General features: G+C 30.3%; 5 protein-coding genes across 5 annotated transcripts; 2 read left to right on the forward strand and 3 right to left on the reverse strand.

Annotated features, from left to right (window-relative positions):
• Positions 1 to 7,182: 7,182 nt before the first annotated feature.
• On the reverse strand, positions 7,183 to 9,607 carry LOC137821054 (protein TIFY 10A). The gene is made up of 5 exons (XM_068625468.2): positions 9,252 to 9,607; positions 8,575 to 8,731; positions 8,053 to 8,351; positions 7,889 to 7,946; positions 7,183 to 7,568 (listed from the first exon to the last, which is right to left on the reverse strand). The coding sequence occupies exons 1-5, from the start codon at positions 9,415 to 9,417 to the stop codon at positions 7,475 to 7,477; spliced, it is 774 nt and encodes a 257-aa protein (XP_068481569.1). The 5' UTR covers positions 9,418 to 9,607; the 3' UTR covers positions 7,183 to 7,474.
• A 22,597-nt stretch (positions 9,608 to 32,204) lies between these two features.
• On the reverse strand, positions 32,205 to 36,365 carry LOC137821055 (putative polygalacturonase). Its single transcript, XM_068625469.2, has 5 exons — positions 35,687 to 36,365; positions 35,048 to 35,168; positions 34,128 to 34,376; positions 33,639 to 33,792; positions 32,205 to 33,052 (listed from the first exon to the last, which is right to left on the reverse strand). Exons 1-5 carry the CDS (start codon positions 36,095 to 36,097, stop codon positions 32,527 to 32,529), a joined length of 1,461 nt encoding a protein of 486 aa, XP_068481570.1. The 5' UTR covers positions 36,098 to 36,365; the 3' UTR covers positions 32,205 to 32,526.
• Positions 36,366 to 42,980: 6,615 nt separating this feature from the next.
• Positions 42,981 to 44,363, forward strand: LHCA6 (PSI type II chlorophyll a/b-binding protein (Lhca2*1)). The gene is made up of 5 exons (XM_068625470.2): positions 42,981 to 43,132; positions 43,209 to 43,379; positions 43,511 to 43,548; positions 43,625 to 44,139; positions 44,237 to 44,363. The coding sequence occupies exons 1-5, from the start codon at positions 43,086 to 43,088 to the stop codon at positions 44,249 to 44,251; spliced, it is 786 nt and encodes a 261-aa protein (XP_068481571.1). The 5' UTR covers positions 42,981 to 43,085; the 3' UTR covers positions 44,252 to 44,363.
• A 7,119-nt stretch (positions 44,364 to 51,482) lies between these two features.
• LOC137823092 (pollen receptor-like kinase 3) lies at positions 51,483 to 54,156 on the forward strand. The gene is made up of 2 exons (XM_068628212.2): positions 51,483 to 52,971; positions 53,062 to 54,156. The coding sequence occupies exons 1-2, from the start codon at positions 51,723 to 51,725 to the stop codon at positions 53,628 to 53,630; spliced, it is 1,818 nt and encodes a 605-aa protein (XP_068484313.2). The 5' UTR covers positions 51,483 to 51,722; the 3' UTR covers positions 53,631 to 54,156.
• Positions 54,157 to 58,842: 4,686 nt separating this feature from the next.
• On the reverse strand, positions 58,843 to 60,871 carry LOC137821153 (protein NEGATIVE GRAVITROPIC RESPONSE OF ROOTS). Its single transcript, XM_068625615.2, has 5 exons — positions 60,733 to 60,871; positions 60,576 to 60,651; positions 59,560 to 60,110; positions 59,284 to 59,479; positions 58,843 to 59,166 (listed from the first exon to the last, which is right to left on the reverse strand). The coding sequence occupies exons 1-5, from the start codon at positions 60,736 to 60,738 to the stop codon at positions 59,147 to 59,149; spliced, it is 849 nt and encodes a 282-aa protein (XP_068481716.1). The 5' UTR covers positions 60,739 to 60,871; the 3' UTR covers positions 58,843 to 59,146.
• Positions 60,872 to 72,089: the final 11,218 nt, after the last annotated feature.

Below are 72,089 nucleotides of genomic sequence, written 5' to 3' on the forward strand. Positions count from 1 at the left end.
TTTTGGCCTAATTTCATCATTCATATTTAAACAAAAAGAATTTCAATAACTCATTTCCTTTCAAAAGTAACTTACACTATATCAACTATACAAATCAACCAATTTTTCATATTCAAACTAAAACATCTACCATAAATCATCCATATCAAAATCAACATATTCACATTTTATTATCAAAATCATAAACAATCAATCCTATAATAAAATTTGGAACTGGTGACCACGTTACCCTCACATCCAAATCTTCTAACTTAGGGTTCTATTTACAATTAAAACTAGCTCCCCTTACTTGAACTTGAGCATATGCTCACTAAGAGCTTCAACCCTACCAAAAGTTTAAGGATAACTTAACATACACCACAAAGTCTTGATAAAAAAATTTAACTATATCACTAGGATCTTGAGCTAACAGAGATTAACCCTGAAGCTAAAAGACATGCAAAGCCTGAGTGGAGACAAATCTACTAAGTTCAAAATTTGACCAAAGAGAAGAGCAAATATGAACTTATTGTATTAAAGATTTGATTGTCTTGTAGTATTCACTAACAGGAGTCTAAAGGTGAACTTCAATCATCAAACTGATGAGTGAAGATATCAAAATCGTAGAGAGAAAGCAGAGGAAAGAAAAAATAAATTTTTAGAAAGATGATGGTTCTTTTAAAATAAAACCTAAATAACTGAATTTTTATTTATATATTTTTTTTAACTTTAATAATAAAATATTCAATTGCCAATATTATTTTTCTCAATCTTTACACTATCACTATTGTTGATAATTTTTTAATTTATAAGTTAATAATATTAATATTAATAAATATTTTTGTTATTTTTCCATCTAAGATTAGAGCGGTTGTTCTTCTTGACTTAGTGATATTGACTTAATGTTGCATTTGCGTTTTTTTTTCTTAAAAAACTTATGAATTATATTAAGTTAAATAATGAATATGAATTCAACCTAAAATTTTATGATTCTTTCATCAAGGTTTTGTATTTAAAAAAAATAAGAGTAACAAAATATATATAATTTTAAACTTATTCCGATTCCCAATAATGAACAAGTTAAAACTCTAGAAAGTACAGCATAACTGACTTTAATAGCACAACTTTTCACGTAAGATAGGAATGTCTAATAAGTAATTACTTTAATATTAAATTTAAGAAAAAGAGAGTTTAAATGGGCTTAAATGCAAATATATTTCAATTTCAATTCTCTAAAACATATTTAATGCTACAATTTTTAAAAATACATTTATATTTAACTTTAGCATTAATTTCAAGAATATTAAATAGACTTAACTATTATTTTTAATCAATGTTAAAACAGTTAATTTTCTTATATTTAATATCAAGAGATACTGGTACTTTTGATTTAGATAATACAAAATATTGAATTCACAAATATTAAGGATCAATTAATTGTACTAGATTATACGAATTCCATTATTTCTTCTTAAAATGTCCTTTAATAAAGCAAAAGTTTACGCAACCAAAGATTTATACTTTTTGTTTTACGAAAAATATAAATTAAGAAAAAGTATTAAGATAATAATAAAATGTACTGCAGTTAAAATATTTAAAGTTTGTTTTTGTTATGCAACTTCCATTACAAAAAAAAAAGAAGTAATTTTAATCATATAAAAAGTTGGAAAAAATATAATGTTTTCACTTTTTAATAAAATACGTTTTTCTTCTCAATATGTCTTCAAATAAAAAAAAAATTATTAAAATGTATTTACAAAAACTGTAAGATTCTTTAGTAAAAGTTATTTAAGAAAATAGCAATAACCTTAAACTACATTTGGAATCGAAAGTATAGAAGTAACAAGTTCTCAAAGGCCGCAAATCCTAACATAAATACTAACTAAATACACTCCTCCTCTTTACTTGCTACATTCCCCTTTTTCTTTATTCCAAAGGTTTTCTTATCTTCTTCAACTCATTTTATCTAAGAATCACTTGCCACGCCTTCTCTCTTCTCACACTAGTAAAAAAAATTGTTTCTTTTCTTCTTACTTTTCACCCAAAATACTCTTATTCTTTGTAATGTTTTTTAATGTATATTATATCATTATGAAGTTTCTGGAAAGAGAACTTTGGTGAAAAATGATAAAAACGTGGAAGGGGTGTTCTTAGTAACTATGTAAGTGTATTTAGTAATTTTCCAAAAAAAGGAATAGTGAAAAGTTCTGAGAAAAAAAAACACTTCTGACAAATATTTTCACAATAAAATAAGGGATGTTTCTTCCTTCATCCTTACAATTTTCTTCCTGCACCCCTACATTCGTGTGGATTTACAAAATTAACTTGTGAGTTTTTGAAAATCCCAAAGCCAGCGCAGACCACTCTCCTTGTTTCTTCTTTGAATTTTCATGGACATTGTTGAGAGCAAATATCGGCGAGATTCCTTTTCTTTGTTCATGATTTTGTTGCATTTTTAGTGAATCTGTGTGGTTTCTAACGAAAATTTGGTGGTAACTGAATATTTTTGGAAACATGGTTCATTGGACAAAAATCTAATTTGTAATATTCGTGGAAATGACAATACAAAATGAAATATATATATATATATATATATATATATATATATATATATATATATATATATTACATTCTCGAAAGGGAAGTCCGTATTCAGAATATTTTGTTCAGAACACATTTTATGAACTTACCATTTTGGAAGTAAAAAAATGTATTCTAAAAAGGATATTTCAGAATGATTTTTTTCTCTTCCAAATTTTCTATTCCTTTGCTTACAAAACACCCTCTATTTGGGAATTTCAAAATATGAAGGGGTGCAGAGAGAAAAATCTGAAATAAGCATAAAATTACATATAATTATAGTTGGGCTCAAATTTGAGGCAAAGTAGCACCCAGTCCAAGATATGGACTCTTTCTTCCTACACCTCCATACCTTCTTGTGCCACCCCATACTAAATATGAAAATACCATTTTATCCTTTTTTTTCACCTCTTGGATTTGAAAAAATAAGCCTATGGATTATGTAATCTGGATAAATTCTGGATTACATAATCCGGAAGTCAATTTCATATTTAGAAAAGACTTCCGGATTATGTAATCCAGAAGCTAATAGCACATCTGAAAAAAAAAAAAAAACTTCCGGATTACAGAAGCTAATCTTATGTATAGAAAAGACTTCTCGATTATGTAATCCGGAAGCTAATTACAAAAGACTTCCGGATTACATAATCCGGAAGCTAATTTTGAATCTAGAAAAAAACTTCTGGATTATGTAATCCAGAATATTGAAAAGGGTATTTTTGGAATAAGAAAAATTTATGGGGGTGGCACAAGAAGGTATGGAGGTGCAGGAAGAAGCAGCCCAAGATATGGTATGGACTGAGCTAGCCAGTTAGTAGACCCATCTGTTACTTGATATGGTGCGTCTGCATCAATTTTGTAAGAACACAAGAAAACACTTTTATCAAGTCGGAGGAAAAACAAACTAAACTAAAAGACAAGGAAAAAGGTTTTGATATGAATAGCCTCTTTGTAAATCGGAAAATCAAATTCTCCTAATATTCAAATCAATTATCAATAACAAAATGAAAGTACACATCTACGGACACATCAAAATTGAGAGTTTTACTTCTGTGAAGTCATGGGACGATCACTAAGGGGCTGTGAGATCATGGGACGATCACTGAGGGGCTGTGAGATCATGGAATGATCACTGAGGGGCTGTGAGGTCATGGATCGATCCAATTAATATATTATAACAGTCCAATCTGAGAAATTAATGACGATACCCGCAGAATCTTCATAAAGAATAGAGTGTGAAATTGGCGGAGGTGGGGGTTATGAGAATTTATGAAGGAATTAAGTCATGAAAGAGAACCGTTACAAAGAAGGACAGGGGAGAAATTTTCTATAAGAAAGAAAGGAGGCCGAACAGGAAAGGGAACGGGAAAAATTAGAAACCACTACTTCCGAATACTTTTGATGCTCTAGCTAAGGGTTATCTGTCTTGGCTAGAACAACTTCTTTCAACAAAATCTTCTCCAATCACATAATCAAGAGCTAAACTTATGAAAAACATGCTAACAAAAATCTAATTATCTAATAATTATGTTCAGCATTGTTAGTTTATAAATAAAGGGTAAAAATAAATTTCAATTTAAATAAATAAATGTGTTATGCAACTTGGAAATTAATTTATTTAATTTTTTACTTACATACATTTACAAGGTTTCGGACATATATATGTATTCACAAGCACTCTTATTAGATAATATTCCCTTTGAATAATCTTATTTACTATTTTTTTTAAATATTATTTTAATAAAATGCACATAATCTTTAAAAAATATTTAGCTTATAACCTATCATTTATATCCTTCAAAAACTCTTCTAGCAATTGGTAAATATATTGATAAGTAAGGTTTCAACCCTTTCCTTTTATCATTCAAGATTGGTGGATTATGTATTCACATATAATGTTTTGCTACCAAATTTAAAAACTAAATAATTGGTAGTAAAAAACTTAGTTGCTAATTAAATACCAATTTAAAAACTATTTAATAATAATAGAAACTAATTTAGAAATCAATATTTTTTTTTTAGTTTCTAAAATGATTTCTAATTGCAACTAATTATTTTGGTCTCTAAAAATTGGTTTCTATTTTATTATTTTTTTTTAGTGTAACCCCTCCTCTAAAAAAAAAATCTAAACACACTCCCTTGTAATCAAGCAAGAATATATACTACTAAATTCAAGATCAAATATGGATAAATCACATAATTAAAAATATTCGGCTATTTGGAAAAGAATGAGTGAAAGAGATCATTTCTAAAACTAAAAAATTAAATAAACGATTTTTTTCATGTTATTAGTACATTTAGACTATATATATATAAATAAACATAAAAAAGTGGACTCAAATTACGTTCATAAGCACAATGACAAAAGTCCAAATTAATACAAGAAAAATTAAATCTACATGGAATACTATAAAATAATTAAACAAATTTTCTTTAACTTTTCAAAAGTTGTAAAAAATAACATAAGACTCAAAGTATAGTAAATCATATGTCTATGTTAAATCCCTAAAAAGTTAAAATCCAATAAAGCTAAAATAAGTTAAAAATAATATCTATAAAAAGAATTATGACGAAAATAATAAACAAATGTCATATTAACTGAAAATGAAAACAATAATTGAAAATACTAAAAGTGTTTTTAATGTAAAATAAAATTATTAAAGTGTGTGCAAAACATGTGTCGTCTATTAACTTGTTGCATTTGAAGATCAACCACTCCAACTAATGGAGGAATTGAAGGAGATATCCATACAAAAAGGAACGATGGAGATGATAGAATGCCATATGAATGGGAAATGAAAAAACAATTATGCTAGGTATAAATATATGTCCTCTATCACAAATTTTTTTTAAAATGATTGTAGAACAGGTTGAAAAGTTGTAGTAGGTAAACACATTCGAAAATCGAGTATCTAACTGTTATTTAGTGTTGCAATGATAAGAAAATTCAATAATAAGTGGCGAATGTGCCTAAACTTCAAAGATTTAATAAATCATGTTCAAAAGATTTATACTCATTCTCAAACATCAAAAACTCAATAATGATGGATCGTGATGTAAGATGTTAAGTTTTATAGCAAAATTTGATTTTTTTTGTCATTAACACGGTCTTGTCCTCATCTTTGGGATGTATTATAGGCCTACATTAAAAATTAAATAAAATTATTTTTGGAGTTTTTGAGAGTTTTTAATTCTTATCTTGAGAAAAAATTTCAAGTGATGAATCTCTTTACATTTATCCTTTAATTCTTGAATTAAAGGTCACATGTTCTTACTCCTTTCCTTATCTTAATCTATTTTTCCTATAGTTTCTTACATGTTCTTGTTTTTACTTTAAACTAATATAAAATAAATGGATTTTTTCATGATTTTTTGTGCTTCCATCAAATATTCTTGTATTTCAATGGAGTTTCTCTTCTCCAACACACTTTGAGTTGATCAAGTTCTTAACCTGTTCAACAAAACTCCTTTAAGGTGCATTTGAATTTAGTTGTAACTCGAGTATGTGTCATGAAAACTTAAGATTTCGTGGTTGCAAACTCCATCAACTAAACAATATATACTTTGTAATTGATGTAAACCTTAACATGTTAAGAACTTGATCAACTTAATGTGTGTTGGAGAAGAGAAACTCCATTTAAATACAAGAATATTTGATGGAAGCACAAAAAATCATGAAAAAATCCATTTATTTTGTATTAGTTTAAAGTAAAAACAAGAACATGTAAGAAATTATAGGAAAAATAGATTAAGATAAGAAAAAGAGTAAGAACATGTGACCTTTAATCCAAGCATTAAAGGATAAATGTAAAGAGATTCACCATTTGAAAGTTTTTCTCAAGATAAGAATTAAAAACTCTCAAAAATTCCAAAAATAATTTTATTTAATTTTAAGGTATTTTTACCAGTAATTGGAAAGTTAACTCTACTAAAATTAGGGATGTACATAGGTAATTTCTTGAAATTAAAAATATACAATAATTACATGTAAAAAGTTTAATGATTTTAAAGAAGAAGCACATGTGACATTTAAAAAAAAATCTATTGAAAAAAAAAACTCTTCAAAGTAGCCCATGTACACACATGAAACTCACATGTGATAGTTTAAAAAGTTCAAAAAATACTCCTAACTCATGAATTTTGTTCAAGACTTCCTTAAATGTTAAGTATCGAAGGTTTTCTTAAGTGTTAACTATCAAGTTCTAGCCTTTCTCAAATTCCTCTAATAACTAGTCATGAACAATACTCTAATCCTTAGTCTCCCTTAAAATCTTTCTATTATTTCTCCTTCTTTGTCGTGCTTCTTAATAGTAAAAAAACTAATGATTTTCTTCAATTTCATGATGTAATCTGATACGATATTTCGCAAAATTGTACAAAGTCAAATCAAATTACCTTTAATTTTCAACAATTCACTTTACATTTAACACGTCTCAACGCTGGTTTAATTTGTCTTTAATGTTTCGTTTAATTTGCGCTAATGTTTAATTTACTTCCAAAGACAAATAACCGTTTAGAATTTTCTTTTTTAATTTAAAACATAAATCTAAACTTCAAAACAAACGTAACACACGGCAACCGCATTTAATTAAAAATACAAATTAGAGAAAAAATAGAAAAAGATTAATCTTAATATAACAATGAATATATTGAATCACTATAATTAGAGCAGCAAACTAACAAATAGTTAGGATCTATGACACAGCTCAGCAGAGCCCAAATTACTATGACAAATAAAGGGGTAACAAGAAACCCATAAAACATCGTAAAACATTACAAAAAAAAGTAATAACGCTACCTAGTCAGGAAAAAACTATAACCAGAACTTAGAGAAGGGTTCTGGCAAAAACACTTCTGACTAGTTAGCATTTTCACAACAAAAATATGCTTAATATTATATATGCTGTAGCTGCTCTCAGATTTTAGGTGATGTAGCACTCAACCCAAGCCATGGCATGGACTCAGCTGAAACCCCGTTTGGTACTTGATATGGAGCTTTGGAGGCAATTCTGTAAAACAATAGAAGGAAACATTATTCACTGAGCAAAAACAACTACAAAAAGGTTCTGATATTAATTGCACTTCTGAGAAAAGGAAGCAATTTCCACTGATAATATCTATATTATCAAGACAGATAAAAAAGAAAACCAGATATACTGATACACAACCACACTCACCATACAATATTGTGTGTTTATTTAAAAAATGAATGTTTTCTATTTCTATAGTTTCTGAAAAAATGGAAAGATTATTGTTTCCCTAAAATATTCCTATACCAAACATGCACAAAATGTTTAAAGTTTTCTTTGTTTGGGTGGAAAGTGCATACCTATCCTTTCTCTTCAAGAGAAACCGGTGGAGTGAAGCTTTTCTAGCAATTGGTGGATCTGCACAAAAAGGAAATTCCTGATCAGAATTATTTTTTTTTATCCATATTACCAAAATTAAATAAAACCATTCATCTCAAAAGTATTAATGATCTTAAGAAATTACCACAAACAACAGGCCTGGATGGTGCTTGAGAGTGTTCATGGATGGAGTTGGTAACATTCACAGAGGGAATAATTGGAGCACTTGAATCAGCAGAAGTTCTGACCAGATTAGAAGGAAATGAAGGCTGGCTCTGTGTGTATGTGAAAACAGAATTGTTCTGGCTCTGTGGTTTCCCTCTAGCATAGGACATGATCTCATTTGCTTTCTCAGCAGGAAAATCATCAAACACAACAACTTGTCCACCATAAAAGATTGTCATCTGTGCAGTTTTGTTAACCTTGCTCACAGACTTAATTGCACTGCATACATGAATTAATAGATAAGTTGTCACATACTAGTACAAAAACAAGTTTTCTAATGACTCCATAAAGAAATTGGAGATTTAAATAGCATATCTAAAGGGTAGTAACAGTTATGAATTGGAATGCAGTCATTGTTCATTAATTTTCTTCCTCGGCAAGTTGGAACAAAAGGTTACTGTTAATTGACTTCACAACAAATTAAAGAAGCAAAGCAACCAACCTGGAATTGACCAAGGTTGGAATCTCCTCTAAAGGACGATAGGAAGCTTGTGGAGAGAGCAAATCCATGGCTGTCAGGTTCTTTGGTGTCACGTTGTTTTCCTTGGTAGGAAACAAGTTCATAGTTGTACCAGATTGACATGACGTCTCAGGTGACCCTGTAAAAAATTTCACATCAGAAAAAAGGGGAAATCTCCAAAACATGCAAAAAATCTGACAGATTAACTTTGTTTTGAAACTAAAAGAGACCAAACATTAAAATCCAACACTTTTTTTTTTACTCTTTTCTCATTCTAATAAGAGGGGCAAATTTGGAGCCATAAGTTAGATCTAGGAATTTGAAAAGTCATTCAGGGAAACAAATTAGCAACAAAGGCAGAAACCTATGAATTGAGAGAAAAAATTCAAGCCTAAAACTACAAAGAAAAAGATTTGTTTTTTATTTTCATTTTATAAAAAGAAAAAAACTTTCAAAGACCCACAAGCTGCTTCTCCTTCCTAAAATAAAATCATTTCAAAACAAACCAAGATGAAAGGAATAACTAATAAAGTACCCATCAAAATACCAAAATTTCCCCTTCCTTACATTTTCTGCAGAACTAAACAACACCCAGAACTTTCACTGAAATTACATAGAGAAAAACCCAAAAAGAAACTGTAGAGTTTAAGGAGGCGTACCAGATGGTTCGGTGTTGCATGTCATGCCGAGGGTGAGATCTCCAAAGCTACCCTTCTCCTTGATGTATTGACTCAAGAGACTGCAAGTTTGAGAGAAGCTGGACTTCTCCGGCGACTTGGCCGGTTTCTGGCCGGAAAATTCAGAGTACTCCGACGAGCTGGACATGATGAATTGAGTTTAGCCACAAAGAAGAACACAAGTATTCGGTGAGAGAGAGAGAGAGAGAGGAAGAGAACGCGTGGTTTGACGGTGAGGGTTGTTGTTTTACAAAGGAAGAGAGAGTCCTAAGATGTAATGATAATCTTTGTCTCCCCTTCATCTTATAAATAACCAATGATAACAAATTTTAATTGGTCTAATAAAATAATTATAATAATAATATTATTATTATTTTATTTTTTAATAAGGAGGTGGAAAATTGAAGCACGAGGAATATGTGGGGTTTTTCAAAAGCGGTTCTTTTCTTTTCTTGCCGCTGTCTCCTAACATATCACGCTGTCCCATTTTTTTTTGTTTTCCCAAAGTCTCCCTCATAAATTTTTTTTATTGTTGCCCATTATTATCTATTTATTATTATTATAGTTTTTTATTTTTTTCTCCACCACGTGTTTTTTTTTGCGCGGTAAACTAAACGGCGATGAAACGGTTTCATTTTGGTTCCGTTTAGGTTTGTTTTGTTGGTCCAATTTATGACTGCGTTTTTCACTACCATAAATGCGCCCACGATTTGTGTTTTATCTCTTCACGTTTAACTCGTTCATTGTCAATTAATGCTTTTGCATAAATATCACGCGGTTGGTATTTCTTTTTACATATCTTTTTTTTTATATCTATAACTAATTTTATTAATTTAATTATCATGAAAAATTACGGAATACGTTGTTATGTGTAACTTTTTATGGTTTCAATATAAATTTTATTGACTATTTTTATTTTAATAATTGTTATGATTATCAAATCTTTTATTCAGTTTTTTATTATTGTAAAAAAGTGGACACAAAGCTCAAAGCTGTTTTTACTAATTTTTTATTTGCTTTTATTGAATTTGACATTGGACTTTTGATAAGTTGAATTTGAAGTGTTGGTGAAGATCCATATTTTTTTTGGATTGTTGAACTTTAACATTAGAAGGTCACATGTTAAGATAATTTTTCGGTGTTTAAGTTAATACGAGGATAATGATATCATAGTAGTAAGTGAATATCAAGTATTGTTAGGATTTGTATTTATAGGTATAAGAGTTTGACATATGTGTTTCTATAATTGATGTTGAATTTTGCGAATAAATCTCGAGATTTATGATAATTAAGAATATACTTCTATTTTTAAACAGTTAAGTTTGTTATACTAATTTATGGTTATTATAAAATAAATATTACTAGCCCAATTTGTATGGATCAAAAGATATCTATTATATAAATTAAATATTGATAATCCAAATCTCATGGATAGGGTATAACAACAAAAATTCATGTATTCGCCTATTAGTATATTTATTTTATTAAAAAAATAAAAAAATATGTAATTTCGTAAGAATAGTTATAAAATCATTTTTGAGTAAAAATAATAATATTGTGTAGTTACATGTTTTATTAAATAAAAAATTATTTTTATTGTGCAATTCGACAACACATTTGTTTGAGAAGCCACCACCTTCTCAGACCTAGTTGGTTTGCATGTTGAAGTGTCACATCAAATTAGAGTCGGTAGTCGAGATGAATACGTGATCATGCGGGGTGAGAGAGATGACCTTCCCACTATAGATAAAATTCAATAAATTAAACAGTATGCAGAGTCTTACCCATGAACCATGCACAAGGATGGTACGCAAAGGAGGGCCCTATTGCTAATCAGTCGAGGAAGATTTTTTATTATTTTTATATCTATTCTCTCTTTGGGAGAGAACAAATACTCGACACAAGAGTTAAACTTATCTAGTCTTTGTCAATGTAAAGGTTATCTAAGTGTAAAGTTGAGGTAGAAAAAGAGTCATGTCTGTTGGTATTACCATGTACATCTTAATTTGATTTTTTATTTTTATTTTTTAAACTAAGAAGAATATATAATAAAGAGAGGACGATGTCGGGCTTCATTCAATGAAACTCAACCAACCCTCTACAATATTTGTTGATTTGGTAAAAATACATAAAGGTATTTATAGAAGATTGATTTTGAAGGTAGGTGCAGAGTACTTGAAAGGCCTTCAAAAGGGCCCAACTATTAGGATGTGGCTACTTTGGTGTCACATTCATGAGAGTGAGCATATGCCACTTAAAGCAAGAAAGAGAAAATTGAATATTGAGTTCTTTGAAAAAAGTACTCGTAGACCGAGGTGAAGTCCCCAACATCTAATTGAGGCTTCATGAGTAGTCAATCACTCTTAGTGCAAGGTTTTTCCACAATAAACTCGACCATTGCGTTAGAATACACACTAAAGGAGGAATCACCAAGTACCTATGAGTACTCGGGATTAGAGATCTGAAGGAATTTGTCCTTCCTTACCCTCTTGGCCATGTTTGGCTCAGAGGTCTCCCCAAAATCTTGGGAGGAGGCTTCCTGCCTATCTAGAATGGTAATATCCTTTTCATCCTTGACATAGTGGCAGACGCCAGCGCGACGATCGCCATGGCAGGGATGACTTTAGGAATAATTTTCTCTGAGCGATCTCATTAAAAGAACGAGTCATAGTACAACTCATTGAGAGATATTCTCCTATGGAAACAATCTCTCTGCTCATGAAAGTGTTATTCCTAAAGAAATAGAAAGGATTAGAAGAAGTGGAAGAGGTAGACATACCTAAAAAAAGAAAGAATAACAAATGTGGGGAAAGTAGGGAAGAATGAAGGCAAAAAGGCATGAGCTAAGAACCGAACGCTACGTCACATACACCAGCAGAAGCAAGCAAGCAAAGAAAATAACAAAGTGTTTTCTCTTAGGTTTAGTAAGTTCTTGAAATTGATTCATTTAAAACTCACGTTTAAAACACTATGATAAAAAAGACAATCGCAAAAAAAGAAGCATTACATCCATCTAGGGCAATGTGTTTTCCCAAGGTAACTCTTTTGTGAAACGTCAACAGTCAAACGAACATGACACCTCGAAACCATATAACTCATCATTAGAAAAAGAAAACCCTTCATTAAATTCCTGATTAAAGCTCTTGGGGTTTTATTTCTCTCATTATAACACAACAATATTATTGTTTTGATTATTTTTTAATGACAACAATTACCACTTCAATTACATTTTAATTATCGAGTTAGGGGGACTTGTGTACTACCTAATACCGAAAAATACTAAGAAGTTAATATCCATCCATGATAGGGATAATTAACCACCTATAGAATCCGCATAACTCAGATATAGCTTAAAATGAATGACCGACATGCCGCTAGAATCAAATAATTTTTTATAACGAATATCAACTACTCGAGAGAGTATTCATTCAACCTCAACACTTTCATTTACTTTTCACTCACATAATCTCTAAAGCTCTTACTAACTTAAATATTGAAGAATCTTCTACAAGTGCACCATCACTCAACTTTCATCAGTAAAACTCAACAATCCTTCATAGAAAAGGTAGTCAAACTCGCATAATTCAAACATCCACCGTTAAGAATTTTATTACATCCCATCAAGAACAAATATATTTATTAAAAATTATATATAAATAATATAATACAGGAATCGACTTTTAATTTTTGGGAAAAAATAAAACTTAATGAGCTTTATAACTCTTGGATAAGTTAAAAATTTAGGATTTGAAGAAGATTTAACCTAGAAGATGTTGCTAAAAAGTTAAAAAAGAACTTATTCCTAACAATCAATTGCTTTGATTTGTTTTCTTTTTAGTCCCTTTATCTATGAATCATGAGTCATAATCTTTCAAAATGATTCTTAGGATCCATCATGCACATATTTTATAGAAGCATGCACATTAATATAGAATTATTTTTAATTTATTAATTAATTATCTCAAATCTAAATACTTTAAAAATTATAATTACATCTTACTCAAACAATTTCTTTCTTACAATCAATTTGTATCTACAGAATCATGGCTGATCCAAAACGTGAAAGACGCGTCACCAGCACACATGGATATCATCATGAACACAACTTTGTGATTAGACTAATTCCATATCAAGAAAAATTATAAGTTTTCACGATTAAAATTTCTTGATGACAGTGCTGGATTATTAATTATCTCTTTGTAAATGGTAAAAACTCATATTTACTCTGTGTTTTAAACAGGATAAATATTTCTATAATTCTTTTTTAACTTTTAGTTTTTAATCAATATTTTGGCTGGGGTTTTGAATCTTTTACTTGTTAACTCTTTTAATATCTAACATGACAATGTTAACAGATTATATAACAATGAAACTAACATTCCAATAACGTATCATGTGATTTATAAAGCATATTCTAATCCTAGAAAAATAAAACTTAAAAGATTAAAAATTAAGATTTGCCAAAAAAGTATTAGCAACTAAAACAAAAAGTCCAAAGAAGTGTATAGTCTAAAAAGATGGTTCATCTTAAATTATATTATAGTTAAAAATTGTAATAAATTAACATATAAATTGATTTACATTTACGATGAATAAATTATATGCAATACAAAAGAAAATTATCACAAGATTATGCTAATATTAAATTTTAAGATTGATTTTATGCTTTTAGCTAATTAAGAATATTTTTTATCGTAAAATTCAAAAGTATTTTTTTAAACATTCATATTTTTCACGTGAGTTTAATTTGTATAAATATTTAAAAAAAAATCTCCTTTATATGATTGAAGTAGCCCTACAAAAAGATACTTGATTATTGGAGATTTATATACTTTCACTATTAACATAAAATAGCTTGTAACAAATTATTAGAGGTTTATACATTTTCACTATGCAGAAGACTTTTCTTTGTTTTTTTAAAGAAATACAGTGAATTAAGGAATAATTCATTTCTAGTAAACTTACAATTATAATATATTAATTTTTATTTTTGTTTTTTGTTAATTTATTTTAACTTCCCCTTTCTTTAATTCCAAATTTTTATAAACTTCCCAAACTTCTCACATATCTCTGCACTACAAGAAAATCTCTTCACTACAAGAAAATCATTAAATAAAAATCAATTTTAAAGACAAAAATAATTAGTTGCCAGAATGACTAAATTAGAGACCTAAAAAAATAGTAGTTTATAAATTAGTTTCTATTATTGATAAATAGTTTCTAGATTGGTATATAATTAGTTACCAAATTTTTAACTATTAATTATTTAGATTCTAAATTTGGTAGAAAAATATTGATAACTAATTAGATACTAATTTAAAAACTATTTATCAATAATAAAAACTAATTTAGAAACGAATAATTTTTTTAGTCTTTAAAATGATTCATAATTTAATTATTATAATAACTAATTATTTTTTATATAATGTTTGTACTACACTGTTGTTTATAATATTTTTTAATTATAGTATAATCTACACATTAAAAATTCATTATAAATTTAAGTATAAAAAAACATGTATTTGAATACACGAACTTCAAAATTTGAAGGCAAATGTGTTCTAGATAAACAATTAAAGACCATCCAATAAGTGTGCTTGCTTTCACCTAAAAACTCAAACTGTCCACGTTCAACCGATACAATTATTTCAATGGAAGTTAGGTTATTATAATATATACTAATATAGTATTATATTGTCACGCGCAATTGACCATTTTTCTCTTCATTAAGCCATGTCGTATTACCATTGTATATAAAATTATATTATTTTCATTCCAATATTTCTGACATAAGTTCTTAATAACTTTTTTGTAAAGAGTTTTACAATATGTTACATTATTTTTAAAATCTTATGACAATTTTTGCTTAAATGTAACGGTTTTATAAAACTTCCCAACTTTTAATTTTTGAATTTATTGATTAAAAGTTACTTTTAAAATAAAAATGATATTTTTTTTTTCTTATAAATGTATTTAAAACTTAGAGTATTAAATTTTATGTCATAAAATAATTTTACAAAATTCTGATCTTAAATTTATAACTTGATTCATGAAATGACTAACGTTATTATTTAACTATTTGAGTGATGTGTCCACAAATATTACATACTACACGAAATTTCGCTGTAGCTTTCTGTGGCTTAGACTTCTCCTATTATTTTATATATTTTTTACTAATAGATAAATTCAAACAAGACCTAGTTTGAGGATGCTTCGTCTATATATGAATAATACCAAAGTTCAACATTTAAAATTGATATGCAATATGGGTCCACGTCTATTATATACTTGTACTAATATAAAAATTTAATTAGATTTTAATAACTTATGAATTTGTGTGTTTTTAATTGATTTTTTTAAAGAAGGATTAATAAATTTTTAGATAAAAAAATAAAAAAAATGATTATAAACAAAAAAATAAATAATAAAAAAGTTGGTAATGCGGTCCAGTTAGAAAGATAAGAAAATGATTTAGTACATAAAGTGTTTGACTATTCTTCGAACACATGTTTAAAACAAGTTTATGTGATACCTACCACTTAAATAGTTGGAGTATCAAGCACTCTCATGCTTCATTTGGTAGAAAAAAACAATGAATATAGGTACTGTGAGAGAGAGAAAGGAATATAAAAGAAAGAAAAGGAAAAGAAAAGAAACCTGAGTTAAAATGAACATGATTTGGTCAAAGAGAAATAGAAAGAAATATTAAGAAAATACTTTTATCATTTATTTATTGTTCTTATTTCATAATAATAAAATATTGGAATTTAAAAAAAAAATAAACCCACAAAATCAATTATAAGGTTAAATATAATTAGAAAAACATAACGTAATTAATTATTCGAAATTCAAATTACTGAACCCATTTTTTCTCTTCTTTCTATTTCTCCCTGCTTTCTTTTCCTCATCCTTTTTCTTAAGTTCCAACTTCGCAGAAAGATGCACGACACCATACATTTTTATTTTTATTTTGTTAAAATAGTGAAAAGTACAAATTACGAGAAATAATGAAGAGTCTCGTAATTAATCACAAAAATATGAGAAAGACATGAAACGTTACGTAATTAAGCTTTGACATAATTTATGATAAATTTATTAATAAAAAATTATTTAAATTTATATTAATTTACTAGATAAATTTCGGAGTCTTTTTTATTGATATCTAAATTATTTTTTATTATTAATAAATAAATTTTAAAATAATATCTAATTAACTATCAACTTTAAAATTTTTAAATAGTTAGTAATTAAAATTTTGATAATTAATTAAATACTAATTTAAAAATATTTATCAATAATAAAAATTAATTTAGATACTAATAATTTGATTAATCTATAAAATAGTATATAATTTAATCAATATAGCAACTAATTATTTTTTGTCTTTAAATTTGATTTATATTTAATGATTTTTGAACCGTGATAGTTCATCAATGTAACATCCCTATTTTTACCTATATTTGATTATACATTATGCATGTAATATTAAATTAATATATAAACATATACTACTTTTTCATATTATATCTCAAAATATATTCCTCTTATTAGGGATTTACACTCAATATGATTTTATTTTTAGTGGAGGGAATAACTTTGTTCGATGTAATCTTTTTTTAATTTAAAGAAATATATAAAGTAATAATAAAATTAAAGTAAAAGTATGTATTATTTTTTATTCAATGATCTGGGATAAAAGAAAGTTACCTATATACTTTATTATTATTTTTATAATTTTTTATCTATTTGAATGATGTGCATAAATTATTGGTTAAGAAAAATATTATGCACTTTAATATTCATCATATTATGTGATTCTTGAAAGTGTCAAAGACACTTGAGAAAGAGCCATAAAATTTGTTGCATTGAGTTGAGACCATATTATGTATGCGTCTTTGGATCTGGGAAGTCACGGTTTGGTACACTACAGGGTGAAAGGCATGGACCATGGTGAGGTCTAAGAAAGTATTTATAAAGTACGTGAATATTTGAATAGTTCAAAATAGTGTTTTGGACTAGGATATTCATAGTCCAAAGTTGAGACTATTTGATACCTAATCAACATCGCCAAAGTTAGGTAATGAACATATATCTCTTTATGCACCGATAAATGATCGATATTCTTGAGAAAAATAATTACAATTGTACCAATTTTTTTAATGAGAAATACTCAACTACCTAATCACTTGCCTAGTAACTTTTGATGTTCATATTGGATCATCAAAAGTTGATTGTGTATTCATATATTTGATAAAGTGAGATTGAGTCTTATGGTTTTAGGTCAAATCATAGACCCCATTATTGGTCTTGTGTTGGATCATCTAGGTAGATGGGATGAAATTCGTCCTTTGGTGGAGTTCACTTGTAACAACAATTACTATTAGTATGCAGAAGTCATATGCAGATTAGAGATGAAGATCCCTAGAGTTTGTTGTGAAGGAACATGTTTTCATACGAGTAAAGTCTACCACAAAAGTTGTCCAAGCTATCCAAACTAAGAAATTGACTCCAAGGTTTATTATGTCATATTAGATACTTGGGAAGATTGGTTAAATAACATATGGGTTAGCTTTGCTACCTCCTTTGGCAAATTTGCACAACGTATTTCATAAATCCTATTTGAGGAAAACGTTCATGATGTAAGTCATATTCTAGAGTTAGATGATGTGCAAATTAGAGAAGATTTGTTAATAGAAGTCAAGCCAATGAGGATAGTTGATTTTCAGATAAAACAACTCTAAGACAAAACGATGAATAAGTGAAGGTAGTGTGGAACGAGAGAACTTGTGACTTCACGTGGGAGTTGGAGGATCAAATGAGTTGTTTATTAGTGAGACAATTTTTGGTGAATTTTTTTTTAATGATGGAGAGATTGTAACATTATGAAAATAATATAAAATAAAATATTATATTATTATTCAACTACTTCTTGAAATTTATAAGTTTCAGGTAATGAGAAACTGAGAAACTGATGAGGGGAAACTATATGCAAATCATGAGACTACAATGAGGTAAACTGAATTAGGGGTAGAGTCGACAATAGTCCTACCCTATGAGTAGGGTAGTTGAATTGATCGAGGGTATTGAAAAAGTGATCAACAGATGTTAGTCTCTATTGAGTTTGGACATGAAAATAATTAGAACTAAAAATTTTAAAAAAGAAAATAGTTGAAAAGTGAAAAATCTAACCTTGTTATAAATAAATTAAGGTAAATCACGCTACATTAATTACTATTAAATCAAAATATAATATATATGATATATTAAAGTAGGTATCATATTACCTCAATCAAAATATAATATATATGATATAATATAATTACATACTACATTGATACTAATAGTAAACAATATAATTAGTGGAGAAATATATTGCCATTCTTATTTTTACATAATTTTTTTTGTTATTTTAATATCATAATTTTTTTACCATGATTCTTGTTTATTTAGTTAAGAAAATTAATTAATATTATTCATTAGAGTTTTCCTTCTTCTTCTGATTACATTATTTTTCTAGCATTATGGGTTAAATAGTCTTAGGACACTCTATCCAATATCAATTGTTCGTTATAAAAAAATTCATTAAGATCAATGTATATTAATATAAGTTAAATCATAACAAAAATTAAATAGTACACTCTCAATCATGCAATGAGTGTTAATTTCAGTTTAACAGTAAAATGGTTCATAAGATCATATAAATAAACACAAAAATCACAGTAAATATATAACTTTTATTGTATCAATATATCAAATAAATGTCGGATAACTTTTTCCATATATATTTTCAACTGAAAGTTTTCGAGACGAAACATTAAGAAAAATATGAAAGAAAAAATGAAATGAAAAAATAAATAAATTATTCAGCAAGTAAATAAAGAAAGTCTCTGCCCCTTATTCAATAACATGTTCCAATACTTCAAATCAAGAGGTTGATTGTAAATAAAATGATTGATTTACACATGAGATTCTAATGTACGTTCTTTAACTATTCTCTTTTATTTGATTTATTATCACAGAAATTGGAACAATTGAGAGCAATTTAATGTTAAAAGCGACTAATTTGGAGATTAAATGTCTTTCTCTTTAGAAAATGTTGTTTATTGTAAACATGAATATCAAAGTTATAATTTTGTTATTTTAAACATTTTTAATGGTAATTAATGGAACAAATATTTTAAACAATTGTAACTACTGATGATGTTGGCAATAACATAACAATACTCATTCAAATTACTAAAAACGGGTATTTAGGAATTTGAAAGTGAAAAGTTGACAACGAAATTCCGTGTGTGGAAAATGAGACAAGGAAAGTTCCAGGATGCACGCATACCACACCGCTTCACGCAAACGCGCAATAAAAACACACGTGGCAACACCAAACTGCTTTTCAGAACGCGCAGTTTTATTTTTCCTTTATCGGTGACTCCGTTATATATTTAATATCACAGCTTTAAAATATTATTATAGATTCCTATATTTAATAATGTATTTTGTTTTTAAAAAATTCTAATAATTTATTCAGCATTGGTTGCAGCATGTGGTTTCGTAAGGAAAGAATAAGAATTATGGAGTCACGGGATGGCACTGAGTCAGTTTTGGATTCTGAAGAACAATGGAGAACTTTCTCTCTCTCTTCTCTCTTTTTATTTTTAATTTTTTATATTTTAAAATTATTTTACACTTTCTTTTTGAAACTATAACAAAATAAATCCTTCTTTTATATATGTTTACTAGAAATTAAAGCTTCTCAGCACCTTTACGTTTTAACAACACCATCTTTTTTATATTGGTAAAAAAATGGATTGATAGAAAAAGTTTTCAATTCAACGTTTTGTTCCAAGTTGGGACAGGGCAACCTCAATTTAACGTTATTTTATCCTTTATTTGAAGTGGGTGGTGGCTGTTTGTTTACCCTTTTCACTCATCCACGTGAAATTCATGACTTTTTTTTAATCTTTTTTGGGGTTTTATGCGTGACATTCATAACCACTACAGATGCTTCTTTACTCTTTCTCAACCATTGCAACGTCATTACACCCACTTCCATATTTGTATTTTCTTCATTTCACTTTTTTTATTATTAAAAACCAATAAATAAATATGGAAAATGACTTAATTCTTATACAATAATTAATAAAAAAAATAAAATAGAATCTCATACTCCAACTTAATTCAAACTTAAAAGAAAAAAATCAGTTATTTTTTATCTTAAAACCAACTAAAGAAACTCATCTTTAACCAGAATTAGAAAAAACCAATATATCAAACCTTGAAAGTTATTTCAACTTTTTTTTATCATGCTTCTCACCTCTTCTATTTTGTAAGAAAAAAAATTGTGCAAATTCGTGTAGTCTTTTCAGTTTTTTTCTGGGTGTTAAGCAATATTCTTTGTATATATTTAGTTTTGAAAACATTTAACTAATAAACTAAGGGAGTTAAAATAGTATAGTAACTGTTTGAAGGAATTTTGACATATCTCAACGTGGCTGATGTTTCACATGATAGAGATGTACATGCTTTGATTGAAGAAAATTTGAGTAAAAAATGAAATTATTTGAAGTAGGTGAAGGAGATTAAATGTCTCCTTGTCATTTTATTTTTTATATATAAAATAAATTGTAAATGCATGAAAATATTGTCACTAGATAAAGAAATTATGTTAAATTTGAACACGTTTTGGAGTGTATTTTGAGTGTCAAAAAATTAGGGTTGTTGATTCTTAGGTACTGTCAAAAAATGTTTTGATGGATTAAAAGATAAAGATGTTTATTAACTATCCATGACCTTGACTTTAGATTAATGCAAAAATTTTCAATGTATTGAAATAAAAATCCCATTGTTAAGATCACCTTATTTAAGATATTTTCTGTTATATCTTTATTTTTATTGGCTCTATTATAGTTTTATTTTTATTTTTTTAAAAATACTTCTAAAAAATATTAAATAAAAAATAAATAAATAATTACTATTTTAACTAAATTAGATAAAAAAAATATTGATATTATCAATTTTAAAATTTAAATAATTGATAGCTAAAAATTTGGTAGTTAATTAAATATTAATTTAAAAATTATTTATCAATAATAGAAATTAATTTAAATATTAGTAATTTTTTTATTCTCTAAAATAAAGAAGAAATATAAAAATAATATTTGAAATCAATTTATTTTTTGAATGCCCTAATGCTTTGTATATTTGTAATTGAGTTCGAATAAGGATGATCTTCTTTCTTTTATTACAAGTGATGGTAGTCCTTTGGTTAAATTGATTAAGTTTGTTATGATAATTTTTTCAATTTGGATGTTATGGCGTATGAGAAATTATACTCGTTTTTAGGACAAGATTGATGTTTCTAGGGTTATTGCAGTTATTAAAGATTTAACTTGTTGTTACGAAGTGAACTTTAAGCCTAACTCAACCCCATAAAACCGGCTCATAGGGTTGAGGTTTGCACCCACTTATATACAATGAAAGACTCTAATCTCTAGTCGATGTGGGATCTCCAACACACCCCCCTCACGCCGAGACTGCCAACTCGTGCGTGGGACTATATATTTTGGGTGGTCCGATAGCGGCCCGATAGCGGGTGGCACGATAGGCCCAACACAAACACTCGCTAGGATAGGCTCGAAATGGCTCTGATACCATGTTACGAAGTGGACTTTAAGCCTAACTCAACCCCATAAAACTGACTCAATGGGGTGAGGTTTGCACTCACTTATATACTATGAAAGGCTCTCATCTCTAGTCGATGTGGGATCTCCAACACACACCCCTCACGCCGAGAGTGATAGATAGAAGCTCGTGCGTGGGACTATATATTATGGGTGGTCCGATAGCAGCCCGATAGCGGGTGGCACAATAGGCCCAACAAATACTCGCTAGGATAGGCTCGAAAATGGCTCTGATATCATATTAAGAAGTGGACTTTAAGCCTAACTCAACCCCATAAAACCGGCTCATAAGGTTGAGGTCTAACAAACAAAATCCAATAATTTAAAATGGAAAATTAAATATGTTAACACCCCCCCTCAAGCTGGGGAGTAGATATTTGTCAGGCCCAGCTTGGATTTGAGAGTAGAGAACTGTGCGGAAGCAAGGGGCTTGGTGAATATGTCAGCAACTTGCATTGCAGAAGTAATGGGCAGCAATTTGAGGAGACCAGAGTTAAGTTTTTCACGAACTAGGTGACAATCAATTTCGATGTGCTTGGTTCGTTCATGAAAAACTTGATTGGAAGCTATTTGAAGGGCAGATTTGTTGTCACAGTACAGGGTTGCAAGCTGGGAGAGAGGAAGATGTAAATCCTGAAGGAGGTAAGACAACCATTGTAGCTCACATGTGGTGGTGGCAAGTGCTCTATACTCGGCTTCAGAGGAGCTGCGGGAGATAGTTGGCTGCTTTTTTGATTTCCATGATATTAGGGAGTCTCCTAAGTAGATGGAATATCCAGTGACAGATTTGCGTGTGGTAGGGCATGTTGCCCAGTCAGAGTCACTAAAACCACAAAGGTGAAGTGAACTAGTGTGAGAAAAATATAGTCCTTCACTAGGGGTGCCCTTGAGGTAACGAAAAAGACGGGAGACAGCTTGCTGATGATGAGTTGTGGGTGCATATATGAATTGGCTTAAATTGTGGACAACGAAGGCGATGTCTGGTCGCGTGTTGGTTAAGTAAATGAGACGTCCAAGTAGTCTTTTGTATTGGGAAGTGGCATCAGCATCGAGAGGTGAGCCTTGGTCGGGAGAGAGACGGGAGGTATGAGTCATAGGAGTGGCCACAGGTGCAGAGTCAAGCATGCCAGTTTCTTGAAGGAGATCAAGAGTATACTTGCGTTGACTTAAATGAAGACCAGTACTATTGCGAGCAATTTCCAGTCCCAAAAAGTAGGTGAGATTACCTAAATTTTTGATCTTGAAGTGATGGTGAAGGGATGCAGTAATTGTATTGATTTCCTCCGTGTCATCACCAGTTAAGACCAAGTCATCAACATAAACAAGAATAACACTGAGTTTATCATTATTATATTTAAGAAAAAGAGAGTGGTCAGCAACAGAGATAGAGTAATTATTTGATAAAAAAAAAGTAGAAAGTTTTGCGTACCATTGACGACCAGCTTGACGAAGACCATACAAAGACCGTTGAAGCTTGCAAACATGCTGGGGAGAAGGAAGAGAGAGACCAGGTGGGGGGGGGGGGGGGTGTCATGTATACCTCTTCATGGAGATCACCGTGAAGAAAGGCATTATTGACATCAAGTTGTTTTAAAACCCAATTTTTGGTAGTGGCAACAACAAGGAGAAGGCGGACGGTAGTGAGTTTAGCAACATGTGCAAAAGTGTCTAAGAAATCAAGTCCTTCAAGTTGGGTGAACCCTTTGGCAACAACTCTAGCTTTATGGCGCTCAACAGTGCCATCAGAATGATATTTAATTTTATATACCCATTTACAACCAATAGTTTTCTTTCCTGGAGGGAGAGGGGTAAGTTGCCAAGTATTGTTAGCAGCAAGAGCTTGAAGCTCAGCTTGCATGGCAGATTGCCAAGAAGCATGTTTGGAGGCTTCGGTATAGGTGCGAGGTTCAGGATGAGAATTGATAGAGGAAATAATATTTCTAAAATTAGAAGATAAGGAATTGTAAGACAAGTAATTATGAATAGGATATCTACTACTTACAATGTTGGTTGCTGTGTGGAAATCGGCAAGATAGGCAGGTTGTCGGTGAGGACGAGTTGATCTTCTTGGAAATTGGGGTGAGGTGCTTCATGGAGGTGCAAGAGGTGATGAAGTTGGTGGAGGTGCAGTGTTGGATACAGGAGCAGAGACATTATTTGCCGGAAGATCAGAGGATAATAAGGCTGGTGGAGGGGCAGTATTGGGTGCAGGAGTAGAGGCACACGGCTCGGCAGGAGGTGCAGTATCAGAAAAAAAATCAAAAGCAGAATTATATGCGTTAGAAATAGGGAGAGATAAAGTGTTGGGGTCCCTAGGCAAGCCACTATCCAAGGTGCTCTGATACCATGTTACGAAGTGGACTTTAAGCCTAACTCAACCCCATAAAACCGGCTCAATGGGGTGAGGTTTGCACCCACTTATATACTATGAAAGGCTCTCATCTCTAGTCGATGTGGGATCTCCAACACTTGTCTAGTGGGAAAATCGTTTAAAGTTTCAATGAAGAATGATATGATGGATTTCAGCGTGATTAAGTTTTTTGGTATTAATACTTGTACGGGTAAAGTTTTTCGTCCTTTTCCTGTTAAATGGGAGTTTCCTTCACTAGGCTGAGTTAAAATTAACACTGATGGGGCTGCTAGGGGTTATCCAGGTCTTATCACTTGTGGAGATATTTTTCGTGGGAGTATGGGGAAGTTTATTGGAGCTTTATGTGTTTTTCTTGACGTCCAAACTGTTTTGGTTGCCGAATTTTATGGAGTTATATATGCTTTGGAGGAAGCTCAAAAGTTGGGACTTACTAATTTTTGACTGGAAGGTGACTTTGCCTTGGTTTGTACTACGTTTACGGCTAGGACAAATGTTCATTGGATGCTTCGTAATCGATGAAATACTTGTCTTAATTACTGTGGAAAAATTAGGTTTAGGGTTACTCATATTTTTCGTGAAGGGAATGCGTGTGCTGATAAGTTGGCTAATTTAGAATTTATTCATAGAGAATTCTTTCATTGATATAATAAGTTTTCATCTAGTCTGTTTTTAGATTTTTTTATTAATATGTATAGTCTACCTATGTATCGTTTTTGTTAACATATGAGTTTTGGTATAGTCCTCTCATATTTTTGTATTTTTTTTTTCTTTTTTTAATAATACGTTTTTCATGTGATAACAAATGATTGTTCACTACAAAAAAATCATGAAATAAAAACCAATTTTTAGAAACAAAAAATAATTAGTTGCTATAATGACTAAATTAGAGACTATTTTAGAGATTAAAAAAATGATTTCTAAATTATTTTTTATTATTATTAAATGGTTTCTAAATTGGTATCTAATTAGCAACCAAGATTTTTGCTACCAAATTTAGAAACTAAATAATTGGTAGTTAACATGAAAAAAAAAACTATTCTTAAATAGTGCGAGAATTTTAAATATACCCAAATAAATAATAACTCCAAAACAAATTTTCTACAAAATATTTAAGTTAAAGAGCAATTTATTTCTTCTTTATTTATTAGTTATAAATGTTTATCTTCTTACTTGTTGTGATTTTTGCTTTTAAACTTAAGAAAATCCTTTACTTTTAGCATATCCATTTGTTATATGTGTTTTATTTATTTTATTTGGATATAATTAACTCTGGATATATTCAATTTAAACGCCATTAAAAACAATTTAATTACTTAAAATGTGAAAAGGAAACAGAATTAAAAATTGAGAGTTTTCCCTACTACATCTGTAAATGAACAAGTCAAACCTACTACTTAAAACAATTGCTGCTACAAGTTGCTGCAGCGGATTAAGTATATAGTTTGGCGTCACCTTCACAAAATTTAGATATTATAATAAACATTTCAAATATATATAGAGGGATATCTGACGTGACTTTTTTAAAATAACCATACATGATAGATAAGTTATATATAATAACTAGTTTAAAAGCTATTTTCATAAAAGAATTCTTAAAAGTCATTCTATATTGATATTTTTTATATTGAGCAATAGTGTAAAATCTAACAAAATAAAGTGTTAGAAAATTATCGTGAGGTCGGTATAGAAATAAAAAAAAATATATGATAAAAGATGCGGACATGAATTAAAGAGGTTCTTGAGAAGAAGTGCTATGAATAATCATTCATTACTCCAATAGTACATGCATGCGTGATTTATGTTAAGAAATTGTCAAACAACTACGCGTCATTTGTTTCAATTATATTTTCTGTTAAACCATGTTTCTTATAATTAAGCAACAACATCTCCGTATCAACTAATGGGATGGGGTGTGTGATGGCGGGTCTTGTAAGTTTAGATCTGATTTACTTGCATTTTATTAGAGGATAAAAATATTTTATATAATATTTTAAATTATCAGTTAGAACTATTCTATCAGATATAACTATTATCGGTTGTAATTGTTTTATTAGTTATAATTGCTCTATCATTTATAAGGCTCGGATACTTCTTTTTAAATGGCGTATCTGTGTCGGACACACGTATCTGCGTCGGACATTCGTAGGATAATTATCGATGAAGTGTTCAATTCAAAAAAATATTTGTTGGATTTTTGAAAATTCTAGCATGGTTCTAACAAATTTTAAAAGGTACAAATACAATAACTTTCTAAAAACTCAAATTTATTGTATAAATTTTTATTATGATTATAAAAATAAGAACAAATTGTTTTGAACCAGTCATGAAAAATATCTTCCTGCTCCCAAAAGAATCTGGAACATACTTTTGCACATAAATATTTATTTTCAATTTATATGATTCAAAATTATATAATATATAGATCTGTGTCCCCGTATCCTACATTTTAGAGATTCTACGTATCCGTATCTATGCTACATATTATAGTTGTTATCAATCGTAACTGCTCTATCAATATCAGTTATTTTTTTTTTATCTTTTTATGTGTTATATAAATATAACTCTCAATAATGTAAGTCTGTTTTATTGGTTGTAATTGTTTTATACATGAGAGAAATAAGAGAAGAAAATAAAGAAAATGATATATTTTTTATTAATCAAGAATTGGTAGAGATTTACATTATTGAGTGTTATATTTGTATAACACATAAAAAGATAAAAGATAATAAACAAAGATAACTTATATTAATAGAAGTAGTTATAACTGATAGCAATTATAACTGATAACAATTATAAATGATAGAACAATTACAAGTGAGAGAACAGTTAAGGTAGTTACAACTTATTGAGATATTATATGAAGTCATTTTTATCATCTAATATATTGAGAAATCTACTTTATAATAGTATCTTTATATGCTTCACAATCTAATCTAAGTTTAAGAAATTTGGGACTTTCCTTTTCGCAATTGCAGGAACTCTTCTGTAAGGATGTCAAGCTACATTTGTTCTCGATGTGTGGTATGGAAACCTATCATGATGAAGTTGATTTATGTGTGTTTTGATTACCAGTAGGGGTAGAACTTTGTGACAAACGAAACATAGTTTCTGTAGCATTTCTATGGGCGTTACTGAGCGTCAAAGATTTGTTTATATCATATTTATACATGCTCGTGTAGGGACTCCCCTTCCTCTCATCGTGGGCTTTAGGAGAAGGTATTAGATAGTTTCTGTATATCTTTTTTATATACTATAAGAAAATCATTAAATAATAATTAAATTTAGAAATAAAAAATAATTAACCAATATATTAATTAGATTAGATATTATTTTAGAGACTAAAAAATTATTAGTATCTAAAATGATTTCTATTATTAAAAAATTTATAAAATAGTTTCTAAATTAGTATCTAAATTAGTTACCAATGTTTTAGTTACTAGTATTTTATATTTTAAATTAGTTACTAAAAGACTAATAGAGACTAATTTAAAATATAAAGTAATAAGTAACTAAAACCTTGGTAGTTAATATTTAGATATCAATTTAAAAACTATTTTATAAATTTTTATTAATAATAGAAACCTTTAGATACTTTTTTTTTGTAAGATGATCTCTAATTTAGTCAAATAGTAATTAATTATTTTGGTTTCTAAAATTAGTTTTATTTAATGTCTAAAAATTTGGCAAATAGTTTGGAAAAAATAATTCTAGTTAAAACAATAGTTAATTTGAATAAATTTTATCAATAATATTTTTTTTTATTGAGTATCATACTAATAAAAAGTACTATAAAATTTCTTTACACATATTCTAATAAGTTGACTTTATGCATACATTTGTGATATTTTAGGGGTTTAAAGAAAAAAAGGTAGCATACTCAACATCATCAAGAGAATAATAAGTCAGAAAACAGAAAGATTTACAAGAAAAGTATCACAAAGTAGGTGAAAATATTTAGTTTTTTCATGATACATGATAGCTAGTAATAATTTAATTTGATTTGATTTGTTAGAGAACATAGTGTATAAAAGCTTTTTATATATTTACGGGTCACTTAAGACTTTACAAGTTATAATTATAGAGAAAAGAAATTGTTATATTTATAGAGAAAAGATTATGCCGATTTTTAAATAACTATCTGCATATATATTCATGTCCCAACTTAGTTAAATTCCTCCTTAGAGTGGACTTCAAGTGATGATATGTGTTCTAAATAATTTATTGTCAATACTTATTTTTTTCATGTTTTTTTAAATAAAGCCTTTCATGTTAGGCATCATTATGCCACTTAAGATCTCAGCTAGACTGACACCTCAAGTAACAACAATCATTTACCATCACATGAAAAAAGTATTATTAAACAAAAGAAAAAAAAATACAAAAATACGGGGGGACTAGACCAAAACTCATATGTTAACAAAAACGATACATAGGTAGACTATACCTATTCATAAAGAATTTTAAGAACAGACAAGGTGGAAGCCTATTATACCAAAGAAAAGATTCTCTATGAAAAAATCCTAAATTAGCCAACTTATCAGCACACGCATTTCCTTTACGAAAAATATGAGTAACTGTAAACCTAATTTTCCCACAGTAATTAAGACAAACATTCCATCGATTACGAAGCATCCAAGGAACATTTGTCCTAGCATTAAACGCAGCACAAACCAAAGCAGAATCACATTCCAGTCAGACATTAGTAAGCCTCATCTTTTGAGCTTCCTCCATAGCATGTATAACCCCATAAAACTCAGCAACCAGAGCCGTCTGAACTAATTATTTTTTATTAGTAAACACATTTTTTTTTGCATGTTTTTGATAACTAATCTTTTGCATGAATAAGTGTTATACATAAAATTGGTTATTTATTCTTTGTTAATAAAAAAATAATAATAAACTTACTTTCCATATTTGACAAATTGTTTTATATTTAAAATTAATAATTATTTTTATGATATGACAGTATACTAGTATTAAAAATAAAATGGTGAAACCTGTCCATAAATTAGAAATCTGAATTTACAGAGAAAATAATTTAGAATTTGTGTATAATTGAGAAGGTGGGGTTAAAGGCTATAAGAGGAAAACTAATAGGTTATCTGGAAATGGACTGAGTCCACTGCATGGCTGTGTAGAAAGAAAAAGGAACAAGTTTTGGTGAAAAATCCAAATTGAATTGAATTAGGTCAACTCCAAAAAAAGAAAGGATTGGTTGGCGTGTAAGTAGGGTTTCCTTAGGCGTTGGCAGCCACAACCAGAAGGCAACAAAGTCAAACGCTGTAGTTTCAATCAGCATTGCGATTTCCATCACGTGCCAATTATCATCTCTTGACATTTCGCACATGCTACATCAAAACCTTCTTTAAATCTTATCTCCAAAACCAATCATAATAACTCTCACTCAACTACTCCCCTGCTTTCGAACACACCAGAATAAACCATACACTATGCACTTATGTTTTCCTAATTTAAAAAAAATATGTTGTTTAAATAAAAAATTAAAATTTTAGAAATTTATGAGAATACTTTAATTATTCAAAGTAGAAAAATGTAAAATTTTATCTGAGTAGAAGTAAGAATTTGATTTTTTTTTTGTATTTTTTCAGCTTAACTCGACTTTGGTTAAGACATAATTGACTTGGTCAAGTTCAATAATTCATGGACTTATCTTCATCTTTATGTTTTATTGATACCAATAAAAGTTTCTTTCAAATTACTTGATTATTATTAAGTTGTTTTTTTCGCTGATGGACGTGAGTGTTACTTATTAATTAGCTTACATAGTCAAACACAAATGTTTTCGATTAACATTAATAAATATGATTTGTAACTCATATAATTCGTGTTAGTTTTCCACCAACATCAATCACATGGGAGAATAAGGTTATTTATTGATCAATATTAATTACGCTTTTCTTCATGAACATGATAAATCTATATTTTTAATGATTTTAGTTGTGACTTTTTTTTAATCAAATGTTAATGAGATTATTTTTGGTTAAAAGTGAGAGACTTTTGCCGACATTTTGATATGAATTATTTTTTAATTAACGATTATTTCTCTATCGATATAGATCTAAACTATTTTTTTATTTAAGTTAGAATTTTCTTATATGTCGATGAATTTATTTTTTGATAAAATAACAATTTTTTTTGGTTGCAATTTGTAGTGATTATTTTTTTTATTGATATTTACATTATTGAAGTGGTCATTTTTCTATCAGGTAGTAATTAAAACACTAAATCTAAATAGAAAATAAAAATTCAATAAATTTAAATTATCTTAAATAAATAAAATAGTTTAAATTTAACATATTTGAATTTTTTACAATTGTTTATGAAACATAAAAGTATTGTCTGTGTTTTATACATGATTTGGTCAAAATTAGTATTTTTAGCAAATTTTCGACTGGTTGGTGAAATGAGAGAGTATATATCTAACCCGTTAGAGATTACAATTTGTTTTTTTTATATTATTTTTATATATTTTTCATCTGATTTTATATAGTTTTCATGATGGCTTGTTGAATTTGTTAGGTATGTAGTTAAAGATATGCAAGTAAGGCTTAGTTATGAGATTTTGGAAAGAAAAACATTTTGTCAAATTTGACACTAAAATTAATATCACGTTTAAAGAACATGAATCATATATAGTAAGAAAAACTACTTCACTATGTATTATATACTATTCATAAACACTTATAAAAAATAAATAAAAATGAAATAATTGTTTTTTTAAAGACTAAATTAGTTTTTGGTAAGCCATCATCATAAACCAACATAATATAACAAAACATTTATTGAAAGAAACAACATTTATTCAGAGGTTAAATGAATACTCGTGTGAGGAAAAAACTATAGAGGTATGTAAATGAGGTGGGTATTTTTAAAAAATATTCTTCAAAAGTATTTAATCACTGCATAAGACATAGGTATTTTGTTTAGAAACTATGAGGTGCAAGAAGAAAAAGCCTTTTATTCATTGACATGTAAGGGTCCAAACCAAACACCCGAATTGTTATCTTTTTCTGCTCCTTCGAATTAAAAAAAAGTGACATGCATTGTTTCTTTATTCAAAATCAAGATAATATATATATATATATATATATATATATTTTGAAGTATTTGTTCTCTACATTTTGAAGTGAATTTTAATAGCCACTTTAATTAAAATAATAATAAACAAAAAACTCTCCACTCTCTCCTTCCTTCCAAATAAACAAAATTTTAACTTTCGCCTCTTTATTGCTATAAAAAAGTTTGACAAAATAAAATTAAAACATCAGTAAATAAAGTATAATTACTTGCATTTCATAGAACATTATGAAGTATAGTGAAATTATGATATGAATTAAACTTTTTCACAAAAATATTGAATTAATATAAGCATAATAAGAGGGTAAAATACATTCTCTAGTCTTTCCAATTTTAAGACATTTAAAAAACTAATTTCGATAATCACTACAATAAAATTATTAAATAACAATCAGATTTAGAGACAAAAAATAATAAATAATTATATTGACTAAATTAAATACTATTTTAAAGACTAAAAAAGTATTGATATCTAAAGTGATTTTTATTATTTATAAAAAAAATATAAAATGATATCTAAATTAGCTACTAATATTTTAATTAATAATATCTTAGATTCTACATTATGATTAGATTCTACATGATTAAATAATAATTTAAAAACTATTTTATAATTTTTTTACTAATAACAAAAATCATACTAATAATATTTTTAGGTTTTAAAATAATCTTTAATCTAGTAAAATAATAACTAATTATTTTAATTTTTAAAATTAATTTATATTTAATAAAAAAATTTGGGCATTATTTCAAGATATCTGGATATTGACTTCTAAGTAACTTCGTAAATAAAAACAAAATCGCTCCTTTATTCTATTCTAGACTGATATCACATTATTGTCTCCCTCTCCGAAAGATAGCAATAAATCCTCAAAGATGAGCACGCAGCTTATGGGTTGTGTAATTCTGGAAAATTTATGTAAGCATCTGAAAAATTTCCCTATTTACAACTCATGACCTAAGAAAGGTAACTAACAATCTTGGTCATGCATGAACAAGATAACTTCCTTCCTCTCATGCTTTCATTGAACACACCCTTTATATACACACGCACGCACATCTCACTGCTTCCAACCCGTGACATCAATTGAGTTTGGAACACAAGAAAACCTCAAATTTCATAATCTATGTCTGTCACATTCTGTGAAGCAGCATGCTTAACAAGCTGCCCTTGCTCATTGTACCGATCAAAGTTGTCACATGGAGCAGGAGAGATGGTCCCTATTACCTGACCTTGCACAAAGGCACACTGGAAGATATGCTTCTTCTTGTAGGTTATGCCAACCTTCATGTCCTCGAATGTCACATTTCTTATTGGAATCTGTTCACTGCCTTGGATTCGAACTGGCACACGAACTCCTTGCCCACGGATATTGATGAAGCTTATGTCTCTGAGAATTGGAAGTGCTTTGGGATCGTATCCACCACCAGGGTGCTCGTTGTAATCTGTCTTTATCACAATTCCAACACGCACGTTTTTGAAAACTAGGTTCCTGTAAGTTATTTGGCGCACATATCCACCTCTTCCTGGTGCAGTCTTGATTCTCATGGCACGTCTTGATTCCCATACGAGGACGTTCTCCACCAGCACGTTGGATACCCCACCAGACATCTCACTGCCTATTGAGATGCCAGCACTGTTGCATTTCACACAGAATTGTCCCAAGTTAATTAGTATTTAACTGTGAAGACCTTAGCACATGAGAAGACTGTAATGAATATGCAGTTGTTAAGTTGGGATTGATTTTTCCAAAAGGACAGTTAACTATAAATGTTAACATAAAGTTTCTTCATTAGTTAAATCAATTTATGTAACAGTTTTAAGAGAAGTTAGAAGAAAGATCCACAAAAGTTGAAGTGTATGAGCACATCAGGTCATTTAACATGTGATACGTTTCTTAATCAGCAATCTAAGATACAAATAAAGATAAAGCAATATATGGCTGCAGCCTGTGAGCAAGCATGATCAATAAGATGCTGAATGACATGCAACAAGTGTTAATCAGAAGATATGCTGTTTCGCATTTGTTTTGCATAGATTAGGATCTGTTTATAGTATTCCTGATTTAGGTTGTATAAATCAGGAACTAGAATATCTGTCATTAATTACTGTAACTATGTTTTCTCTGTTTACGGAGAAATACAGAATGGTAAAAGGCAGGGAAAGCCAATTTTTGAGACATACAACAAGTACAAGTGGCTCGAGTTAGGAATTCACTTCACCTGACATTAGAGCGAACAACAAGGTTTCGAATCACTATATTCCTGGAAGGTCTTCCATAAGTAATTCCATATTGATCCCATCCACTTTTTATTGCAATTGCATCATCTCCCACACTTATGTAACAGTCCTCTATCAACATATCTTCACAAGAATCTGTTCATATTATAGAAACTTAGACTTCTGAAAATTATTCATACTACAATAACAAACTGAACATGTAATCAAACACATATAATCCAGAGAGCATTCCAGATAATATTTTGTCATGGTAACTGGACCATTTGCCAGATGATGTATTAACAGATGAAAAGATAGTAAGCCAGATCATGTAACCTCTTTAAACTTCGTTTATTTTGAAGCTCTCAATATGAAAGCCTCTCCCATCATGAACATTACATAAGTAAATTAATGGAGAGGATATAGAAATAACCAGCACATCATATATTAAGATATGAAATATGTTGTAGCTTTTAGTAGAAGACACTTGCCAGGATCTATGCCATCGGTATTTGGAGCATGATATACAGGAGCCAATATGGTAACGTTTTTCACTGTAACATTTTTGCAGTCATATGGATGAAGTGTCCAAAAAGGAGAGTCACGCAAAGTAATATTTGATATCACAATGTTACTAGACCATAATATCTGAACAAGTGGCCCCCTAGTGTGGTTCAGAAGCTTTTGGCGATATTTTGTCCACCATGTTTGTCCCTGCCCATTTATGGTACCATTATGCCCTGTAAAGAAGATGAAACATAGAGAGCAAATATTGCACAAAGAAAAGTAAAAGGGATCAGTACTGTGGCAGTCAATTTTGTTTATCCTGATCATGTCAGGCTCCTAATTAGTTCACCTTAATTACAAGTTCTGTGAGCAGCTCTACATAGTTTATGCAATGTGTACAAGTTAACTTCAAATAAACAAACGACCTTTACTTACTGACATACTTGTAGCGGCCTAAAATATGGCAATTGGGATGGTTGATCAAACCATCAGTTTCTGATTCATGAAGAGTGGTGATACTAAACAATTGGGTAGATCAATACCACACGAGGAAGTTTAAAAATAAAAGGATATGTTAAAAACACTAAAACTGGTTTCCCACTATATATCTAAACAGTGTAGATTCATATAAATAGACAAACTTGAAAACTCACCTACATTGGTAACCTATTCTGTCCAAAAGCAGAATTTATAAAATACAGTGCTCCATTAGCTAAAACCTTCAAACTATTTGGTATCACAAAAAGTTGAACAGCATTATTTTCTTTGAGACTCTAACATCAAGGGTTTAATTGACAATCTTTTTAATTTCCTTCTTCTCTTTAACATATAACAATTAGGTTATATTTTGATACTACGTATAAATCTTGTCCTCAAGAGAAGATGATGACTTTTTTATCCTGACCTGTTATGACAACATCTCTAAGATTTTGGCCATGAATCAAACTGGTATATCGAGGCCCAGGATGCTCCCTTCCATACCCATAAGAAGGCAATGCAGGCATCAGTGGCCAATACTTTTCGTCCTGCAAATCATCACACAAGATCACAAATATAAAAAGTAAGTAAAAAAAGTTTTAGTTTAATCAAGTGAGTGAGGAACAGTAGGACTGAAAAGGTCAATGATAAAATACAGCAGAATGTATATTATGGTAAAATACCTTAGTCATCGCAACAGCTTTTATGGTAAAATTACAAGTGAATACTGACTTTCTTTTCTATTTCATTTTCAGCTTATTTTTTCCCACCTCTCTTCCCTTTTTTTTTTTTATCAATTTCTGTCTATTTTTGTTTTGTTTTCTCCTTTTCAGTCCTCAATCCACCACAAAATAGGTGGACATTTATGATATAGTTCTTCTTTTTCAGACACAAACTAGTTCGAAACACATTACATCACGCGGATTAACTCTTTCCATCAATACCAAGTAGAATTTACCTTGATCTTTAACCAGTACAAAACCATTTCAGTGTCGTTATCATTATATCAAGGTTATACTAGTACTATTGAATTCAGATTTGAAAGAAAAAGAACAAAAAAACCCACCTGAATTGCAAGTATAACAGCATCACGAGCAAGAAAAAGAGTCATGTGACTGGTGAGGTTGAAGGGTGCAGTGAGCCAACGTCCAGGTGGCACACTGAGTTGGCCGCCACCCTTATTCCCCAACTTGGAGATGGCTCTAACGCCTCTCTCAAACGCCTCAGTGTTGAGAGTAACGCCGTCACCGACCCCACCAAACTCAGTCAAACAGAAAACCACCGGCCGCAGCTTCGGCGGCGGCTGCACCGGAACACCACCCAGCACCAGAAACCCGCTGATCGTGTTCCTCTGCCACACGAAAAGCGAGGTCAGCGCCGCCAGCCAGAGGAACGCGAAGAGGGTCTTGTGGGAAGCGAAAGGTGGCGTTTTGGGGTTGAGGAGGAACCAGCCGAGCACCCCTGAATTCTCCACCATTGTTGGGAACTGGTTACGTTACGTGGGTTGCTTGGAAAACTGTCGTTCGCTTTGAATAAGGAAGTGGGGTTGCGTTGCGTTACTTACGTGGGTTGGTTTTTTGGTTGTAGTAGTCAGAATTGGGTGATGATATATGAAGTGCATTCAAAGCCAAGCACAGTGATAAGTGATAGAACAACTGCAACTGAAACCGAAAGATATGTGTTTCCTAGGACAATGATACAACAATTGCAATTTGCTGCTTCAGGATTTGGAGTTCCTCGTTGTCAAACAATAAGATAATACATACGGTTATAAAAAATAATAACTGTACATTCTCTTTTTAAAATTAAACCATTTTATGCTTCACAATTAATATGTTAATGATAATAGTGTTGATTATTTATTCAGGTAAAATATTCATGACAATTATTTTATGGTTAATAGAAAATGTTCACACATTTTAATGATCATAGTACCTGTATTTATTTATTTTAGAATATTAATGACTAGGATTAACACTTGTTATATGTCAATTAGATATCTTATTAACAATCACAACAACCATTCAATAAATACTAACATTAGAGATCAAACTAGTTAATTATTATATGAAATAAATTAGACATAATTTAATAAACTAAAAAAATCATTAGTATTTAAAGTAATTTTTATTATCAATAAAAAATTATAAGTAATTTTTAAATTAATATTTAATCATTTATTTATTTTTGTATTGTATTTTAATATATGAACTAAATTAGAGATAATTTAATAAACAAAAAAATTATCATCAAAATTTATAAAGTATTTTTTAAATTAATATTTAACCATTAATAATCAAGTTTTAGTTATTAAGTATTCTAAATTAGTTCTTGTTAATATTTTAGAAACTAAATTAAAATCTAAAATATTAATAGTTAAAATTTTGATAACTAATTTAAATATCAATTTAAAAATTATTTTATAATTTTTATTAATAATAATAAAAATTTATATTAAATTAATTTTTTTTTCTCTAAATTTAGTTGTTATTTAATGATTTTTGTTATAGTAAATAAGTTAAAAACTATTAACTTTTTTATAAAAAAAATGTTTAATTTTGAGAAATAAAAACTTTAATTGACGATTGGCAAAAAATTATGGAAGTAACGGGATGAAATTCTACCATAAAAAATTATATATTAAATGGTTAAACAAAATATATAACTATGAAGGAGAAATCATAATCCAAATTTATTTAGAAATAAATACTCTATAGGGTTAGTTTTAATCAAACTATTCTAAGTTATATAAATTTGTTCATAAAGTAAAGAAAAAAATAATAATATTAAAAACCATTATCTTCTCCATTTTCTAGGTAGAGGATGTTGGAGAAGTTCGTCCCAACACATTTTCATGCAGGTTAGTTCACCAAATTCGTGTATGTCTAATTCGTAAGAAATGCAAATTATTTTATTTAGAAAGTCAAATTCGAGTTTTACATCATGTAATCGTTGGAACCACTAAAATAAATATGCTGAATATACAATCTTAAATAAAAGAGTTTTCTTGCAACATGTTATGAATAAGACACTTGTTAAGATTATACAAAAATTTCGATGTTATAATGGTGAAAGTGACAAAGCAACTTGGTTTTCTTAGAAAGCAATTTATTTACGTCATGTGATCGAGACCGATTAATATTAGATACATTTTTACAAGTTAAACACTTTTTTTTGAAGATTTAATTCTTGGAAGGTGAGTTTAATATACAACATAAAATATATTTATAATCACTAATTAAAAATTAATAACTAGTATAGAATAAATTACACTTGAACTTTAGTACATCTCTCACATGTATAATTATTTAGAACATTTACACCATGTATTCCTAAGCTCTAAAAAACATCTAAATCTTTGTAAGAAAATTATGTTTATGACATAGATGTGATTGTTAACGAGTTTTTTCTTCTAAAAAATGTTTCCATCTACTTTGTTAACCTAACATATGGTGGATAGGAAGAAAAAGAATTGCAACCCACTTAAGCTCTTTTTGTAGAATCTACATCTAATGTTGAAGTTATTTCTTTATAATGGGTACCAATTTGTGTGGAAAAATTCATCTTGTTAATTGTGTTTAGAATAGTGTTTAATGAAATGTGACCATTAAGAGTAATATCTCATTCCATTGTTAATGTGAGAAAAAATAGTAAAAAAAATAATATTATCATGGAAGACTCCTAAAATTTAAATATATATATATATATATATATTGAAAAGAAAAACAAATTTAAATTAATCTCTTTTCCATTTGGAGTTTCATCATTAACGATTAATTTGGGTGATGTGAAAAAGATAATTGAAAATGAGTATTGAAGATGAACATAAAAAAATAGAACTTGGTAAAACGAATACAAATTTGAAAGTGATGGAAGGAAGTTGCTAAAGTGATTGAAAAACTTATTTATCATTCACAATTTTAATTGTAGTAATTGTTGTTTAAATTTTATTTCCTGCAATTATATTTAAGTGAGAAGTCAACTGTACAATTCTTATTTTAATTGCATATGGTTATTATTTAATCGGCTTACTAATACTTTTCCTTTTGCTTCTACTTTTTAAATTAAAATATTTAATTTCATCTTAATATTTTTTTTTAAAGTTCAATAAAGTCCTTTATATTTTAAAAGTGAATCAATTATCCTATTTCTATCTTATTAGTTTTAATGGTATTAAGAAGTTTTGTCCGCCGTTAATGGTTAAAGATGTAAATGACACAAATCAATATTATAACCTGTATTGCACAAAATGTTCGAGACCTCGATTTAGGTATTTGGGAGAGGTCAGTTCGGTATTTGGGTCCAAAAAATGGGTCGTGAGCTCCGTTCAGATGTTGGTCAGTCCATAAAAGGTAGTTAAAATAAAAGTTAAAGAAATATTTTATCTGATATCATATTATTCTGAAGATAAAAGATATAATTGTTATTGTTTAAATCTGTTATGATATTATTCTGAACATGAAAGATATAATTATCATTGTTTAAATCTGTTATCATATTATTCTGAACATGAAAGATATAATTATTATTGTTTAAATCTGTTATCATATTATTCTGAACATGAAAGATATAATTATTATTGTTTAAATCCGTTATCATATTATTCTGAAGATGAAAAATAGAATTGTTATTGTTTAAATCTGTTATCATATTATTTTGAAGATGAAAGATATAATTATTATTTTTTAAATATGTTATCATATTATTCTGAATATGAAAGATATAATTATTATTGTTTAAATATGTTATCATATTATTATGAAGATAAAGAGATATTTTATCTTTTGTGATAATATGCAAGTTAGTTATATATTAATTAATACATGTTAGTTACATATTAATTAATAGTTGTTGAGAATAAAAGATGAGCACCCGAGAATAATGATGGTACACATGTTAAAAGAATGTTTTCCTGCTGTTAGCACTTGAAGATAAGTGGTGTCCGTTAGCAGGTGGTTTTTCTGTTATTAATTTTATACTTTTAGTAGAGATTATATTGTCGTGAGTGAAAGTTGTTAAACGAGTAAGCTATAAAAGGGGCTTGAGACCCTAAGTAAATGTATGTTATTTTTGAATACTAGAATGAAATTGAATACTTATCTTATTTTCGTAAGCTCTCACTAACTTGATCGTCGGGGTGTGATCAGCCACTCTCCAGTGCAACTAGATTGACCTAATCGATTTGATATGTGTATCGATCAGACATAAACCCAACTAGATTTGACCCGACCTAATCAAGTCTGTCTTAATCTCTCCTGAGTCCTACTCAACCTAGACCCAACTGGACTCAAATTGATCTTGGCCCGATCTAACCTAATATCGATCAAATTTGACCCGACCTAAACCCAACACAACTCTAATGAATGTGGGGTCATACCGACTCAGCTCGACCTAGAAATAGGTTGACTCAACTTAACCTAACATGGATACTCAACTTAACTTGACATGGTCCTAGCCTGAAATGTCTTCGAGACCAAAAAATAAGCCCAACTCGACTTGGTTTGACCTGACCCAACCCATATTGATCTCATCTAGACCTAGATCTGACTCAACACGACTCGACCTACACTCAGCCTGACTAGACTTGGTCTTACCTAGGTCCTGCCCAACTCGATTAAACACGACCGAACTCAATGTAAACTTGACTTGATATCACAAGCCAATAACGACCCAACTTGAATTGACAATACCTAACCCTGTTTGTTTAAAGTTGGAACCGGGCTGACTTTGCTCAACGAAGGTTTGGCTAAACTTGAGTCCGAAAAGTATTTTCCTGCTATATCTTATATCTATAGTCTTTTTGCTTAGGTGTATCTCTTTCACATTTAAGAAAAGTCTGAAATCTCGATTTGTTTATTGGTGGAATACTAGTCAATCCAAAATTTTCTTGAATGATATTAAAGAAAAGAGTATTCTAAAAATATTCATAGAAGAACTGTTTGAACACACCCCACACTTTTCCGACCCTTATAACTTCTACCCCAAACTACCTTTCCATCCATTCCCACCCTGTCCATTTGTTTTCCTTGAACCACTCCTCTTGACTCTCTCCCTAAAACATCAATTTTTTCCCTCATGCCTCATGTGCTCTTAAACATTCTCCCAACTAGGCCAATTCTTTTCGCAACCCACCCACCAAAAGCTTCAACTGCTTCCCACACCCCTTATTCAACTTCTACCCCAACCTACGTTACTAACGAGTCCTACCTCATCCATGTGTTCGCCTCAAGCCACTCCCTATGACTCTCTCATTAAAATATAAAAAATTTCCCTCATGCCTCATATGCTCTTAAATGTTCCCCCAATGGGCCAACACCTTTTTGCGACCCATCCACCAAAAACTATAATTGCTACTCATACCCCTTATTCGACAATTTCTTTCCTGGATCTCTATATCTTTTGGATTTAGAAATGATTTCCAAAATATAGAATTCGGAATACAAAGTTGGTTTCCAAGTTTTACAATTCGGAAGCTAACTTTGTATCCAAAATCTACAATTTGGAAATCATTATAACTTTTAAATTTTAGAATTTGGAATACAAAGTTGCCTTTTGAATTCTACAATTCAGTATGACTTCTGAATTCTAAAATTTGAAATACTGTCTGCACTAGAAGGAAGAAAATGATGGAGGGTGCATGAACTTAGACTTAATTTTTAATTTCATTAAGAGTAAATATGACTTTTTCACCAAAAGTATGGAGGTGCGAAAAAGAAACATGGAGGTGGAAGAAATTGCGCCCTTTTTCAAGTTCTACCAAGCCTTAACCAAACAACCCAACCCATCTTTTCCACACCAAAAAATACCCCTCTCCCATTACTCCACCCATGTTAAGCCCAACACCTCACCCAATTCTTGAGGAGAAGGTTCAACTTTCGGAAGATGGACTGTTTCTTCCTGCACCTCCATACCTTCTTCTCTCACCTCCATAAATTTTTGAATTTTCAAAAATGTCTCTCTATAATATTTCGGATTACATAATCCGAAATTCATTTTTCAAATTTATAATTAGCTTCTGGATTATGTAATCCGGAAGCCTTTTTTTAGATGCATTATTACTTTCCGGATTACATAATCCGAAAGTCTTATTTAGCTTCAAGATTATGTAATCTGGAAGTCTTTTTTCAAATGTATTCTGGATTACATAATCCAGAAACTAGTTTATGGGGTGACAAAAAAAGACGTTGATAGTGGCATCACTCACTCAAGGCCCACCAGGAAGTTACCAAGCCTTAATGGTTTCAGGGACTATAAGTTTGACTGGTCTATGCAACAATGCTGTTATTTATATTCTAAACCTTAGAATAAAAATCCGGTGTCATAATTCAAAGTTATTTCAATACATACAAGCTGTTTATAAAACAAATCTCAAAGTAAAATGAGTATATGATAAATCTTTAAATAAAATGAGGAAGAGAAGATAAGTTCTAAATCTAATTCAAAAACTCTAAGTATCCCCTCGATATCACGTTCTTGGGAGTTAATTTGTTTTTAGAAATCTTTGCCAAATTGATGCAACAGATTGTTCGTATTCTGGAATCGGATTTGCGGTTCAATATGTTAAATATATTGTTTCTACCAGGGAGATGAGACGTAGAGAACTATTGAAGTCTTCTTCTCCTTTCTTCGGTCGGTCAGGTTGCTGGGTGATGAACTGAGATTCTTCTCGTCCTTTTGCTTCTCTTTCGGCACTCGATCTCAGGTGAATACCGAATGGTGGGGGTACCTGCGAAGGCACTCCGACGTTCAAGTCAGTAAAGCGGGTGATGATGTTCTGGTAAGTGAATAGTAATAAATGACGTACATTTCTCCTTAGGATGCGTGCTATTTATATTATTTTAATGGGCCTACCTTGTTGGGTCTGTTTATCGAAGTGGATCTTGCTTAGGGTTGTATTACCTAATTCTTAATGGCGGATTAACTTCACTGACCTTGGTTTGAGCATTAACGGTAATGTGGGTCGGCCGTCGGCCAGGTTTCCATGATCCCGGTCATCTCGGCCAAGTCTCTAAGGTCTCGACCAGGTTTCCCTGGTCTCGATCAGGTTTCCCTGGTCTCGATCAGGTAAATTGTCGGCTTCGTCGTCTCGGCCAAGTATCTTAGGTCTCAGTCAGGTTTTCCTAGTCTCGGTCAGGTAAACCAGGTCTTAGACAGCCAAGTGAGTCTCGGTCAGGAAGACCAAGGGTCGGTCTCGCCCATACCGATACATATATAAATTAATTTTTGAAACTATTTTACCAACATTTTTAAAGAAAATATAATAAAATATTTCTCTAAAAAATATAATTTTATTATCTAACTTACCACGAAACTCCTATATACACGCCACGTGTGGGTTTCATATACCATTGAACCTCATTTCATATTTTATCCATCATCTGGATATAGCAGATAAAGCCTCTGAAAACACATGACCCTTCTGGTGTATTGTTTCATTCCACACAACACTTTCTCTCATCTCATTCATGGCTTTAGCACTTTCCTCCACCGCATTGTCAACTCTTCCAAACAGGTCTTTCCCTTTTGTCTCAACCACCATTCTGTTGCTGTTTCTCCTTAACTCTCTCTGTATTTTTCTTTGGATGCAGAGAAATACGTCAAAAGGTTAATTTGCCAGAAAGAACAGGTACATGGCTGGGTTTGAGCAGAAGAACAACTGCAAATGCAACAAAAGGAGTTTCAGCCGTGTGTGAGCCTCTTCCTCCAGATAGGCCATTGTGGTTCCCTGGTAGTTCACCACCCGAGTGGCTTGATGGCAGGTATATCAAAAGTTTTTGCAGTCAATTCATAGTTTAATTTGTAATTACACTACTACATCAAAATTTAACTGCTAAGTGCGTGTTTAATTGCTTAATTTGACTTAATTGCTTAAATTTTGTGTCTGTTGCAGTCTTCCTGGTGATTTCGGTTTTGACCCTCTTGGATTAGGTAACACTACACAACGTTGTACTGTGTTGTGTTGTGTTTAACTAAAACTGATGTTGTTGTGTTTGTGTGTGGTTAGGGTCTGATCCAGAGTTGCTAAAGTGGTTCGCTCAGGCAGAACTGATGCATGGAAGATGGGCAATGCTTGCAGTGTTTGGAATTCTGATTCCGGAGTTGCTGGAAAGAATTGGTTACGTTGAGAACTTCAACTGGTACGATGCTGGCGCGCGAGAGTACTTTACAGACCATACAACCCTGTTCGTGGTGCAAATGGGCCTGATGGGCTGGGTCGAGGGTCGAAGATGGGCCGACATGCTTAACCCAGGATGCGTTGACATTGAGCTCAAAGTGCCTCACATTACGCCCCCGAAGCCCGATGTTGGGTACCCGGGTGGGTTGTGGTTTGACCCGATGATGTGGGGTCGTGGGTCACCGGAGCCGGTGATGGTGTTGAGAACGAAGGAGATAAAGAATGGAAGACTTGCGATGCTGGCATTTGTAGGGTTCTGGTTCCAAGCTATTTACGTTGGGGCAGATCCCGTTGAAAATTTGATGGCTCACCTTGCTGATCCTGGTCACTGCAACATTTTCTCTGTAATTTTCTCTTCCTTCTTTTATTCTCTTCAAATTTTCCTAACAAAACTTCAAATACAAATACCTATTCTGAATTTTGTTTCCCTTCAAAATGCAGGCTTTCACGCGGTAGTGCTATATATAAGGTTGAAGAAAAGAGGATATGAATCTGGAATCAACTGTTATTTACTTTAAACATCTACTTCTTCTTTTTCTTCTAAATCTGAACTTTACAATTCACACAAGTTTTGATTTTTTTTTTTTAATATTTATTCTCTGGAATAAAATTCAATTCCATATTATTTAGATATTATTCAATTCGTTTTTTTTTCTTTTACTAGAATAGGGTAGCTTTTAAAAAATTATAAATTTGTGTAAGTCTGGCACGATAAAAAAGTCATGTCAAGTTGGCATAACTTTGTCACCTTAACTTGAAGTCGTGCTAAATTGATACGACTTCTGCCACGTCAACCTGAAGTCGTCCTAAGTGAACACGACTTTGTTCACATCATATTTAAAAAAAATAATCTTATTTTTAAATAAATATATATTATAATTAAAATTGTAAGTTATATAATATTTGAAATTAATTTGATAAATAATTTTTTACGAAGGAATAAATACATATGTAAAGAAAATGAGAAAATTAATAATCAAACTTGAAATTGAATCTATTGTAACATTCAGTTCTACAATATGAACATTTTGTTGGCTTATTTGGAATTGAATCATCAATTTTGTTACGAATACGTTGAGTCTTAGGTCTTCCTGATTGATGTCAATGCATCATGGGGTCAAGTAACAAATTTGGTTCCGTGTAAGTAGACCAATAATCCTAATTTCGAACTGGATTAACTTATACCTCATAAGCCTTGAAAATATTGTGGAGACTATACACTGGGACCACATATGTCGTTAGCTGTAAATGACAAAATGAGCAAACAACAATTACATGTGGACAAGGCAGACGTATAGCTTGAAACTCCCCACAATCACACCACCATTCATTTAATTTAACTGTGTATGTCGTTGGGAAAGCGTCGAAGTTCGGTAGTCAGCATGTCTTCCACGTCAAAGACTGAATTTTCTCGGTCATATCCTTGCACACATGACACATATCAGATTGTGTTTCGTTCTTTCGTAGCAGAGCGAATATATCTTCTGGGAATTGATGTTCGGCTCGCAACATGCATTGTATTTCGGTCGCTCGTTCAACAAACCAAGCATTTGTAATTTCAAATATGGTTTTAACCAAAGCACAAATCGGTAAGGATCGGGCCCTTTTCAAAATGGAGTTGATGCTTTCAGCAAGATTTGTTGTCATGTGCCCGTACCTCTTGCTCCCGTCATAGGCTTATGTCCATTTTTCCAATGGTATTTGATCAATTTAAGAGACTTCTTGTTGAAATTCTGCTTGTATAGCCGATAACTTTGCTTGTAGAATTGGCTGCTTCATTTCATAACCTGTGACAATTTCAAAGAACGTATTAATAGAAAATGTTGTGAATTGTTTGAAGTGCGTGATTGAAGTTAAGAAATGTTTACCCATGTTGATTATTTTCTGCTTTAACTCAACATTTTTAAACCTCTTATTGAAATTGGATGCTATATGGCGTATGTAATACACTGAGGTTAAACCATCTTCTTCCGAAGAAACTTCTGGAGATTGTAATGTTGATAATATTGTTGTTCCTTTATCCGTAATCATGCATAGATTTGACTGAGGTGTCACATATGCTCATACCAATTGGAAAACCCATATAAGGGCTTCCTTTGTTTCACCTCCAACAATGGCAAAAGCTAACAGAAAAATGTTTTGGTTCCCATCTTGACTGATGGCAGTCAACAAAGTGTCGTGATATTTTCCAGTCAAGAATGTGTCATCAACTTGAACTATGAGCTTGCAATATTTGAACCCTTCAATGCATGGCTTGAATGACCAGAACACAGGTTCTAAGATGTAATTAGATTGGTCTTTAACATCATCAACAACATACGAACAAGTAATATATTGCACTACAGTTCCAGGGACACTGTCTTGTACAACTTGCAACCATCTTGGAAGATGATTATATGATTCGTCCCAATCACCAAACTCCATTGCAAGCGCCTTTTTTTTGACTACCCGTGCTTTTTTATATATCACCGAATAACCAAGTCGATTCTTTATTTCCACAATTATAGTTTTTATCGGAATGGATGAATTCGCTTTGTCGAAGTTGACCACAAAGGAAGCTATTTGGCTTGAATCTAAATTTTTGTGATAAAATGAAACAAATGTGTTTAAACAAGTGTGAGGAGCTTCAATTTTTTTGATTTCCCATTGTTGTCGGTTTTTTGTAAAAGAGGCTTGGATGTGCCATTGGAAACCGTTGTTGTAATGAATGCAACATGTAGTACATTTATTCGGTTTTGATTCCACCACCATAAATTTGTAACCCTGATCAATGTGTTATTGTTTGATTGCATTCAAAGTTGACTCCTTTGAATTGAAAGACATGCCTTCCGAAAGGTCGAAATGTGTATTGTGGGTTCCACGACTAAATGATTGAACATTGTGGTTGGATGAAGTTGGGAAGGTCTGTTCCTCTGGAATGTACTTCTCTTGTTCATCATCTTCACTGAATTATGAACCATATATCTGATAAAAGATTCTTTCTTAGTGTTCGAAGAACTTCCACCAGAATACTAGGAATCCATATACACCATAAATATAAAAGAAGAAAATGTGGAAGGGAGTTTTTAGAGACACTCTCATAGCAGTGTATGGAAGAATGTATGGAATGTTACCTGATAGTCTAATGTATATATTTCAAACTATGTTTAGTTTGAGATTCATTCATGATATTTGCTATATTATTTTCTAACATAGGTGTGCAATGTTGAATTGAAAATACAATGTCATTTCAAAATCAAGAACTGACGTGCACAACTCAACATGATGTGCCAAAAACTATTTTTTAATTTTTTAAACTTTTAATAACTTTAGAAAATAAAAAAATTAATTGGGAAAAGCATGAATGAAAACAAAATCCAATCATTGACAAGAAAAGAAGTAGTTCACGTGAAGCCAACATCCATGACAAAAACAATTTTTTTTATTTTTTAAACTTTTAATATCTTTGAAAAATAAAAAAAATTAATTGAGAAATAACATGATTTATGTAAGTAAATATTTGTGTATGGAACTGAAATGGCTTCACAGAAATGCCAAAAATTGAGCAAGATAATCATACTAAAGAAAAAGAAGTTTATTTACATAACCGGTCTAAAAATGTGAAATACCATAAATTGTTTGTAATATTATAAAGCCTCTGAGAGAGTTAAAACACACATCAAAGTTGAGTAATCAAATAACAAAAAGAATTGAATCTAGAGAACTTTTACATATTCTAAAGACATTAAATGTTAAATAAAATCACACCTACTTTTTTTATGGATATATAAAATTATATATAGTAGTGAGACTATGAGAATTTAACTATTATGAAAAGTCATTTAAAATGTAAACATTTTTTAACATATTAATTTAGTAAAAGAGCAAAACTTATATTTGTTATTGTTCCTCCACTCAATTAAATTTCACCTTAATAATCCATGTTAATTTGTATTGCACGGATTCTTCAAATAAAGCTTCAATTCTAATAAAGAATAACACTTAAAGTACCTCTAAAAACTGCATTAAATTACCTTAGAAGAGAAAATGTGATTATTTGTTACTCGTAGAGATGAGGAGATCAATGGTTTGAGGATAAGTTCTCTCCAGTTATAGTATCTACGTTGCACGAAAAGCTGTCTCATATTATTTAAACTCTCGTTTTTTTATAGACTAGAGTGTGTTCTCTCACTCATGCACTAAATTCACATGCAAGGTTCACAAGTTGGCAGGTTTCCTTTGTCTTCATTCAACAGTGAAAGAAGGAAAACTTTCAATTTCCAAAGTACATTTAAGAAGCGTGCTTCAAAACAGTAAGATAGATTCGTTGTTGACAAATTTTGACCCATTCAATGAAGGAAAAAAATCAACCATATATTTTGGCTTGAATGAGGTTGAGATGCAGAGGCTCAGATATAGTTAAATAGCAACATACACACCTTTGCCAATGAACCTACACTCCTTAGCCAAACAACCTTGTTGACAAACCATGCTGGAAAAAGGAGAAATCTTATTACCAACTACACCTCTAACCTACTTGTGGGCACAATGTTGAAGGAATTCATCTTTCAGTTCAATATGTAGAGTTCTTCATTGTAACTGAGTGTTGCTAACTCACATTGATTCATAGTCTCCATAGTACATTCTGTAAATTCCCATCAACCACAAAATTGTGTTTGTTGTATGATTTAATTTATAATTTTTTTATAGAATTTATTTTCTACTTATTACAATAATTATTTTCTATATAGGATTAGTAATATTTGATTAACATAAGTTGTGAAAGTTTACACCTACTTCATTTCATTTGGATTGTTTAAAGACATTATAGTATCATGAATGAATTATAGTCATAACATTCTCGTATGATCTGGAAATCCTATCTTACCCCAACTACACAACGACAAAAAATCTATTATTTAGTCTTAATGTGTAATCATGGTTTTTTAAAAATGTCGCAACTACAATTCTGGCCACATAGTTAAGATATTTAGGGCCTTCGTGACCATGAAATTGAGGCTACAGTGGTTGCATTTGTTTGCAGACTTTTACAGTATCAAAGATTGAGACAAAATTGCAACCATGAATAATTTGTGATTCATTATAGTTGTTTATAATTTTGTTGTTTGAGTTTAATGAAGCCAATAGAAGGCATTCAGTTTAATGGTAATGGTCATTTGCATGATTGCACAACATACATGTAGTGGTACATTAACCATACTATCTGTTACATATCGGCTAAGGAATCGTCGTCTGACGATGATGTAAGTTAATTCATATTCATGCCTTTTACTTTTAACAATATCAACATGTATATAATGAAGTTAACAATTGTTTCCGAGCATTATGACACGCCATGGATCATCTTCGTCAATCCAGTTATTCGGGTATTCCACAACCATCCACATCCACACACATGGATCGTCTTCTTCACCTCTCACTTCATTCTCCACACCATCAGATTCCTTACACGTATGACTTTTTACCTTCTCCTTCGAGTACTTTTTCCACTCCACCAAATATGTTTGAAACTTCGACATTCACCCCTCCTTCTGCATATAATCCAACATCATCCATGCACTGTTGATCCACAATGGCCTCACCAGGATCTCATAAAGAAGCCAATAACAATGATGACGAACATATCGTTGATGATCCTCTTCCACCTCCTCTTCTGTCTGATCATCACCCTCCACGACAAGTACGAAAACCACATTGTGACACATCTTCCCATAAATAATTTACTTCCAATAGTTCAACCTTTTATTTTTATTTTATATCCTGTAATGAATCTTACTAATTTGTCTAGTTCTAATTAAACTCTTCTCATCATTACGTATTCTATAAAACCATTACTTCCCAAGGTATTTATTTTGCAAATCCACAACAACAATTCTCTATTTATTTTCCAAATACAATAACAATTCTCAATTTTCTATTTATTTCCAAATGTAATAACAATTTTCTTCATATTTTTTTATTAATCAAATAACCAAATTAATATATTACATTACTATCAAACATGATCCATACACGATTATTCAATTTTTTGTTGATTAAAACTATCACACTCAGAAAATTATGTATCAAATTAATTTTAAACATTACATAACTTAATAATCAATATATAAACAAGAAAATTTTAAAAAAATATAAAAAAATATGACGTGACGGAAGTCGTGTCAACTTGACACGACTTCAGGATGATGTGGTAGAAGTCGGGCCAAGTTGTCACAACTTCAGTTTGAGATGACAAAGTCTTACCTACTTAGCTGGACTTCATCATATAAAGTCGTGCGAAATTGACACGACTTACCCAAATTTGTAATTTTTTTAAAGTGACCCCATTTTGATAAAACGAAATAAAAACTACCCTTATGTAGTAAAAAAAAACCTTACAATTCACACCATCAAGTTTTTTTTTTAATATTTTTTCTCTAGAATAAAATTCAATTCGATATTATTTAAATATCATTATATTATTTTTTATTTTACTCTATGTATGAGAAATATGCGTACAAGAGAAAAGTCTAGTTTAATGTGTGTAATTTAGTTTACATAAAAGAAATATAAAAATGAAATGTACCATTGTCAGAGAGGAAACATAGGAATGAAATGTACCTTTGAAAAGAAAAATACTAAAACAAAGTCAAATATTGTTAAAAATAAATAATATAGAGTAATTAAACTACTTTTAATATTTATGTTTTAAATTTTGTTTAATATTGTAGAGGTATGTGCGTGAGTTTATTAGGCTTTGGCTTATTATGCAAAATAGATAATGAGTTATCTAGAATTTAGAATTATTTATGAAATGTAGATTATGGGTTATTTAGTATTTATTTCACAATCTAAAATTACAACATAACTATACTTCTTCTTTATTTGTGTTGTAAAAACGTAGTTATTTCTTGTATTTTTATATTTATTTTATCTTTTATTAATGAAAACAAAAGTTGCTAATGTGTTTAAATAAACTATAGATTTTTTAATACTATACATTATACATAATATTGAAGACAAGGAATTTTTATTTTATTTTTATTGATAATTTCTATTATGTTTAAATAAATTATAATTATTTTAATACTATAGATTATATGTAATATTGAAGTATTTAAACTTAACTAAACCAAATCATATATAATTTTTATGATTGGATACATGTTTAAAAAAACAAATTAAATTTTCTGATTGAAGGTATATTTTTTTAAAAAGAAATAGAGTATATCAAACCAAATTAGTCCCTAAATGATGATTTAGACAATTGGATACAAAGTAAAAAACTAAGAAAACGACGTAAATTGTTTATGATTGGGTTGAATGTATTTGTATACCAAAAATAAAACCAAATTATGACAAAAAAACACTTTTGATTTCGCCCGTTAATGATGAATTACACAAGTTTATACAAAATAAAAAAACTAACAATCATAGTAAACTAGTTAAATAACTAAAATAAAACCTTAATTGAAATTGGAGAAATAAATTAAAAATAAGTAAAATTGGAAGAATAAAACACAAATGTTGTGATCAAATAGAAATTGAATTAGAAAGTGTTATAAATGGTAAATTCCATCCAAGATGTAAAAATATTAAGGAATTGATGTTATCTTTTATTGATAAAGATAATGGGAGAATGTTTGGGTTGGCATGCCGAAAAGTATATAAAGTCCAAAGAAATCGGAAGAAACGAAAGGAGAAGCATGTGGAGTGCAAGGTGGAACTATTCTTAGAAGAAAACACATAATCATCATTCATCGCCCTCTCTTCTCTCATCTCTCTCATCTCTCACACCCAAACACCAAAATCCAACCTCCAACATGACACCCCACCTCACTTTCTCTTCCCAAATCCAACACCAACACCAAACAAACCAAACCCCACCCCAAAAAACAAACAACCTTAATCTCTCCGGCCAGCGGTCCATTACTCCAACAACAACGCAATGGCCGCTGTTAGCCTCCACCACCTCCTCCTCCTTCTCTTCCTCTTCTTCCTCTTCTCACTCTCTTCTTCAACCGAAACCCAATCCCTCCTCCGTCTCAAGCAATCCCTCGTCAACTCCGATCGCTCTCTCTCCTCATGGATCCCCAACGTCTCCCCTTGCTCCGGCACATGGCTCGGCGTTGTCTGCTTCAACGGCGTCATCACGGGCCTCCACCTCTCCGACTTGGGCCTCTCCGGCCCAATCGACGTCAACGCCCTCGCCGAGATTCGCGGCCTCAGAACCCTCAGCTTCATCAACAACTCCTTCTCAGGACCAATGCCGGAGTTTAACAAACTGGGTTCAATCAAGTCCCTCCTTTTAACCCAAAACCGTTTTTACGGACCCATCCCAAACGACTTTTTCTCCCCCTTGAAATCCCTCAAGAAACTCTGGCTCTCTGGCAACCGCTTCTCCGGCAGCATCCCCCAATCCCTCACCAGGCTCGAGCTTCTCAAAGAGCTCCACCTCGAATACAACTCCTTCTCCGGCCTAATCCCTGACTTCGGTCAAGGGCTAAAATCGCTGGATCTTTCCTTCAACAAACTCGAAGGACCCATTCCCCAGAATCTGGCGACGTTCACCGTGGACTCTTTCGTAGGAAACGACGCTCTGTGTGGGAAGCCGTTGGTGAAGGCGTGCGAGGCTTCCACCACGTCGTACTCGATGCCGAGCAACGTGGGAGAGGAGGAGTACGGGAGCAACTGGGCGAAGAAGGTAATCGTGGTGCTAATGCTGGCGGTAGGGGCGGCGTTGATGTTTCTGTTTTTGACGAAAAAGCGGCGGGGGAAGTTCACTGCGGTGAGCAGGAGCAATAGCGCGGATGAGGTCAGGGAGGTGCAGGTGTCCAGCGTGAGGGGGAGTGTGGGCGAGAGGAGGGAGAACAAGAGGGGGGACATAGTGATGGTGAACGAGATGAGGGGGGTGTTTGGGTTGCAAGACATGATGAAGGCGGAGGCGGAGGTGTTGGGGAACGGGGCTCTGGGGTCGGCGTACAAGGCGGGGATGGCGAACGGGTTGTGCGTGGTTGTGAAGAGGATGAGGGAGATGAATAAAATGGGGAAGGAAGTGTTTGACGCCGAGATGAGGCAGTTCGGCAGGATACGACATCGTAACGTCATCACTCCCCTCGCCTACCACTACCGTAGGGAGGAGAAGCTCTTGATCACCGAGTACATGCCCAAAGGAAGCTTGTTCTATGTTTTGCATGGTAACACACCCAACACTAATCATATATCACACTTTTATAATAATGAATGTGTTGTTTTAACAATTGCACACTATATGTTTGATTTTTCAGGTGACAGAGGATTATCTCATTCTAAATTGACATGGCCTACCCGTTTGAACATCGTTAAGGGAATTGCAAGAGGGTTGGGTTTTCTTTACACTGAATTTTCCACCTATGACTTGCCTCACGGGAACCTTAAGTCTTGCAATGTTCTCCTAAGTGATGACTATGAGCCTCTATTGAGTGACTATGCCTTTCAGCCACTAATCAACCCCAGTGTTGCAATGCAGGCATTGTTTGCCTTCAAAACCCCAGACTATGTGCAGAATCAGAAAATTTCACAGAAGACCGATGTTTACTGCCTTGGAATCATCATTCTTGAAGTCATCACAGGGAAGTTCCCTGCCCAGTATCACAGCAATGGCAAGGGTGGGACTGATGTTGTGCAATGGGCCCATTCTTCGGTTTCTGAGAGAATAGAAGCAGAGTTGATCGATCCAGAGTTGTCAAACGACACAAATTCACGCAATCAGATGCTGCAACTTCTCCATATCGGGGTTGCTTGCACCGAAATTGACCCTGATAAAAGACCAAAGATGAAAGAAGCTATTAGAAAGATAGAAGAGGTAAAAGTTTAAAGATATATCAATAAGCTAGCTTAGTGATCAAAGACCAAAGATGAAAGAAACTATTAGAAGGATAGAAGAGGTAAAAGTATATCAATAAGCTAGCGTAGTTCAAGTTTCTTTTGTAGATGACAATTGCATGCTTTGAGGGTGGGAATGTTCTTGATCCTTTGCTCGTCCAATTTCATTAATGATCTTCTTAGAGTAAAGTGGTATGCACTAAACACTGATTTTCTGCAAGAGGAAACAGAGAACAAAGAAGAATGGGGATAGAATAGTAGAAAGGGTGAAAGGTTTCGATAGTTTCACATGGTAATGTATTTTTGAAACTTGATAACTAGCCTTTCTCATAATTTTGCCCTTTAAAAAGGAAAGAATGTAAAAATACTCAAGCTTTAAGTTGCCATCTATCCTTGTAAGTGTATACAAACCTCTCCCTTTCTCTCACTCAACAAAGCTTTCATGAAAAGTTGATCATTATAAAACTCCTATTTCACATCTTCAATTGCTTCTTGAATAAAATGATGTTTCATTGGCTATGTGTTTTGTTCTTCTATTGCAGACTAGTTTTTTCCATAGCAATGGTTGATTTATTACCACAACGAATAATGACAAAGCTTTATTTTTCACCAAAATATTTAAGTATTTTCTTCAACAAAATTGCTTGTTGGGTTGCTAAACCAGTCGAAATATATTTAGTCTCTGAAAAAAATTGAGACACAGATTGTTACTTCTTTGTACACTATGAAAATACTTTAAAGCCAAGTGAAAAAACATGTCCAAAAGTGTTTTTCATATTATCCATGCATCTTGTCCAATCATTATCACACAAACCAATTAACATTGCTTTAGTTTTGTTGACATATTTTATCCCATTGCTCAAGGTGCTTTGAATGTATCTTAACACCCTTTTTGTTGCACCTAAATGGATAGAGTAAACTTATTGCAAACATGATATTGGGCCTTGAATTAGTAAGATAAAATAAATTACCCAGTAGGCTTCTATAGTTGTTACCATCAACTTTCCTTCCTCCATCTTCTTTCTTCAACTTTTCATTCATAACCAACAATGTATAAGATGGATTACACCCAAACATCCTAAATTTTTTCAATATTTTCTCAGCATATTTTGACAAACAAAGACTCCAACATTATCTTGATGAATTTATAATCCAAGAAAATGATGCAACAAATCTAAATTGTTCATCTCATATCTCTCCATCATTTTAATTCTAAAATCTTCAGTCATCTCTAAGTTGTTTCCAATAAAGTCTAAGTCATTCATATACAATGCAACACTTAAGATATTAGTCATACCTCGTTGTTTGGCATATAAGGTAGGCTCATTCTTGCTATTATTAAAACTTTTCTCTATGAAATAGTTGTCAATGTTGATATACCATACTCTTCGAGCTTGTTTCAATTCATAAAGGGTTTTCTTTAGTTTATAAACATTCTCTTCTCTTCTTGGCATTCAATAAAAAAGTCTTGAGGTTATTAAACATATACATCTTCTTTCAATTCATCATTCAAGAATGATGACTACATATCCAACTGAAATAATTTCCAACTTTTGAGTTGCAAGGGAAATTAAAGCTCTAATTGTGCCTAAATGCTATACTTTGCACACCCATTTCAAGTCAATAGGTTCTTTGTCATTTGGCTTCTTAGTCAACATTCATGTTTTGTTCTTTTCAATTACTTCTTGCATAGCCTTACTCCAAGCTTCTTCTTTAATTACCTTTTCAAAGCTTTCTAGTTCTTCAAAAGAATAATTTTAGGAGTTGAGCTTGAAGATGAGGAACTCGAATTAAAAGATTTGATGAGGGTGAAGAACTTGATGTGCTTGGAAGTAATTCCACATTTTCACATTCATCATTCTCGTTATTGAACTCTACTACAAAATTGAAATTATTTTTTGCTTTAACTTTTCTTCTTACCAATTCCATGAAGTCTTCTTATTAAATATCACAACTTCACTAAGATGGTTGATCGAAGATTTTCTTCTACTCCATGCTTCAAATGGTGTCATGTTCCAAACTACTTTTCTTGGACATTTATTCAACAAGTAGAATTTATGATCTCCAACACAATTTGTTTCTTCCTTTAAGATACATCATTTTGTTGAGGTGTATAAGCAACTATCAATTGTCCTTTTACTCCTTCATCTTCACAAAATTTTCTAAATTATTGGAGAGATACTCTTTTCCCCTATCACTTCTCTAAGTGCCACTTTGTTTCTCAAAAAGTGCTTTAAACATTTTAAATACATTAAATATTCAAAAAATTTACTCATAAAATAAACTCATGTCCCATGCGAGTGAAGTCATCAATAAATAAAAAAGTACATATTTTGACTATAAAAAAGGGTATTCATTAGACTAGATAAATTTGTTTGCACCAATTCTAACATTCCTTTGACTCTCCTTGGTCCTTCCTTTAAGAATGGTATGTTGATGATGTTTGCCAAACATGTATCCTTCGCACATTTTATTTTTATTCTCAATCTTTGGTAGGCCAAACACCATATTCTTTTGAGAAAGCAACATAAAACTATGGTAATTTAATTGCCCTAGCCTCTTGTGTCATAGACAAGAGTCACCTTCTTCACTTGCCATCAAGTTGAGTTTTCTCTCATAATTAAGAGTGGGTATAAAACTTATGCTTTTTGTCATTTTCACCACAACAACAAATTTTTCTTTTAAATGAAAAGATTCTGAATTTCTCGATTCTCAGTGAAAAACAATAATTAAGCATTTCTTTGAGAGCCTCTCCATATTTATCACAATCAAGACAGGTTCCTCCATAAAAACAAATGTTGTTACACGGAAATCATTAAATAAAAGCTAATTTTAGAAACTAAAATAATTAGTTATTACATTGACTAAACTAGAGACCATTTTATAACCTAAAAAAATTATTGTTATCTAAAGTAATTATTATTAATAAAAGATTATAAAGTAGTTTTTAAATTGATATCTAACTGTTAGCTACCAAAGTTTTAGATATTAACTACTTTATCAGCTCTGTCTTATAGCAAAATTGACATTTTATCTTTAACAAGTTTAACATCCAGTTATAAACAAATATGAATTCGGGTTCAATTTTCGTTTCAATTTTCAGATCCGTTGATAATTCAATAATTTTTTTTTATGTTTATTAATAATAAAAACTAATTTAAATACCAAAAATATCTATTTTAGTTAATATAAAAATTAATTATTTTTTATTTATAAAATTGATTTTTTTTTAATAATTTTCCACTAATGCATACCAATCAATTATCTATATTAAAAGAAGAGTCTTAATGATATTAATAAGAAGTGTTAATGATGTTAATAAGAAGTGACACATTAGAATTAGAAGTTGTTCAAAACAAATGATAGAACATTCCCTTATATTTTTCCTTCCTTAGTATTCCTTAACAAAAAGTACTAAAATAAATAAGTAAAGTGTCTTTGTTAGAAATCTTAAAAAAAATCATTTATAAATTGGAATATATTTAAGTGTATGACTTGGTGTAGCAACTAAATGTTCTAGCATAGCAGCATTGGCTATAATAATATATGCGGAACTCACACCTAATAACCATATATTCTCTTACAAACAATTTAACAAAATGAAGCTGACATGTTTCTAACATTTTGATAATATGCATATAACTATATTGCAGCTAGAGAAAATAGTGAATATTTATCGAAATTTTTACGACTCAATTATGGATTTATATTTTTTCCCTTGCCATAAAGTAGGAGGAAAATGTGATTACGTTGTGCCTATTTCTTATTTTTTAAAACTAAACCATTTTTATTACGTTTTTTTTTTAGTTTTTTCTTCCAAAGCTAATGTAAATATAGTTTCAAATGACTAAATTAGAAGTTTATTCGCTAGGGAAAAATTGTTTATATATCAATTTGTTTTAACGAATGGTCACAAGCAACTCAGTCTTATTCATACTTGCAATGTGTCATTTTGTTACTTACATGTAATTTCTTAATCTTGTTTTTTCTTATATATTTAAGTAATCACCATTTTAATTTTAAAAAAAATATAAACTACTGACTTAACCCAATATGTACACTACAATAAAAATCATGAAATAAAAATCAATTTTATATAAATAAATAAATAGTTTTTATAATGACTAAATTAGAGACCATTTTAGATACTAAAATTTTTTTGTTTCTAAATTAGTTTATATTATTGTTAAATGGTTTCTAAATTGGTATCTAATTAGCAACAAAGGTTTTTGCTACTAGATTTAAAACTTTGGTAACTAATTAGATATCAATTTAGAAACTATTTAACAATAATAGAAACTAATTTAGAAACCAAAATTTTTTTAGTTTCTAAAATGATCTCTAATTTAGTCACTATAACAACTAATTATTTTTTGTCTCTAAAATTGATTTTTATTTCATGATTTTGTTGTAGTGGTAATATCGCGTTTAGTTTATTAAAAAAACACTTTTGATATTAAATATTCTATCAAAGGTATTACTTATTATTTTTAAAAGAAAATTATGTTTATTTATTTATTTATTTATTTCAATACTAATAAAATTTAAATAAACTTATGTGAGATATCAAATATCATTCCAACTCAAAAAATTAAAAAAAAAGTTTATATATTTCTCTCCTTATATGTTGATAATCTTACTTATTTTCATTTCATGTATAATTTCTAAATCATACTTGAATTCTTAAATGAACAATGTGAAAAATAAGTTGAATTTTGTACCAAAAAAAGAGTTTAAACCATATATATGCATCCTTAACACCAATGAGATCCAAAAAAAATCAGGAAAAAAGTATATATTGATTGATTACTAATATTCCCTCTCATTTTTTTCTATCATTAAACCTGAATTCAAGAAATCAAACCAAGGACTTATTTAATAAGTTTATTTATATTTAAGATCATTTAGTATTCCCATTTTTTTTTTCTTATAATTGAGTCTAGAGTATTCCGACAACATTAGTGCTGCCTAAATCCTCAGCCTGCTAGGTTGGAAAATAATGCCAACAGAGAAATTATATGATCTAAAATTACCATGGCCCAACTCATTTTTATTCTTTATTATTATTTTTAAATTATTTTTTTTAACTATATGTCAGGTTTCGATTGATCCACATTATTAACATGTGGTGGTGACGCACAACCAACCATGCAATAATGTATCGTTCATTCACAGTTACACTAAAACCTTCAAAGCTGAAAAAGAGAAGAAAAAAAGCTTGTTATATTGTTAAATTAATCACACTTTATTAAAAATACAGAAGTTAAGATCTCATCTCCTATAAGAAACTGGATAATGCTCTTTGACATTCATTGGCTACATTAAAGCTGTAAAACATACAACTTTTCCAGATTCTTCTTCCTCTTTGTCAGCTTTCCTTGGCATGATTCATACATCCAAATGAATAGGAACACTACTTCATCTTCCATGCTGCTTATGCTACTAGCTTCCATGTGAAGAGTTCAGCATGCATAATCAGAATGGTTCCAGTACAGGAGAAGAGGCCAATCATATCTCAAGAACAATATCTGCTTGAGAAAAAAAAATTAGTATATCATGTAAAGCAACTAAGGCATGATTACATGAACTTAGGCACTGAGTAAAATGTAATAATGTAAATAAACTATTCAATGTTTAGAGCATACATTCAGAATCAGTCTTGACCCATTTACTTCCATTTTCTGAAATAGTAGCATGTTCCTCTTCATCATCACCATCATAATTGTCCTCATCATCATCAGAGTGAGAAATTGGTGTGGCTTCAAGGTACTTCTTTATGAACGGTGTAGTTGAACATGAACCTTGGGGATATATCTTTTTGTGAAGTATTGCCCTCAAAATCTGTGATCACAGACAGAGTAATGAGAATTTAAAAAAATTTGAAGGAGTGATTAAGCTGATTTGCTTAGTTTCTCATCTACCTTCTCCATTCTGGACTCAGTGGAAAGTGGATCTTTGAACAAAGGGGTGGGTTGAAAACCACTTTTGCAAGCAAGGATCTTCTTAAGAAGAAAAGAGAGTGATTTCTTGCCAACACCTCTCTTACTGCTATTGTCCAAACAACAATCTTTTCCTCTGCTGAATATTATACTCTTGCTTGGGTAGAAATTACCACGGTTGGCATTGGAGCCATCAGAAAGAGACTCATTTTCTTTACCTTCAGAATCCAACCTTGAATGCTCACTGTTCAAACATTCCTTGATCAGATCATTGGTGTGCTCTTCTTGTTCACCTCCCAAATTTGGCTCCACTCTCCCCTTAAAGAATATGCTGAACTCATTCTGAAGATTTGCAACTTCTTCCAGCGTGATCTCTTGTGTACAATCCTTGAAGGAAGATGAGTCCTCCGCAGTGTTGTTACTCCTTCCACCCGAATCTTCTCTAATGGTGTTGCTCCCAAACGTTCCAATTGCAAGGAGTGCTTGAGGCCAGTCACTGAACTCTTGTTTGCAAGGTTCATGCTTCAAGTAATCTGAAGGAGGAAAATCAATCATCAAACTCACTCCATGATAGAACACAAGGTAAATATAAAGCTGCAAACACAAAGTTAATATTTTTCAACTGAATCATTATTATTATTTTCTTAGTGTTACTTTTTCTTGTACCCTTTTTGATAAATTAAACAGTATAATAACTGCAGCATATAATTCACTCTACCTAATCAACCTCAAGTAGCATAGTTTCTTTTCCTGTAGAATAAACAATGGTTTACTCAACAGTACACAAGTAGACACCACCAAACCATAATTCTGTGAACATTATTTTGTTGTTCTTAACTCTGTACAGAATAGTGTTTTATCACTATGTGCATCTAGAAACAAAGCTCATAGCTAGCCAACGTCACAATCAGCACAGAGTATATCAAACCATGTAAAAACTGTGGCAAAAATGATCCTCTCACTGGAGAATGATGAGAGCAAGGAAAAAAAATGCTTACGGGTAGCTGAAATCGACAAAGTACGTTTGTTTTTTCCATTGCTCCCACTGATCCTGTTTTGCATCCACTCAAAAATCTGCAAAGGAAGACATGATCATGATGCATGGTAGTTGGCAATGAAGAATAACGTGAACAAGAGAAAGCAAGTTTTTCTTACCTTCATTTTGGTGAATCAACTTTAAAGATCCTTAGGGTAAAATATATAGAAAATTTTGAAAGATGCAGAATGAAGAATGCAGAGTGTGCTAAGCAAAGTCCAGCAAGTGGTGAGCTGCAAAAGGATGTAAAGTTTAAATACAGTTGCTAAGTTGTGGTTCAAGTTCCCAAACAGTGACTTTCGCAACCTCTTGATTTCTCTAAGTTGTCTTTTTATCAACCCTTTTCCCAACCATAGTTTTTTTATTTTCTTGTCTCCTTTGCTACCTGATTTTTTATGGAGAAAAAAATAAACAAATGTGGCCAAATCGATTAGGGAAACTCGATTTCTGATGAAGGATCTAAAACCTTCACGAATATTACGTGGCATCCAAATATTGGAGTGTTCATCATTTTCATACCATATCCATGGCAATGTAAGGTGGTCTTCTTTCTACCTTTCTATTTTACTGTGGGTTTAGAGGTCTAAGGAAGGCACCAGGACACCAAACTGTGGGTTCAACGTGGCAAGTTTTGTTTTAGGCAGAGGGTTAATGGAGGATTAAGAGATCAAAACTATCTTAATTTTAGTGTTTTAAGACTTGTTTTTGTAATAGATTGGAGTATTCTAGTATTGTTATTTATTATTTTAAAAATGTTTTTGTTAACACCTTCTCCACCATGACACACATTTGATGCTCTCAATGTGTCAAAAAATATGGTGTGGCAAGCACAATTTTGTAACAATAATGATTTCAGAAACACGTCGGAGATTGTTTCTCTTAACTCTTGTCCACTACCACCGAGGACTCCTCCGGTGACGCTCATCTCCATATCCTAGCTTCGTCGGATTTTTTGACCATGATGGGGTTATTTTTCTTTTGTTTTTACCAAAATGGGGTCTGTTTAAAAAAATTTACAAATTTAGGCAAGTCGTGCCAATTCGGTACGACTTCATATGCAAAAGTCGTCCCAATTAGGCACGACTTCTGTCATGTCATACTAAAGTCGTGTCAACTTGGCACGACTTCTGCCACGTCATATTTTTATTTTTTTAATTTTATTGTTTATATATTGGGTAGTAAGTTATGTAATGTTAAAAATTAATTTGATACATAATTTTCTAAGAGTGTTAGTTTTAAGGAACAAAAAATTGGATAATCATGTATGGATCATGTTTGACAGTAATGTAATACAATAACTTGATTATTTGATTAATTAAAAAATGAAGAAAATTGTTATTGAATTTGGAAATAAATACATAAATGAAAATTTATTGTATTTGGAAAATAAATAGAGAATTATTGTTGTGAATTTGCAAAATAAATAGCTTGAGAAGTAATGATTTTACATAACACGTAATGATGAGAAGAGATTAATTAGAACTAAACAAACTAGTAAGATTCATTACAAGATATAAAATAAAACTATAAAGTTGAACTAGAAGTAAATTATTTATGGGAAGACGTGACACAATGTGGTCTTCGTATTTGTCGTCGAGGTCTTTAGGCACATGACAACAAATCTTGCTGAAAGCATCAACTCCGTTTTGAAAGGGGCCCGATCCTTACCAATTTGTGCTTTGTTTAAAACCATATTTGAAAGAACAAATGTTTGGTTTGTTGAACGAGCGACCAAAATACAATGCATGTTGCGAGCCGAGCATCAATTCCCATAAGATATAGTTGCTCTGCTACAAAAGAATGAAGCACAATCTGCTATGTGCCATGTGCAAAGATATGACTGAGAAAATTCAGTCTTTGACGTAGAAGATATGTTGACTATCGAACATCGACGCTACCCAATAACATACACAGTTAAATTAAATGAATGGTGGTGTGATTGTGGGGAATTTCAAGCTTTACATTTGCCTTGTTCACATGTAATTATTGTTTGCTCATTTTGTCATTTACAGGTAACGACATTTGTGGTCCCGAGTATACAGTCTGCACAATATTTTAAAGGCTTATGAGGTTCAATTTAATCCAGTTCGAAATCAGGATTATTGGTCTACTTACACGGGACCAAATTTCTTACCTTACCCCATCATGCGTCGACATCAATCAGGAAGACCTAGCACTCAACGCATTCGTAACGAAATGGATGATTCAATTTCAAATAAGCCAAAAAAATGTTAATATTGTAGAACGGAAGGTCACAATAGAAGCAATTGTCCGCACAGACAAGCTTAATAATAAAATTCAATTCAAGTTTGATTATGAATTTTCTCATTTTCTTTATCTATGTATTTATTCATTCATAACACTCTTAGAACATTCATTTTCTTTATCTATGTATTTATTCATTCAATTCAAACATGATCCATACACAATTATCCAATTTTTTGTTCCTTAAAACTAACACTCTTAGAAAATTATGTATCAAATTAATTTTTAACATTACATAACTTACTACCCAATATATAAACAATAAAATTAAAAAAATATATAAAATTATGACGTGGCAGAAGTCATGCCAAGTTGGCACGACTTCAGTATGACTAGGCAGAAGTCGTGTCAAGTTGGCACGACTTCATTATGATAGGGCAGAAGTCGTGCCAAGTTGGCACGACTTCAGTATGACAGGGCAGAAGTCGGGCCAAGTTGGCACGACTTTAGTATGACATAGCAGAAGTCGTGCCTAATTGGGACGACTTTTGCATATGAAGTCGTGCCAAATTGGCACGACTTGCCTAAATTTGTAATTTTTTTAAAACGGACCCCATTTTGGTAAAAAAAAAAAAAAAATAATCCCATCATGGTCAAAAAACCAGCTTCGTCGCCTCCTCGACGAGTTCATCTACTGCGGGCTGAGTTGAAAGTTGTTGTTCTCATGGGTCGCGACCCCCCCTCCCAGATCGTCAAGCGAGATCGTCATTGTCGCGCTCGACGTGACAGCACACTAGGAACAACTTTGCCGCTAACCGCAAGGACTGTCGTGGACGATGGCGCGGAACTGATCGGCATCGAAACAGATTCACACGACTCTCAAAACGCTGTCATTTGATGATTCGACTGTCGGAAGGCCCTTCGCCACGGGGATCGAAGGCAAAACTCTGAATTTGGGTCATATATTACATCGGTTATTACTAAGAACCGATGTAATATATATATATATATATATATATATATATATATATATATATATTCGGTTATTACTAAGAACCGAATATAGCTTGTGCTACTCATTCCCGCACAATCTCACTTCGTTACTGTTGGAGATCCCACTTTGTAATAGTTACGTCATTGCCACATCTGCTGCGTCAAATGTGTGTTACTGTCAGAAGATATCAATATTTCATAACTCTTATTATTTTTTTTCTATTTTTATATTAATAAAAAATTAATAAAAAAAAATGAAACACTTTAAAAGTATCTTAATTTTATACACAAATTTCTCGTAACTTAAAAATTCAACAATTCATTACATATTATGTAAAGCAATAAATAACTTAATAAACCCTAAACACGTAATGAATATAAGTTTTTATATATTAAAGTTTTTTCCCTTATATTATCTACACATCTTTTACTATATTTCTTTTTTTTCTTAATAATTACTATATTTTAATTATTTATTAACAGCGAGTTAGTTTTAAAATTATTTTAAATATTATTGATTAGTATTAAAAAATAATTAAAATATTATTCAATTATCATTAATAGACAATTATATAGCAATTAAAAACGTTATAAAACTGAATTATCATACATATTGAATAATCAAATTTTATAATTGTTGAGAGGTTATGCTGCTAGCATATTATAAATTTAACTATTCCATCAAGCTAATTTACACAATGTTATTCAACATGTTATAATTTGTATCTATATTGTATAAAAAAATATGTTTAAAATTATATATTATTTCCGTAATTTACTTTATCATAATTTGTATAAAGCTACATATTTTTTCATTATTTCATTGATAAAAATGTTTTTTATATCTTAATTATTCTATAAAACAAATTATATGTCCAAGTTATAATTGGTATAAATCATGCAATCAAAAAGTCAGCATACATCACACAATTGTGTGTATATGTTTTTTCATTGATTGGTATTTTTCTTTTAGGATAGTTTTGATTTGAGATACGATTAAATACTAACACTACAAGTCATAAAATAGAAATTAATTTTAAAAACAAAAAATAAGTAGTTGTTATAGTGACAATTTTAGAATCAAAATAATTTGTAGTTAAAACTTGATAGCTAATTAGATACTAATTTAGAAACTATTTAACAATAATAGAAAAAAAACAAAAAAAAAAGTTTTTAAAATGGTCTATAATTTAGTTAATATAACAACTAATTATTTTTGTCTCTAAAATTGGTTTCTAATTCATGATTTTCTTGTGGTGCATAATTACTCATAATTTTTGGGGAGGGAATATGTGTGTTAATAAGTTGGTTAATTTAGAATTTATTTATAGATAATCATTTCATTGGTATAATAAGTTTTCATCTAATCTTTTCTTAGAATTCTTTATGAACAAGTATAGTTTACTTATGTATTGTTTTTGTTAACAATGAGTTTTGGTATAGTTTCTCATATTTTTGTATTTTTTTTTAATAATATTTTTTTTCTTATAATAATAAATGATTGTTATTACTTAAGGTGTCAAAGTAGTTGAAATATCAAATTGCATAATGATACCTAACATGGAAGTTTTTATATATATAAAAAGATACATAGTTTAGTTAATATTTAAATATCATTTGATCTTGTTCTAAGAAATTCACTAGTTTTTCTAAGAAATTCACTAGTTTTTCTATTAAATTCAACCTCCACATTAAAACTGGTTCCACATTGAGACCTAAAACAAAATTGAAATATAATATATATAAATACATTAAAATGAACAGTACTTAACTTGCATTATTTAACTTATAGATGTTGGCAAAAGGAAGAGTTACATTGGTAAATAGAAGGATGTAAACTTGTCACGAATTAAAAGCAAACAATGCATAAAGACGCACTGTATGCAGTGTGGCATCAACATTAACAGATGGATATTGTGCTATTTTTGCCAATAAATAATTGTATACGTACTACTCTGTTTATCATTCAAAGCGATGTACACTACTAAAACAATTATTAAATAAAAATTAATTTAAAAAATAAAAAATAATTAATTATATATTATTTTAAAAATGACAAAATTGTTGGTGTTTAAAATAACTTTTATTATTAATAAATAGTTTCTAAACTATTTATTAATAATAAAATTTATTTTAAATATTAATAATTTTTTTAATTTTTAAAATAATATTTAATTTAATCAATATAATAATTAATTTATTTTTATTTTTAAAATTTATTTTTTATTTAATATTTTTCTTATAGTTTTATAATAGAAGCCAAACCATACAAAAGTAAAACATATGTAGTGAAAAAGTAAACCTCTACATTAACAATATAATATCCAAAAAAAAGTATGGATTGAGGAAGTCTAACAAATACGACTTAATTAAATTGAGTTATTTTTTTCAATTAGTTTAGTTTATAGCTCATATAATTTTATATTAGATCAACAGGTAAACTAATGAACCAATTTGTTTTTAAAAATAACTATAATATAAAACATTTTAAAATAATATTTTATTAAACCATATACATGAATTTTGATTTTGAATTATTTAATTTAAAAAAGGAAATTAGTTTATTAACGCGACTTAAATTTCAAAAATACATATTTATTTTTTTAATTTGATTTGAGACCCTTACTCACAATTTATAAATTAAACGAGAGGGAAAATAGATTTTAAAAATGATTTTCATTTATTAATGTTAGTGAGGTGCAATAATAATGGAAAATTGGAATGAGAAAGATTTTGAAGGCAAAGTTATCGTCGACTGTTCCTTACTAACCGAACCATATAAGTTTGGTGTGTGTGATTGCCATCACCATATCTCCACCATGCATTTCATTGGCCAGTTTATCCTAGACACTACCAAATTCCACTACCCTTTCATCATTTTATTTTTTCTTTTTTACTTATATATTACTCTCTTTTTTTCTTTGCATTATATGTTTCCTTACACCCTTACATCAATTGTATGTTTCATATATCTTTGATGCATATCCTTTTGAGAATATAGTATCTTATTCCTCTATGTACTATACTATGAAATTAGTTTTTGTTTCTGATCTAAATTTTAGATTATTCAGATGCTTACAGTATGAAAATGATATATTTATATTATGAAAATGATTGCAATAGGTTCTTCTTCATATGAAATTGATTCTATTTGAGATTTCATTTTATCAACACATTGGAAGTAGTTAGAGTGTACATTAGCTTACAATCAAAACGACAATAAATTCTGAAAAAAAAAACTAACGATATCTGAAAAAATTAATCATTTTACATACAAAATGATTCATTTCAATTATTTTCATACTAAAGTATTTGGATGGTCTAAAGTTTGAATCGGAGATCAAAATCAACTTCATGTTATAATAGAGAGAAAAAAAACATATTTAATCTTTTAATTTTTTAATGACTTTAATAAAAGGCAACCAGTGATTTATGAGTATAAAATCTTCAAATTTTTTTTATTTACTGTGAAAAAATTGCTACAACTTTTAAGCAGAAAGCTTTCGTGCCAAACAACTTTGTTTTATTTAAACTACTTACCAAAAGACACAAAATCTAATATAAAATAATTTGAGTATTCTTTTTAAGGGGATTTGAATGCAACATGCAAATACAACTTACAAGGTAGTAGTTTTATAATCTCATACACTTGTGCCCATTCACACACCATATATAGAAAGAGAGATCCATAATTTAATATAATTTAACCTTATTCACAATAAATTATAAGATGAATGAAATATAATAAAACTAAAATTTATAGTAAAATTTTGTGCAAAACATCAGCTGAAGACAAATTTTGGAATTTGTGATGATCTTCTGCAAATCAACCTTTAATAGTATACATGCAAAGAATCCTTAACCGAGGGTGCTTCCCAGTCAAAGGAAACATTTTTTAAGGGAGTTCCTTAATGTGCTGTTTTTTTTTCTCTCAGCGTGTTGTTTTCTATTACCGGATTGTGTGTTATAATTATTTGTTTCTTATTACACGAATCTTGGTGCAAGAACATGAGACATTTAAACTATGATGATTAAATTATTTGATAATTATATCTCGTATATGGAAACATTAGATTAGATTTTCTTGTTAACATCTCTGTTACAATTTATTTATTATTGATAAAAAAATATATAATATCACATTTATTTTGTTGATTACATAAGCATGGTGTTGATTAGGGAAGTTTAGAAGACATTTAGTTTAAAATGAATGGAATTAATTAAGATTGATTCTTTGAAATATATATTGGTTTTTTGGGTATGGAAAATTGGGTGAAAAGGAAAAGAATGGGTGAAAGAAAGGATAGGTATATGTAGAAAAAATGATTGGTACATGAAAGGAATTTTCGCAAGAGCTTCATCCACATCTTTCCTTTTATTTATTTATTTATTTGATTTTGTTTGTTGACAGTGAAGAACTAAAATGCCCTAAGAGAGATGTGAAAGCAATATGGCTTTGTGGCTGCCCCTGGACTTGCGGCTTTTCAAACTGGTTTTTGTTCGCTGCCTCTTTGGATTCACTACTCTATAGGCTAGGCTATGGCTAATAATTTTTCATCTTCTCATTCATTTTTTTTTGGGAAGTTCAAAGTCTCTGGGTTGGTTTACTAAAAAAGAAGAATTATTAAGAAGAAAATGAGTCTTATTAAAATTTAAAGGTAGAAATAATTTGAGGAATTGTTTGGTTTCGACTTTTGTATGAGGTTTTTTTTATTCTCTTCAGAACTTTTTTATTTGAAATGTAGAATATGGTTTTGAATGTAGTGTAATTTTCTTATGAAATATTATATTTTCAGGTTGTGTTTGAGGAGTTATTATTTTTTATGTTTTATCATGTAAAACTAGATGATATTGTTAAAATGTGTTGTATAAGAATTGTTGTATAAGTGTTGGAGTATTCCTGAAATACTTTTATTGTTTTATTATTTTCTTGCTAATAAAAAAATTGATTTCTTTGGATTGAGTGAAGTGAATGAGGTATTTTGGAGTTTGAAAATCTGATAGGATTTGGATAAGTGATGGTGACTAATATTATAGTAAGGATGGAACATGTTTGTGTTACATAGTTCTTGAGGAGTGGTCCATCACTAACAAAATCCTAGTTGTAAGGAAACTAAATAATGCATGGGAGTGGGATTGAAGACTGAATTTAGTATGGTAGTTTTGTGGTACTTGCTTAGGACAACTCAATCTGCCACTTGATTTTGGTTCATAATAATATAGACTTGTGATGTGCCATGTTTGATATATATGTCCTTATGTTTGCAATTCTATATATGAGACACAAAATGAATGTCAATAATTAGTTAATAATAACACGAGGGGATAATAACATGACATTGTTTGCAATTTTATTTACAATAGTATGTATTTATGAAGAACCATAGAAAAACACTAGTTTAGAGAGGCGAAACGAGTGCGGTTATTTTATATTTATAAGGGTGGCTATATAGCCGCACTTGATCAACACACATTCTTAAATCGAAGATTTACAAATGCGGCTATTTAGCCGCATTCGTAAATGCGATTTATAAATGCGACTATGGTAAATAGCCGCATTCTTATTTAATTTTAAAAAAAAAATTAAAGTCATAAACCCTAAGGCAACAATAGCGGTGGCAACAACAACGAAGCAAATACGACATAGCAAAAATCCAAACAACAGACAATGAAGCAGTGGTGACCTTCGTCAATACAAGAAAGCAAATAGATAAGAGAAACAAAAAAATATATATAAACCAATGGTGAAGAAGAAAGAGAACTCGAAACGAACTTGCAATGGCACAAAGAAGACTATATGAAGGCTCGTAGAAAAGGAGAGGAAGCACGAGAGCAAAAACAAAAGACAAAATAAAGTGTCAGAGAACCCTTTGCCAATGCAAGAAAGCAAATAAATAAGTGAAACGAAAAAAATTTATAAACCATTGGTGAAGAAGAAAGAGAGCGAATCGAAACGAACTTACAATGGTACGTGAACACAATGAAACTCGCAGGAGAAGATAGGTACACCAGAGCAAAAACAAAGAGAAAATGCAAAGCCAAAAAGAAAAAAAGTATGAAAGCATAAGTGGTGCGTTTCAAAATTAGGGTAAAAATAGTTGCATTCGTAAATCATGAACTTTGATTTAAGAATGCGGCTATTTAAATAGCCGCATTCGTAAATCATGCGTTTTGCTTTAAGAATGTGGCTATTACAAATAGCCACATTTGTAAATAAAATTAATTTAAAAAATGTCACCGCATTTTGAATAACAACGATTAACCCTAAAACCACATTAAATAAATAGTCATTGTTTATACGTTTTGTGCTAGTGAGACTTGTTTATACTTGTATACATGGTTGCTCAATAGTTTATTTAATTAACTTGACCACTGAATTCTTTTCATAAACAATGTCATCGTGTCTTTATCTTTCTTGGACCTTTGAAATTTCAATTTTATCACATTTGTTAATGAGTTATATGATTTCATTACAATTAATGATGTAAGCATTTCTCTTTATATTTTATTTGTAATATACAGGTATTAAAAACAAAATAACAACAAATAATATTGTCTCAACACTACTGTAAATAAAAATTGGTAAATTTAATGGTTATAGAAGAGACTATCCCCTATTATTAACTAATTATTCACATTCATATATATATAAAGGTTAAATATTTTTTTATCCGTTAGTATAATATGAAATTAGTTTTTTTTTTTTTTTAATTTTAGACCATCCAAATAATTGTAATATGGAAATGATTGAAATGGGTCATTTTGTATGTGAAATGATTGTTAGTTTTTTTCAAATATTAATTTTTAATTTTTTTTTAAATTCGTTAATGTTTTGATTGCATACACTATAACTACTTCCAATGGATTGATGAAGTGGAACCTCAAATTGAACAAATTCTATCTATAAAATGACTCATTCAAATTATCTTCATATTATAAGTATTTGAATGGTCTAAAGTATGAACCAATAACGAAAATCAATTTCCTGTTATAATACAGGGAAAAAAACATATTTAACCCTATATAAAATTACAAACATAGCTACATATTAATCATGACACATCACAAGTTTTTATTCACTACAAGAAAATCATTAAATAGTAACTAAGTTTAGAGATCGAAAATAATCAGTTATTATATTGACTAAAATAGATATTAGTTTAGAGACTAAAAAATTCACTACAAGAAAATCATGAAATAGAAACCAATTTTTAGAGACCAAAATAATTAGTTACAATAGAAACTAAAATAGAGACCATTTTAGAAACTACAAAAAAAATTGGTTTCTAAATTAGTTTCTATTAGTGTTAAATAGTTTCTAAATTAGTATCTAATTAGCAACTAAGGTTTTAACTACCAATTATTTAGTTTATAAATTTGGTAGCAAAATCCTTAGTTGCTAATTAGATACCAATTTAGAAACTATTTAACAATAATAGAAACTAATTTAGAAACCAAATTTCTTTTTAGTTTCTAAAATGGTCTCTAATTTAGTTACTATTCCAACTAATTATTTTGGTTTCTACAAATTGGTTTCTATTTCATGATTTTTTTTGTAGTGATTACTGGTATGTAAAGTGGTTTCTATTATTAATAAAAATTGTAAAATGATTTCTAAATTGGTATCTAAATTATCTACCAAGATTTTGCTACTAATATTAGATTTCAAATTGAGACTAATTTATAATATAAAATAATAAATACCTAAAATCTTGGCGGCTAATAGTTATATATCCATATTTAAAAATTATTTTATAAATTTTTATTAATAATAGAAATTTTTTTACGTATCAATATTTTTTTAATTTATAAAATAATTTTTAATTTAGTCAAATAATAATTAATTATTTTGGTTTCTAAAATTAGTTTTTATTTAATAATTTTTTTTTTTTATGTAGCGCGGCAGATTTGATTTACCTAGTTCTTTTGAAAGAATTGCTTAGTACTCTTAGTGGATTTGTAATTCAAATTGGGCTTCCGTTTGGGTTCAACCGAATATGTTGATTCTCATGATGATTGTATGGACAATTATATGTTACAAATAAAAACATACTATAGTCAACCAGTTAATTTTATTGAAAATTAATCAATTAAGACAGCAATTAAAAACTATTAAAAGATGATTATCAATAAGTAATAAGCAAATTCATCATGAGTTGTCAACTCTAATTCGCCCACATACATTTATTGGTATGCGGACAATTATTAAGTAAAATACAATCAACAACAATAGATTTTAACAATTATAATAACAAAATAATCCCTAGAAACAAAAAAA

This window comes from Phaseolus vulgaris, chromosome 9, assembly GCF_051622355.1.
Source record: "Phaseolus vulgaris cultivar YP4 chromosome 9, ASM5162235v1, whole genome shotgun sequence".
Taxonomy (NCBI): domain Eukaryota; kingdom Viridiplantae; phylum Streptophyta; class Magnoliopsida; order Fabales; family Fabaceae; genus Phaseolus; species Phaseolus vulgaris.

What these genes read in the sequence shown, in the direction of transcription:
- LOC137821054 (XM_068625468.2), bottom strand. Translation starts at nt 9,417, where the DNA reads ATGTCCAGCTCGTCGGAGTACTCTGAATTTTCCGGCCAGAAACCGGCC. An exon ending in CCAACCTTGGTCAATTCCAG is followed by an intron (nt 8,352 to 8,574) that starts GTTGGTTGCTTT and finishes TCATGTATGCAG; the next exon opens with TGCAATTAAGTCTGTGAGCA. An exon ending in ATCCAGGCCTGTTGTTTGTG is followed by an intron (nt 7,947 to 8,052) that starts GTAATTTCTTAA and finishes CTTTTTGTGCAG; the next exon opens with ATCCACCAATTGCTAGAAAA.
- LOC137821055 (XM_068625469.2), bottom strand. Translation starts at nt 36,097, where the DNA reads ATGGTGGAGAATTCAGGGGTGCTCGGCTGGTTCCTCCTCAACCCCAAA. An exon ending in CTGTTATACTTGCAATTCAG is followed by an intron (nt 35,169 to 35,686) that starts GTGGGTTTTTTT and finishes GATGATTTGCAG; the next exon opens with GACGAAAAGTATTGGCCACT. An exon ending in GTTGTTCGCTCTAATGTCAG is followed by an intron (nt 33,053 to 33,638) that starts GTGAAGTGAATT and finishes GAAATGCAACAG; the next exon opens with TGCTGGCATCTCAATAGGCA.
- LHCA6 (XM_068625470.2), top strand. Translation starts at nt 43,086, where the DNA reads ATGGCTTTAGCACTTTCCTCCACCGCATTGTCAACTCTTCCAAACAG. An exon ending in CCCGAGTGGCTTGATGGCAG is followed by an intron (nt 43,380 to 43,510) that starts GTATATCAAAAG and finishes TGTCTGTTGCAG; the next exon opens with TCTTCCTGGTGATTTCGGTT. An exon ending in TTTTGACCCTCTTGGATTAG is followed by an intron (nt 43,549 to 43,624) that starts GTAACACTACAC and finishes GTGTGTGGTTAG; the next exon opens with GGTCTGATCCAGAGTTGCTA.
- LOC137823092 (XM_068628212.2), top strand. Translation starts at nt 51,723, where the DNA reads ATGGCCGCTGTTAGCCTCCACCACCTCCTCCTCCTTCTCTTCCTCTTC. An exon ending in CTTGTTCTATGTTTTGCATG is followed by an intron (nt 52,972 to 53,061) that starts GTAACACACCCA and finishes TTGATTTTTCAG; the next exon opens with GTGACAGAGGATTATCTCAT.
- LOC137821153 (XM_068625615.2), bottom strand. An exon ending in CTGAGTCCAGAATGGAGAAG is followed by an intron (nt 59,480 to 59,559) that starts GTAGATGAGAAA and finishes CTGTGATCACAG; the next exon opens with ATTTTGAGGGCAATACTTCA. An exon ending in GGTCAAGACTGATTCTGAAT is followed by an intron (nt 59,167 to 59,283) that starts GTATGCTCTAAA and finishes TTTCTCAAGCAG; the next exon opens with ATATTGTTCTTGAGATATGA.